The sequence below is a fragment of the Miscanthus floridulus genome, chromosome 6 (assembly GCF_019320115.1).
Source record: "Miscanthus floridulus cultivar M001 chromosome 6, ASM1932011v1, whole genome shotgun sequence".
Taxonomy (NCBI): Eukaryota; Viridiplantae; Streptophyta; class Magnoliopsida; order Poales; family Poaceae; genus Miscanthus; species Miscanthus floridulus.
The window spans coordinates 136132841-136204085 of NC_089585.1; the positions used below are offsets into that span (position 1 = coordinate 136132841).

General features: G+C 44.6%; 3 protein-coding genes across 5 annotated transcripts in view; all 3 read right to left on the bottom strand.

The window, feature by feature from the left end:
- Positions 1–47241: 47241 nt before the first annotated feature.
- LOC136459777 (aspartokinase 1, chloroplastic-like) lies at positions 47242–52031 on the bottom strand. Of its 2 annotated transcripts, XM_066459616.1 has the most exons (13): positions 51616–52031; positions 51096–51178; positions 50970–51010; positions 50740–50894; positions 49947–50096; positions 49782–49877; positions 49493–49609; positions 48875–48994; positions 48694–48786; positions 48497–48613; positions 48043–48159; positions 47889–47951; positions 47242–47719 (listed from the first exon to the last, which is right to left on the bottom strand). In XM_066459616.1, exons 1-13 carry the CDS (start codon positions 51997–51999, stop codon positions 47597–47599), a joined length of 1659 nt encoding a protein of 552 aa, XP_066315713.1. In that variant the 5' UTR covers positions 52000–52031; the 3' UTR covers positions 47242–47596. The 2 variants fall into 2 exon arrangements, with proteins under 2 accessions (XP_066315713.1, XP_066315714.1); XM_066459617.1 differs by lacking the exons at positions 47242–47719; positions 47889–47951; positions 48043–48159 and adding an exon at positions 48227–48304.
- A 2765-nt stretch (positions 52032–54796) lies between these two features.
- On the bottom strand, positions 54797–57621 carry LOC136459778 (transcription factor ICE1-like). Of its 2 annotated transcripts, none has more exons than XM_066459619.1 (4): positions 56877–57621; positions 55677–55904; positions 55253–55423; positions 54797–55140 (listed from the first exon to the last, which is right to left on the bottom strand). In XM_066459619.1, exons 1-4 carry the CDS (start codon positions 57525–57527, stop codon positions 55060–55062), a joined length of 1131 nt encoding a protein of 376 aa, XP_066315716.1. In that variant the 5' UTR covers positions 57528–57621; the 3' UTR covers positions 54797–55059. The 2 variants fall into 2 exon arrangements, with proteins under 2 accessions (XP_066315716.1, XP_066315715.1); XM_066459618.1 differs by having other exon boundaries at positions 54797–55143.
- A 9596-nt stretch (positions 57622–67217) lies between these two features.
- LOC136457067 (coiled-coil domain-containing protein SCD2-like) overlaps positions 67218–71245 on the bottom strand; it is an 8553-nt gene continuing 4525 nt past the window's right edge. The window contains exons 7-17 of the mRNA XM_066457110.1: positions 71161–71188; positions 70711–70785; positions 70507–70617; positions 70374–70434; positions 69675–69791; positions 69465–69583; positions 68978–69047; positions 68417–68458; positions 68236–68276; positions 68031–68157; positions 67218–67623 (exon numbers count right to left, since the gene is read on the bottom strand). Of these exons, the coding sequence (XP_066313207.1) occupies positions 67517–67623; positions 68031–68157; positions 68236–68276; positions 68417–68458; positions 68978–69047; positions 69465–69583; positions 69675–69791; positions 70374–70434; positions 70507–70617; positions 70711–70785; positions 71161–71188 (898 nt within the window). The 3' untranslated portion in view covers positions 67218–67516. The remainder of the gene's footprint in view (positions 67624–68030; positions 68158–68235; positions 68277–68416; positions 68459–68977; positions 69048–69464; positions 69584–69674; positions 69792–70373; positions 70435–70506; positions 70618–70710; positions 70786–71160; positions 71189–71245) is intronic.

The window sequence follows — 71245 nt, forward strand, 5'->3', positions numbered from 1 at the left end:
TGGTTCATTTTGGGCTTCCAGGCTTTAGAAGAAAGAGTGCTAGTATGCTACGTACGGGTTGTTTTTCCTATTGGATGAGCATTATTTGAGCTTAAGATATTGTTGTTTGATAAAGTGTTTAGATATATAATATTTTATAGATATACATACATAATTTTTTTACAAAAAATTTGGGGTACAGCTGTACCCCCCATGCACCTACACTACATCCGCCCCTGTTAAGAGGTAACAAGTACAATAGATCGTCTTTTAAATTATCTCGTAGTAATTCTAGAGTCCTTAATTTGTGGAAACAACAATGAAATGTTTGTTAGTTGCATGACAATAACCACTTGTACAATGCTCTGTAAGTTGTCTTATAATCCTAAATTTTAGCTCATGAGGTAGTTGTTTCGTGAAACAACGACCGCTTTCTCTCTCGCCTCTCTCTTTCCTCCACATCAGCAAAAATCCTACGTGGCGCTACATGAGATGAGCTATGAGACCGCTGACTTATAGCAATGTACTTACCCTAATGCGCGCGATAAGAAATGTATGCCAGGAAGGAAAGGGAGGTGGGTAGCAACAAATCGACCTAACCTTCTCACCTCGTCCTTGTAGGCTCTGGTGGAGACGGCGCCCCTACATATACATCGCACAACACGCATCGCCGACGGCGGCAGAGTGGTGGGAAATTTAAATATTTGATGACATAAACAGTGCTATATATTTGCCACTTTGAATGACGTGGCAAGTCAACTCACCCCGCCAGCGTGTATAGACCGTGGGAAATAACGCTTGTGCCCCTGCCTGATCTCTTTCAGCCCATCTCCTCCCTCTCGTTGTCTCTCACTTCCATGTGGACCCCGCTTGTCATCATCTACCTCCCACCGGCTCCCACCTTCCGTTCATGGTGACGACAAAGCCGGCCTGGCACAGGGCGGGCGCGTGCATGGCTGGGGCTCGCGGGGCCATCCTAGCGCGACGGGGCGGACGCGCGAGCGTGTCTAACCCAGTGTGGCGACGACGGCAGGGTGGGCACGCGCGTGGCCAGGGCTCGGCCCCACGAGCCCAGCGCGGCGGCGGCGGTGTGCCACACCCCACATGAGAGGGTTGCAGCGGGAGCCAACTGTAACACTCTCGGTGTTACACCATAAATCATTTACTAAAATATCTCATGAGCACCATGTTTATATGTTAATGCATGTGATAAAGTGTGTAGATCAATTTCTTGTAACTTAAAATGATCAATAAAAATACTAAACAAAAGTTGATTCGATAGTTCATGTATATCAAGTAGGGTTTAAAACTAATTTTTATTAAGCAAAAATACTATAGAACATGTGTGTGATACTTAAATAAAGTTTGAAGTACAAACCTTGTAGATGACAGTAAAATACTTGCTGTCGAAAAATAATATTACTAGCTAATATTTCTACTAGCCTAGAAATTGCAAATTGAAATCAAGTTTATCTCAAAAACTTAGAAAATTTCCAAGTTTGTCAGCAGCTAGACATTGCTATGTTTAGCAAATTATTTTGAGAGATTGGGTTAAGGGGTGGTGTAATGTTATAACTCAATTTGGTAGTCTCATATTCCATCTTGGGCAAGGTGGAGATGGTTTGGCTCCTGGAGCAACCGTTTATCGTTTTGGGCGCTTTAAAATTCATGCAAGTCACAGTCTTGGGATGGTTGGAGCCGTGCGCGTGGTCACTGCGTGGCCACCCTGCGCCGCACACAAGACCGTGTCCCGCGCGGTCATCCCATGCCGCTATGCTGGGTCGGTCGGGCCGCCAGGGCTTGGCCGAGGCCCACCGCAGCGAGCCGCTAGCCCCGCGCCCTGCTGCCCTGCCTCACGCCGCTGCCATTGTTGTCACATCATCATTGCGTCCACGCCTATCCGCTGTACCCCCCATGCGCCGCTACCGGCCCAGTTCAAGACCGCCACTGCCATGCGCACGAGGCCGAGCCACCGTCGCCTTGTCAATTAAGACACTGTGGCCGCGCGGGCTGCGCTGGTCGGATGCATGCACGTCTTGTCTGTAGCACCTACACGTGGGTGTCCTGATCATGCCGCTCGCGTCCCGCCAAGGCGAGGACGAGCTAAGCTCTAACCTACCCCCTCCCCTCTCTCTTCACTGTTGCCTTGGTGTACTGAGCTGCACCATTAAAAACAAGCATGGAGGAGTCACCATCGCCCGATTCATCACGTTGCTGGCTCCATCGCACAGCTGCCTAGCTACCCGCCCCCACCCTGCCTTGATTGGCGCCTGGTCGAGCTTCAATTTTGGAGCTTTTCCCTGCCATCGTGCCGATAAGGCTGAGTCCGCCCATCGCCGAGGGTAGCTCCCACCTGACCACCTCGAGCCAAATTGGTTGCATCAATAGACTCGCCTCGAACCCATCCTCGCCATGCGCACATGAGCCATACCCCTACCGTTGTCCCGACACTGCTGGCGCGGTCATGTCCATCGTGGCTTGTCGTCGAGCTCGCCGCGCGTACGTGGCCAGCCTTGCTCGGGGCGTCTCTGGCCAAACCATCGCCTTGGCCAGGTCCTTGGTGAGTCACTAATGCTCACCAGTCACCTTTACTGCTTCCTTAGTGCCGTGGCTCACCGGAACGTTGTTGTCGCCACCGCAGGTTGCCCACCGGCATGGGGAAGTCGCCCTACTTTGTCTCCGATCTTCTAACCGCAACCTAGCATTGCGCGTCGGTCCATAGGTGAGCATCGACCCCCTAGCTAGGTCTGTGTGGGCCCTAGTTGGCCAGCGTAGCGGCTCCATGCCGGCCATCGCCACGTCGGTGAGCGCGAGGGCTTCAGGGACCTTCCTGATGTGAAGATGAGTCTCTTCAGGTGCCTTCGTGCATAATCGCTAACTAAAGGAATAGGGCGCATAGTGGTCACGTTAATAGCAGAAAGCGCGGGGGCTTTTCTGCTAAAATGTGCGTGCACGCGGGCTTCTCCGCCGTGGGCCATGTGGGAGATTTTGTTTTTCTTTTTCATAAGGGATTAGAAATGGTTTCTAATTTAATTTTTGAGCTAACCTTTGGTAAATCATATAAAATTATGTAGGTGTCCAAAAATTATGAAACAAATTTTGCTATGTTCCTAAAATTGTTCTCTATCTATTAGTGTATTTAGTTCATATATGTACATATTGATACCAGGAGCTATTAAATTATTTGAAAATATTTAATATTGTTAGGAGAATTATTGTAGGAATTTTTGTGGTAAATTGGTGATAGCTTTAGTCCTAAAATTTTTATAGTAGCTTCATTGTATTATTATGTGCTCACTATAATTTTTGTAGCTTTAGAATAGACTAAACATTAGGGTAGTTAAATGCTCTTTGTTTCAATATACATTAAATCATTAGTAGAAATAGAGATATATCCTTCATTTGTAAAGCTAGGTGTTTGTTAGTTGAACCCAACGCTTTGCTTGATGAAGATGATAGTTAACTTAGTATCTTAGTCATTAGAGCTAGCTTAGTAGCTTAGTATGCGTATGCTTATATTAAGAGTTGTTGTTGCTTAAATGCTAAGTGTTGCATCATCATCGCATGCATGTAGTGATGTAGAGAACAAGTTGGTAGAGATCATGACCATCGGCGATTATGGGTTCGAGGAGATCGTCGAGGAGTACGAGGAGGAGATTCTCGTGCAGGAGAAGGTCATAGAGCCACCATTGACTGGCTCAGCTGACACCGCGCCTACCCAAGGCAAGCCACGGTGCATAACCCTTATTTTTTATAATCACTGAATATATATATGTGATGTGCATTTATGTTATAGGAATTTAATGAAAACCACATGCATTGATATATCTGTCCTAAGAGTCTTACTACTATAGATTCGAGTAGCTGCTATGCTTAGGTTTTGGTAGCGTGAGTAACCTATCATTACTCACAATAGGTGATTATAATTATTCTCATGATAAAATGATGTAAGAAAAAATGGAAACATGGCTGGGATATGGTATGGATATTGGTGGGTGCAACAGGTTGTGTCTCGTGGCCAACAGGGCTTAGCTTGGTTACACTATTTTCCCTATTCATGTAGATTAAGGACCGTCCATTGCTGTGGATGGTAGTCAGGTCATAGACTTATTATCCTAAGCACATACTTGCTTATAAGAGCAGGAAGGCTCATTACGCTCTTGTCGTGGGTTTCGGCTCTTTTCGGACCGACTGATTGGAGATGGAGAAAGGTGGAGGTCTAAGCACCATACTAAGACCGGGTCTCAAGTGTAGGGGCTTGGAGTCTAAGTTTGGACGGGGACTTGGACCCCTTGACAGGAGTGGAATGGGTTGGTCTTGTTTGTGCCTAGGGTACAAACATGACGTGTGTTCCAGGGTACCTAGCTAGGATACATTGGTTCGTGAATGACCATTTCTATGAGACGGTATGACTTGGCTATGATCTAGCACCGTAGTAAGAACTGGAAGGTGAAAGATGGTGAAATAGTTATGATTGCTCAACACTTGCTTGAAAGTAGAACAGGTGCTTACCTAGAATGGTTAGCTAATGAAGTAATTGAAAGGATCAAGACGCCCAAGAGGGGGTGAATTGGGCTAATTCTAAATTTTATTGCAATAATTAAGCCCTACACTTAGCCCATTTTACCCCTTGTATCTAGAATGTTTTTCTATTGTTCTATCGTACAAAAGTTTTGCATCTTAGGTTCTAATTCTGCTCTAGCATGGCAATTCTAGGAATGTAAAGACATGAAATGAATTGCTCAAATGTAAATGCTCAAAATAAAGAGAGGAAAAAGAATACGGCGATGTTTTCCTGAGGTATCAGAGAGTTGCCACTCCCCACTAGTCCTTGTTGGAGCACCCGCGCATGGGTGACAAAGATCAAGTGCTCTCTATAGGCTTATTCTTTGACACTCCATCATGGTGAATCGCCCATAACCGCTCACAACATGACTTGGGTCATCCACAAGCTCCACCGGATGATCACCAAGCTCCCAACCACCACACAACCATCTAAGTGAAGGCGATCACCAAGAGTAACAAGCATAAACTCTCACTTGACCAAGACAAGCCTAATGAGAAAGATGGATGCACACTTGCTATTCTCTATGCACTAGTGAGGTCCTTAATCTTGGATTAACAACTCTCAATCATCACACTAGGCTCTTGCTCTCCCTTGCACTCCAAAGGTGTTTCACAGCTGAACAATTGGGCAAGAAAACTCCCATGAATGAGTGGGATAAGTATTTATACACCCTCATTAAAAACATAACGGTTGGAGGCCAACTCAGCAAGTTTCGGGGTGACCAGACGCTCTGGTCAGTAATACACATCACTGTGTCAGATAGAGCTGTTAGCTCCGACCAGACTCTGACCTGTGTCCGGTCATCACCCATCCAACATGTTCGGTCAGCAAAATGCCCCTATGGATGCTCTCTGATGTTGATCGGACGTAGGCACCCTAGCGTCCGGTCATGTACTGTTTAGTGTCCGGTCAGTACATGACTGTAGCTACTGATCAAATGAACTGATCGGACTCTTCACGCTGCATCCAGTCACAACCAAACCAGCGTCTAGTCAGTCATATTTACTTCTAATTCAAAATCCTTCGAGAATGAAGTTGACTTCTATCGATCTTAGGGCTATTCCTGAGCTACCTAGTGCTAAGTTTGACATGTGTGCACCACACCTAATCCATTAGACTCACCTAGGTCAAGCTACTAGTCCATACCCCCCTTAATAGTACAACCAAAAGAAAAACAAAGTTCTAAACTACTTTAAGTGTCTCTCTAACACTAAACGACACTTAGAACTAGTTTGTCCTTAACCTCGTCGTCCTTCCTTTGAAAACCAAAACGATTTCCATCGACAGGGGCATGACAACCATGATTGCCCAATCAATTTCCATTACCATGACCTAACTCAAATTGCCTCTGCAAAACACATGTTAGTCTAGTAATCTCGTGTCATCATTAATCACCAAAACCCAACTAGGGGCCTAGATGCTTTCAATCTCCCTATTTTTGGTGATTGATGACAACACAACCTCAAGTATGTAATAGAGATGAGTGAGGTGTTCAACATGCTTGGTTCATATAAGCATTTGACAATAAGAACTAAGGAGTTAGGCATGCTTGTATGACCCAAGCTAACAAGGTGTACTAAAAAATATGAATTAAGCATGAGTACCTGAAGTAAAGCTCATTTGAAATGGAATAAAATGAGGAAGCATAGCAAATGGGCATAACCAAGTGACATGATATATATATATATATATATATATATATATATATATATATATATATATATATATATATATATATATATATATATATATATATATATATCAATGTAGAGAGCACACATGTCACATAAGTCTCACAATCATATGTATATAATACAATGCATGAAAGTAAACATGAATGCACGAAGTATCACACACAAAAGACCAAAATAAACGAATTGAGACCATCTCACACGCTCCCCCTAGATCTAACATACTCGCTCCCTCTCCCCCTTTAGCGACAAGCACCAAAACCTAAGGGTTGGATGGTGGGACAGGAGCAGACAAGTTAAGCGCTGAGGTGCGATGAGAGATATGGAACTGAGCTGCATCACCTTCTGACCCTGAGCTCTGAGTGGTTTGACCCTCTATCGCTAGAAGTGAAGGTCAAGCGGTCTAGGTCTACTCAGTCACTGGCATGGCCTATGACTCTAGAGGTGTCGCTATAGGAAATGGAGCCACATCTACCGCTATCGTTGTCGCTAATGCCTCAAGTGTAGGAGTGACTATTTGAGGTGGCTCGAATGATGCAACAGACATCGGAATCATCTCGGTAGTCCTAGTAACTAGAGCAGTTGTGGTAGGGATAGAGACTCGAAACACTAGAGGTGTAGGCTGCCCTGTAAGCTCACTGAAGGTAGCATTGAGACTCCTAGAGACTAGGGTGTCCGTCACTAACATCAAAGAAGTTTGAGTCAGAGTGAAGCCCGTAACAATAGGAGTAAAGTATGGACCCTGAGCTATCCCTGGTGAAGCAAACCACTGAGACACCTGCTCTATAGGTGAGGCAAACTGAGGAGCTGGCTGTCTCTGACTCGGAAGCCCACTGGGCTGTATAGCTGGAGTCACTAGAGTGGTGGTGGCAGGCTGGCCTATCTAAACTATAAACTGCTAAGGAGCAACCCCAATAGCAGTGAATACATGCTGCATGAAGCCAAGTAACTGCTGCTAAATCATAAGCTATTGTTGCTGCATGGCCTACTACTGCTGTTGAAACTCATCCTGTCGTGCCTGAACCTGAGCAAGTGCAGCTATGGTCTCCTATGCCTGGCATGCCTGGTCCTGTCTCATCCACTCAAGTATAGTTAGAAGTGCTGGGTCAGTCTGCGGTGACTATGGTGGAGCTGAGCTAGAGCCACTAGCCTCTCTGTCGTGTGGTCGAGGAGCCATCTGCAAAATCAGTTGATAGTCATCATCTGAGCTGTCAGTAGGGTCATTCTCGACCACAACTTCCTTCTGGGCATCTAGCTCTTCCTCCTCTATCTCTACAATGCCCCTGATGATCTCATCCTACTGAGCTGATGTCTCTAGTACCTCTGGGCGATGGCTTGGCTGGTGAGGTGTCCTCGCATGGCTATGACATAGCATCTGGCTCATGTCATACTATGGAAACTCAGTGGTGACACCTATCCACTCTATCATTGTCTCTAGGGACTTGTGTGGAACTACCTTTCAGAGTAGGAAAGTGGTCCAATGAGCATAAGGCAGCTGATGGTGACCTTTGAAGCCCTCTACTAGTGTATCCTCCATCTCTGAAAGCATCACATCCCAAATATCAAAGACAGTCTGAGACACTAGGTAATGTACTAGCCACAACTAAATTTGAGTCAGGCCCTCGTGGTAGCCCATCCTTGGGAGCAGAGTCCTCCTCGTAATAGCATCAAGGAGCTGAGCTATAGGTGTAAGGTCACGTGGTGTCTTGCTCGACCCCTCGCTAAATGGCTCTATGAAGCACAGTCTGACATGATCTGTAGGTGGCACAAGTTCTCCATGAGGGTGTCTCAGAGGCTCTGTCTATCCATAGCATACTTTGTGAAGACAAATAGGTGACTCTAGAATCCTTAGTATCTCTCTGACCCTCGAGCTCTGAAGCCTATAGTCACACCCTCAGAAAGCAAAGTGAATAAACCTTTTACTTAGGTCAATCCACAAGTAGGAGTCAAACTCACGGACCGAATATGGAACATACCGACCAGTCCATCCAAGGAGATCTGACAAGCCTAGCAGATAAGAAAGGTGAGGACAAATCTGCTTGCCTACAGCTACAACTAGAGACTCTATGGAGCAGACCCGCTGAGATCTAAAAGTAACACCACTATTGAGATATGCACTATAGAAGTCCTACAACATAGTGTAGAAGTGCTCAGAGGCACGCTCATCACACCGTGGTGGAAACCAATCCTCAAACTGTACGAACAGTAGCTGTTGCACCTGTCTGGCTATGGCTACCCTCATGTCAAGGTTTACCATGGGAGGTGGATCCTATGGTCTGCGAGGTGGATGAGAGCCCCACCTCTGTGTCTGAGGCCTTGGTGGCACCTGAGTGCGTGTGCGACTAGAGCATCAAAGTTGTGGCTATGCTGCCTGCTCTACCTGTTGAGCATTATGTGTCTACTCTACCAACTATGTCTGCTCCTAAGCCACCCCTGACTCTGACTCTCCTCTGCATGAGAGACCTATGGAGCATCCTCTAAAGAGACACGCCGTCCTCCAAGCATGATAGTCCCGAGTGGACTACCAAGACTAGCATCAATCCTTTCGACGGTGGCCCTCTGAGTTGGTGACAACTGATCGCCTATGCGAATGTCACTTCTAGATCCACCTCTCTCGACATGCTCTGTGGTGGCTACCACTACTGTTGCCCTCTTTGCCTCAACATCATCAAACTTTCACTTTTTCTTTGTAGTCTTTTTCACCTTCCCTTTTTACTAACCAGTCAGGAGAGGTGGAGGCCTTGGATCCTCATTGCTGGGACCACCCCCGACATTCTAGGAACATGCCATCTCTGAAGCTGACAAGAACCACTGACACTCAAGAGGCTTGGCCTCTATTCCCTACTTGTGGGCATGGCCTCGGGTTCAAGTGCCACTGGTAGCTGCTAAGTAACCTCAAATGAACCATCTCGCTGCATGGATAGAAATAGATGGAATACACATAAGGATCACATTATATTCTAGAGATGAGCAAGATCCTAATCAGAAGCAAGCAGTAAGGTATGAATATAATGCTTTTGGCTTACTACCTTAGAACAAGAAGAATCCCTATGAAAGGTAAGTCACTGGAGGAATGGTAGTCGGCCAAGAGGATCACGGTTGCGAGAGCACGGGACGCTAAGAGAAAGACGCATGAGGTCGCCAGAGGGAGCTGAGACACTGATAAGTTGAGGCGAGGAGGAAACTCCGGTGGTGGCGGCGAGCACCAGGTGGGCACAATGAGGCACGGTGAGAGCAGGACCAGGAGTGCAAGAAGGGCACCCATACGGAGAGCGCGGGTGTAGTGGTGGAAATGTGAGGGTGGTGCGTCAGCTAGGGCAGGGTGGTGTGGACAAGGTGGTGGAGACACAGGCACGTCAGGTAGGGTAGGGTGGCATGGACATGGTGGTGGAGGCGCAGGCGCGGGCGTGGTGGTGGAGACATAGACATGTCTGCTAGGGCAGGGTGGCGCAGACACGATGGTGGAGGCATAGGCGTGGGCGCAGCGGCGGAGATGCGAGGGTGTGGTGAGGGCAAGGCAGTGCGGATGCGGTGAGTAAATGAGGGCCCCCTCGTGATAGTTACAGAAGAAATGGATCTAATCCACACAAGTTGAAGCGATCGGACGCGTCGGTGAAAATGACTAGACGTAGCAAACCAGAGTCCGGTCGAGTATAGAGAGGTCTAGAAACACCCAAATGTCGATCGAACATGTCCGATGACATGTGACTGGAGGCGCCAAAGAGTCCGATCATTCTGGAGAAACAACATGCACATGACCAGACACGGAGGCATGTCACACCAGACACTAGGCAAACACTGTTCAGCGTCTGGTCCTCCTTTAGTAGCAATTCCCCAGAAGTACTGACCGAACGCTCGGTAGCAGAGTCTGGTGCCGCATCCGGTCACTCTTCAGCTGCTGTTTTGCTTTGATCCTATGTGCTACTTATTCCCAATCGAATCCTAACTTCAATAAGACCAAAAAGAAACACATATTGGGATTGTTATGAGAGACTTCTCTCGAACCCTCAAAAAAATTTAAAATAATTTGCCTTTGGCTATAATTCTTTTGAGGAAAATAGGCAACAAAAGGGCGAGGAGCAACATGTGGCCACACAAATAGAGAAATCAACCAGTGGGAGCTTCAACTGCTCTCTCTATTTGTGGACGAACACAACAGATGCTCAAAAAGATAATCGAAAAGAACCGACAAAGCAACACACATGCATATGCAATGCAATACAAGAATGTAAATCTACTTACTTGTCAAGTTTGATCCAAGGTTAAGCTTTTTCACATGCTTTTTGGCGGTTATCTTAACCATGTTGGACAAGCACTAAGTGCATTATTAAGAATTAAACATGTTTTATATTATAATGCAATGCAAGGGACAACACAAGCTCATTTTTTATTGAAGTTACTAAGGTCAAGCACATTGAGCTCACTCCTCAACTGACAAAATGTAGCCTCATCCAGTGATTTAGTGAAGATATCCACCAATTGATCCTCTATCCTTACATCTTCTAGTGATATATCATTTTTAGCAACATGATCTCTAAAAAATGATGGCGGATATCTATGTGCTTGGTGGGAGAGTGTTGAACCGGGTATTAGCAATCTTTACCGCACTCTCATTGTCACATAAGAGAGGTACCTTTTTTAGAACTACACCATAGTCTAGAAGAGTTTGCTTCATGTAAAGAATTTGTGCACAACAAGCACCCATGGCAATGTACTCCGCCTCGGCAGTGGACAATGCCACACTATTTTGCTTCTTGGAGGTCCAAGATACTAGTGATCTACCAAGCAAATGGCACCCTCCGAATGTGCTTTTTCTATCAATTTTGCAACCAGCATAATCCAAATCAGAATAGCCAACTAGTTGGAATCTAGCTCCTTTGGGATACCAAAGACTAATGCTTGGTGTGTGCTTAAGGTACCTAAGAATTCTTTTAATGGCAACCATATGAGCCTCCTTAGGATTAGCTTGAAATCTAGCACACATACACACACTAAACATGATGTCAGGTCTAGATGTGGTCAAATATAATAAACTACCAATCATAGAATGACAGAGAGTTTGATCAACCGATTTACCTCTCTCATCTAGGTTGAGATGTCCATTAGATGGCATTGGTGTCTTGATTGGCTTACATTCATCCATTTTGAACCTCTTGAGAAGGTCCTTGGTATATTTTTCTTGAGAGATGAAAATCCCCTCTCTCATTTGCTTGACTTGAAAACCAAGAAAGAATGTAAGCTCTCCAATCATAGATATCTCGAACTCTTTTGACATCAATTCACCAAACTCTTTGCAATAGTCTTCATTTGATGAGCCAAATATGATATCATCAACATTTACTTGACAAATGAAGATCTCTCCATCAAACTTCTTGGTGAATAGTATGGTATCGACCTTCCCAATGGTAAAGCCCTTCTCAATGTGGAAATCTCGAAGGCGCTCATACCAAGCTCTTAGGGCTTGCTTAAGCTCATATATCGCCTTGGAGAACCTATAGACATGATTAGGATATCTAGGGTCTTCAAACCCAGAAGGTTGATCAACATAGACTAGTTCATTTATGAGACCATTTAAAAATGCACTTTTAACATCCATTTGATATAATTTCATTTCATGATGGGATGCATATGCAAGAAGGATACGAATGGCTTCCAGTCTTACAACCAATGCAAAGGTCTCTCCAAAATCCAACCCTTCAACTTGGGAGAACCTCTTCGCAACTAGCCTTGCCTTGTTCCTCACAACGATGCTGTCGGTACAGAAAGTGACCAACACGTAAATATTTGTAGTTTTGTTGTACATTGTGATCGGAGGTGGCCTAGCACTCAATGACATAGGGTTTATACTGGTTCAGGCAACGTGCCCTACATCTAGTTTGAGTCGGTTAGTGACTTTATTCCTGAGCCTAGGTGCTCAAAGTTTGCTGTGGGGTTATAAACAGAAGGGAGAAAGATGGGGGTACAAGAGGTCTGGTCGGACTTTGGTCGAAAGGGCCGAGAGTGATGGGAGCCCCACTATGTGCTAAGTGTTCAAGCGTGTGCTCGATATAACTTTAGAGTGTCTAAAGTTACAAAGGGTGAATCAATGTAGGTGAATTGATTGATCCTTCTTGTTGAAAGAGAGCTCATCCCCTTTTATATATAAAGGGGATGGCCTTACAAGTAAGAGGGAGAGACTACGTATGCTACTAAGTCTTGCTACCCACGTCGGTAGGTACAAGACGATAGTAGGTGCCCACAATACTGTTTAATGTCAGATGCATGTGGGAGGTTGTGTCATCTTCTTTAGGTATGGTAGACGTCGGTGCCTGCCACACTGTTGATACCTAGAGGCATGCAAGGGTTTACCATGTTTGCCTAGTACGGTAAATGTTGGCGCCCACAACACTGTTGATGCCTCAGAGGCACGTGGGGGGAGCCTTACCGTTTTTGTCTAGTATGGGAGTTAATGGCGCCCACAACACTGTAGGGGAAAATGTTAGTGCCTACAACACTGCTTCGGTTCTATCATGCCAGGGAGGTCGCGGGTACTATCCTGCAGGTGTACAGGGTATGGTCCTTGGTATTGCGGTTGACTTGAGTGCCTTACCTTACTTTCTCCATCCGTTTCCTGGTCCTTACCGAGCGGGCGTCCCTGGTCGGTCGATCCCAATCGTGTAACACCCTCGGTGTTTATCACCAATTAAGCAATGGGGTTGAGCTCAAACATGACATGACAAGTGGGAATCAAGGTGTCAAGATCAAATCTACATGATGGAGCTCCAACTTAAACTTGGGCCACGCACAATTGCTTACATATGGACCCTTGTTAAGATTATGCAAGAGTAATGCCAAACATGCTTCTTCCATGAACATTACATCCACATGCATCCATGTAGACCTGTGGAAAAGTTTTAGGAAGTTTGGAATCAAAAAGTCACATGAAATGATAAGTCACATCTTTGCATGAATTACTTTATCAAGTAGATGGAAACCTATGACATCAACCAAACCTTGCAACCTTGCTCCAACAACTCTAATTGAACTCTACAACAAAAGTTATGAAGGGTTCGTGTTGAGCAAAGATGGAGAAAATATCCGAAAATCATGGAAACCCTAGATTCTATAGCAAAAAGGGCTTTGTGTTGACCGAGAAATAAAGTTGACTTCTGGACCAGATATGAGGTTTGACCAAAAATAAAGGTTGAATAAAAGTTTGATTATAACAAACTTTGTTAAAAGATCAAGTCATGATTTGGTTTCAAAATGGATCAAAACAAGGCTCAAAGTCTAATAGAAAAGCTGAAATCAGCCCGACAGTGTTTGCAGTCCGGAATTCACTGACATCGACATTGACATCCCGCGTTCTCCAAATTTTGCTAAGCAACTTGAGTTGGTCCAAAAATAAAAGTTGAAGGTTATATTATGGAGAAGAGCATATAACAAGATGGCACTCGTTGGACTTCGTTTTGACCATCAATTTTGGACTTTTGTTCATTTCTATCAATGCGCTGACACTATCACTTTGGAGCATAGTTAATCGCTAATCCATAGCCCTTATGGCATTGCACCTTAAATAGAAATTGTAGAGCATTATGTGGGCTGCAACTTTGCTTTTGGGTCCATGTCCAAATTTGGCGTGCAAATGGCCCAAATCGGCTCCCCACCTTGCCTACACTGCTGTCTGCCACGTGCTCGGTAAAATGCCCCAATGGGCGGTGCGTGTCCAGTGCGTGGCCGCCATGCACAAGAGCGTGCCCACCATTTCTACCATGTGGTATGCCCCTGTCGCATCATTGCGCCCTCCTAGAGTGAAAGCCGAGCGGCCCTCGCCTCCTCTCTCGCCTTCCCGTCGCCCCTCTCGCTCCAACCGCGTGCCTGCTCGCGTGCCAGAGCGCGGCCGCCATGGCCGTCACGGCCGAACTCCCTTGCGCTGTTGTTCCTTCTCCTGCAGCCCTCTAGCATCGCCACCGTGAATGCCTATGGCTCCGCGACCACCTCCCCAAGCCATAGATGGAGCCGTGAACCACAGTGCGCTTGTCGGCGCCGAAGCCGCCGCCGCCGGCAATGCCCTGGCTCTACTCTGCTACTGCGCTGCTGCTGCCTACAGCGTGGCTGGCCTGGGCCAAGCGCGGCCATGGCTGGCTACGGCCAAGCCTAGCGCGTCGCCCTCTGTGGCCGCCGAAGTCACCATGTCGGAGCTAGTTTTAGAAAGTTTGGAATCAAAAAGTCACATGAAATGATAAGTCATATCTTTGCATGAATTACTTTATCAAGTAGATGGAAACCTATGATGTCAACCAAACCTTGCAACCTTGCTCCAACAACTCTAATTGAACTCTACAACAAAAGTTATGAAGGGTTCGTGTTGAGCAAAGATGGAGAAAATATCCGAAAATCATGGAAACCCTAGATTCTATAGCAAAAAGGGCTTTGTGTTGACCGAGAAATAAAGTTGACTTCTGGACCAGATATGAGGTTTGACCAAAAATAAAGGTTGAATAAAAGTTTGATTATAACAAACTTTGTTAAAAGACCAAGTCATGATTCAGTTTCAAAATGGATCAAAACAAGGCTCAAAGTCTAATAGAAAAGCTGAAATCAACCCGACAGTGTTTGCAGTCCGGAATTCACTGACATCGACATTGACATCCCGCGTTCTCTAAATTTTGCTAAGCAACTTGAGTTGGTCCAAAAATAAAAGTTGAAGGTTATATTATGGAGAAGAGCATATAACAAGATGGCACTCGTTGGACTTTGTTTTGACCATCAATTTGGACTTTTGTTCATTTCTATCAATGCGCTGACACTATCACTTTGGAGCATAGTTAATCGCTAATCCATAGCCCTTATGGTAGTGCACCTTAAATAGAAATTTTAGAGCATTATGTGGGCTGCAACTTTGCTTTTGGGTCCATGTCCAAATTTGGCCTGCAAATGGCCCAAATCGGCTCCCCGCCTTGCCTACACTGCTGTCCACCACGTGCTCGGTAAAATGCCCCAATGGGCGGCGCGTGTCCAGTGCGTGGCCGCCATGCACAAGAGCGTGCCCGCCATTGCTGCCGCATGGTATGCCCCTGCCGCGTCGCTGCGCCCTCCTGGAGTGAAAGCTGAGCGGCCCTCGCCTCCTCTCTCGCCTTCTCGTCGCCCCTCTCGCTCCGACCGCGCGCCTGCTCGCGTGCTAGAGCACGGCCGCCATGGCCGTCGTGGCCGAACTCCCTTGCACCACTGTTCCTTCTCCTGCAGCCCTCCAGCATCGCCACCGTGAATGCCTACGGCTCCGCGACCACCTCCCCAATCCATAGATGGAGCCGTGAACCATAGTGCGATTTCCGGCGCCGAAGCCGCCGTCGCCGGCAATGCCCTGGCTCTACTCTGCTACTGCGTTGCTGCTGCCTATAGCATGGCTGGCCTAGGCCAAGCGTGGCCATGGCTGGCTGCGGCCAAGCCTAGCGCGTCGCCCTCTGTGGCCGCCGAAGTCCCTCTCCAGCCGGCCAAGTCGGCCGCCGGCCGGCACCAAGCTCTGCGTCCGTCTATGTGTTGGAGAAGACGATGGACCTCGTGCGGCAATAAGGAAAAAGGCAGGGGGTTTTGTGAAGAACTAGTGACTCCTATGAACAGTGCTGAAAAGGATCAATGTGTTCGTATTTAATTTGTGTTTTCCGCAGGGGCCCCGATGCAAGATTTCAATTTCCTTGTTTTCTCTGGTTTTTACAGATTTGAATGCTACACTTTGAAAATCCGTATTAATTAGTAGAAAAATCCTAAAATAACAAATGTGGACTTTTTGGAATCCTTGTGAAATTCTCTATGTACTAGATCAATAATATTACATGTTTCAGTTTAAAGGTTTAGCTGTAAAAATAGATTTAGGCAGTTAGGTTCTTAATGCTAGTCATGTCTTGTTCTTTTTATAACTGCAGTTATTTTACTCAAATAAATGTGAAATTTTTATGGAGTGTTACTGATGTGATTAGTGATGTCTGGTAAAAATTTCAGTATTTTAGGCTTGATAGTTTAAGATCTATAAAAATAACAAATTGTCTATATTGCCTTACCCCTATTCTGAATAGGCCTGCAAGATTAAATTAATTGGCCTAGTTAGGTTATGAATCATGACTTTGTGATAATACATTAGTTGTATTAATTTTATTAAGCTTTTCAAAAAAGCTAAATATCATGATTTTTGCTTAAGTAGATCTTGAGTTATACTTGCTTAAATATCAGTGGCTGTTTCTGCCCAAACTCTGACAGGGTTACCTTGTTGGTATGGTGTGGCCTTCTTAATAGTAGAATTTGCTTTCGGTGTTTACAACAAAGTTGTTTATAATTTGATAGGATTTCTAAAAAGTCTAAAACCACATTTATTGGACCTGTATAACTCCATTTATAGTTGTTTAAAGTGGCATATCAGTTTCTGTCTATGTTTTGGACAGCGATGCAATTATTGGATTAATTGACCCTTCTAACTGTAGAATCATCTTAAGATGGTAATAATAAAGTTGTATATAACTCACCTAACTAGCTTGTGTTAAATTTTCATGGCATGTGGCCAAGTAGTTTGTGAGTTATGACTGTTCTAAGTTGGTCTTCAGAAATTATAGCTTTCTGGAATTTCTGGACCAGCCTTGATAAATGTGCCTGTTTAACCTTGTTAACTTTGGAATCATGCTGATAGATTTAAATATAAATTGTAGACAATTTCATAAGATTTCCAGAATGTCTTCCTGCAAGTCATTTGGATTTGTGTAACTCCATTTATAGCTAAATCTTGTAGCTGTTGTTTGCATGTCCAGAAATTGGCAGATTCCAATTATAGTGTTTGCTTGTATATTGTTAAGTGTGACTTATGCCTTGAATGATGACTGAGTTAGAGCACCTGAGATCTTGGGAAACTTGTGTCATGCTTGGTGTTGTCGTCTTCTTTGCCATCTTAGCATGATAGATTGTGTGATGTTTAAGTTAAGCATCGCAAAGTATTTAAGTGTGTGAGTGTAAACTATGCTTGTCTTGCTTGCTATTTTGTGATGCGTCTCATGGTACTATTCTTCATATTCACACACTTGCATATTGCATCTCATCTAGGTGCGCTAGATAAACCACGTGAAGGATGCGATGTTGGAGCCAAACCCGAAGACAGTGTTTGATGGATCTATCCCGAAGATGGAAGGACTGAGCAAGTGTTATGATGGCAGATGCTCGCCAAGCGAATGTCATCTAACAAACACTAACCTAAGTGTTGGATCCTAGGCAAGCCCCAGAGCATTCTAAGCCTCCCATGTTTTTACAAAGATCTTGAGTATCTTTTATTGTTGATGATGCATTAAGTATAGGAATTGGTTGGAACCAATTGTTGCATTATATCCTTACCTTGTCTAGATAAAATCCTATGAACCCTAATTAAGTGTAGGATCGAATGATGCTTAGCTATGCTTAGACTGGTAGAAGTCAGGTGATTTTCTGTCACCTGCGAGATGTAGGATGAGCTCCGGTCATGGTTGGCTATAATTGCTATCATGGAAAAGAACCATGTGTTAATAATGAAAAGAGACCGGACGGGATGATGGTAGTGCAGCAACAAGGCATGGAGGTCTTGGGTGTGAATCTATCCCCTTCTGTGTTGTTTAAGGACTGATTCGTTGTACATCCTCATGTCATGTTGAATGCATCCCTATCACTTAGTTGGCCAGATAACTCGTTCCGACCGCGAAGCCGAGTAGTTCAACTCAGGCCAGAAGACCAAGAAGTGAAAGTGCGCACCCTGGCGGTAGTAAGGATGTGCGGGGAGCTATTGGCGTAAGTCCGAGGTGAGATTGACCACCTGGCAGAGTGGACTCCCTAAGGGTGCGGCGCTGCTCGGAGCCATGATTCCTGAGATATACCAAAGGTGACCCGAGGAAACCCTTGATCAGGTGGATTGGGTGAGTGTTAGGAATACCCCTCCAGCTGGATAGGAATCGATTCGAATCACCATTTCTCCCGAATAGTGAGAACTTAACTAAGCAGCGGCAACGTAGACTCACTAAATTTAATGATATGGTTAAATGATGATGATGATGACTATGATAATGAGCCATGAATTACCTGATATGGTTATTATTGTTTGCAACTTAATTAAGTGATTGATTAGTATAGGTGCTAATATAGATGGTAGGTAATGGCTAAAAGTCGCTGCTAGTATAGGCAGATAATGCTAATGATTACTCAAGCTTTTATGCAAAAAGGTTGTCAGCTCAGCTCCATCAAATAAAGCCTTGCATAATCCTTAGTGTCACTTTATTTCTGGTTTACGACGGGTAAGTCTGGCTGAGTACATTTGAGTACTCAGGGTTTATCCCACCATGTTGCAGGTGAAGTTCTTGGCCTGTTGAAGATGGTGAATAACCGCTGGTGGGCTCAGTGATTCTATACTTACTTCTCATCTCTATGCTTTTGTCGGATGATGTCACTTATGCTAGCAATATATTTGAAACTTATATTAATGTAATCATTTGAAAGCTATGTTGTTTTCACTAAGCGGTTTTGAAACCCAAACTTGTACTATTATTTATGAATCCATTTGTAATATTATTTTCCACTGCAACCCTATGTATGTGATGTATATTTGCTTAATCCCGCGATCTTGGTTGTGATGTTGATTTACCGAGGTCTTTCAGGACACTCGGCGGACTACCGGGTTTATATGAGTGAAAGTATGCGCATGTCAACGTGTTAGCGGGGACAGCCATACTTGATCTTGTATAAATTGGGTGGTTCTGTTACAGCTGGTATCAGAGCAAGATTAAGCATAATACTGTCATGTACGTCATTTTAAAAACAAAGTTTTGGTTTTAAAAAGCCTATTTTGACTAAAACTTTAGCTACAGACAAATTTGTCAAAAATTAATTTGCAAAACTATGCTAGCGACATCCTCCTTTATGCCCAGTTAAGGACTATTAGGTGGCTATCTAAGTACTAACATGAGGGTTTTACTTTCGTCGTCCATACAGTGTGCTATTATATGGATGCCATTCACTTGAATGGTAATGTATGGATCAATTACCTCTACGCCTAGGTAAGTGTGAGTTGTAAGAGCTTAACCATCCAACTGTCGGTCTAAGGGAGAGTTAGCTGTGGTTACTGGAATATTTACATGTTACACACATGTATATATGAAGGTACTTAATTGCGAGTATATCTATCGGGTAGCTATGGATATCGAAGTATATACATCTGGGGATGTATATATGGAGAGTATCTTAGTTTACTGTTATCATTGTGTGCTTATTTATCTCTTGTGGGAATGGGCTACAATGAATTTGCCTGCAGGTACGCTAACCACGAATGCATAGATTGAATGTAGCTAATGACTAGCTATATATCAAGAGAGTACATGTTATGCCACCGACATAGAACGTGATTGCCACCTTAGGCTGGCAATTTTGTGAGGACGAATAGGACGAACATGCATCATGATTGTGCTTGTGCATAAATATGCTTCCCCCACCTTGTTCTAATGCTAAGTGACTTATGATCAATGTGATGTCACTATTTTCCCTGTGTGAAGCTAGCCAAAATGTCTTGTCCCATGCTGCTTGAATAGCTGTGCTTAAAGATAGGATGTGATTAGCTTTGCCTTGTATGTTTGCTTCCAAAGGAAATAAAAAGATAACGATACCTTACTACCACGTTCACATGTTTATGTGTAGTGGTGTTACTGTAGGTGCCTGCTTGTTGTGTGTGAGCTTCGTGTTTAGTATTAGTCGCCTTAGCTAATTGGTTTGAGTGTTTCGAAATGCTCGCTTAAGAACATGATATATGTGTGGATGCTCGTTATCTAGGTAGTGTCGTAGTTGTCACCCTTTTGTCCTCGGTAAGCATATGAGTGTGGAAGAGCGCTATCCTGGAGCAGCATCCAAGTTTTGGTAATCTTAGGGTTGTCGTCTACAATTAAGTTCTCTTAGGAACCTGAGCCTGTACACATGGTTGCTAGCCTTGAACGTTGTGCTACGAAGACTTTATCTATGCCTTTGCTTGACCTTAGGCCCAAGCTTAGTTCCCTTGAATGCTTGCATGTGTCGTGGTTGTCCCGCTCCTATGTGGGAGGACCCTGCTCAAAAATCCTTGTCGGGCCTCATTGCTCTTTCTCCTACGGATGAGCTAGTGCAACGCTAATCGCTATCTGCCCTGGCTTTGGAACTTTTTCCTCGTAGATCCTATCATTGCTTTATCAACTCAATCCCTAGTCAGTGCATTGGCTATGTCCCTTGAATCTCATTTATTTTGCCTCCAACCCTTTCAAGTCCCTGGATGTTTATCAGTCTTGATCTCATGTTGCTGCTCGACAAGACCAAATCTCATGTTAATCTTTATCTGGTAATCACTTTGGTGGACACGAGGCATTTATGGAAATTAAGCAAGAGTCTCCTGCTTAGTTGCCTTCAGCAATTAGGCTATGTTTTTTTGCGCTGTGTTTTGATCTTCTGATCGCCTCCTTGTTGATTCCTAACCTTGTGACTATCCTTGTTTGCTATCCCTCTTTTGCACAATGCTTGTTCTTACAATCTAATTGGTGCCACTAGAAGTTTCACTTTGGTTGTATGTTCAGTAATGGTGCCACAATTAGCAATCTACGGTGCCACGACGGAACCTAGGGCCTCCTTGTGGGTGGCCGACGCATGGTTGTGCTGCTAGGTGCGCGCTGGTATCGAGATTTCTAGTCATAATCCATTGTAGAACTGCACCGATGTGTTATTTTCATGTGAACTCTTCCTTGGTTATCTCTCCATATCTTATTGAAGATACATATATCAGACCGAAAGTAGTAAAGCTTCCTTTTGAAGTCACAAAAAGGATAACCTTTGTAGAACTGGTCACCGACATAAACATTAACAGACTACAAGAGGTGGTAGACAAGTGACTCCACTTGGTTGTCCCAGTATTGACGTCCGTCACCTAGTGAACAACTTATGTCATCACTGTTGGATCAGAAAGGCACACAATAATTAATGTTGGACAAGTTGTTAGTCAGATAAGAATCGAACGTCACATTATGATTATGACCTGGCTATCCAAGTCTTGATTATTATGTGCATGCTGATCGCACAGTCGAGATCAACGGCGGAAATTGTTACCTAAGAAACATGTCAGGAAAACTCTAGCCTCCATCCTCAGCTAGGGAAAGGCTGCTGCTGCTATGAGAAAGGTTAGAGAGTGCAAAACACACACCTCAACGTGTGAAGCAAAGAAAAGGGAGAACACGAAATCTATCCAGATTTTGTGGCACTAAAATTGGTTATCTTCAAGCCGGCGATTAGTGACTCAAACAAAATCGGATTGACCCCAAACTTGGTGATCTCATTCCTTGCTTAGGATCCTTCAATGTCTTAAGTTGGTTTGAGTATTGGTTGAGTAAAACATTGGATTTGAGAGATATCTTGTCGGCTCGGTTGCTGCCATTTCAGAACATAGCAGTTTTGGTAGATGAATTGTTTGGATGGTCAAATGGTGTCCGGTTGAGTTGAATTTTGGTGAGTAGTTAGAAGACCCATGGATCTACATGCCCACCAAAATTTGTGCATATTGAAGCAGTAGTTTGTGAGATATGAATAGAAAACAAAAGGGTACAGAATCTGCAACTTCACGGTGACTGCGAGCATCCTTTGCATTAGATGGTTGTGTTTGTAATTCATGTTAAGAAATTACAACTTGTAGGTGTATTGCTGTTAGACAACCCTCCATACTCTTGAGAAGACTAATTGCACCCCTATGCACCTTGCTTTTTCCCTCTTAGATCAGAATGCTTGGTAGTGAACTAGTCCCTAGTTTTGTGATTACTTGCAACTTGTGTTGTCCTCCAAGCCTTGCTAACATCCTTCTGCGTCAATGGTTCTCCAATGCTGACATGTCTTTGGTACCTTATATGTGTTTTTACCCAAGAAGTTGCATCAGATTCCACCCAGATCACTGTTGCAACCTAGATCCAAAGGCTCCCTAAGGAATGATCATCGAGAACGTTGAGCCGATAGAGTCAGCTACTACGTTTACCACTCACTCAGCAGATTCAGACCATACAATATTGTTATCAGAGAAAGAGCACTGCACACATGGATCATTGTGTAGCTTTCCATCAGTGGACATATGAGTGAGTGCACTGCTACAACTAGTTTGGATATTGGTTAGCTAGCTTCTCATACCCTCAAAGGATGTTTACCCCATCTTTGATCACATCCTTTACAAAAAGTTGTGCTCAAGCCACTTTAATAGAGAACTGCTTTTCAAACCTTAGGAACAAATATAGCACAGTTGCAAGGAATATCTGTTAACAGACTGTGGTATAGTGCAAAGTCCATAGGTCTATGCTATATCCACTAGGGAAGTAGATGCTGCAAGTATTTAGTCTACATTTGTATCACTCTTCATACATCAAGGACGAAGTACGTAGGACAGTGCTATCTTGGATTCCTTCCAATGTAATAATGCTTTATGGACGCTAACGAAGGAAATTCTTCAGACAATATCTTACGATGAAGAGCAAGTATCAAAAAGTGTCATGACCAAATTAGCCTCTCTGATGCTTCGAAGTTAAGTAGCCTAATGCTATCACTGATGTTGGAAACTGGATGACATGTTTCTCTTCCCTTAAAAGTCTTTCACACCAAATCTCAGGACGCGATTCCTTTAAGGGGGAGGGCTATAACACCCTTGATGTTTATCACCAGTTAAGCAATGGGGTTGAGCTCAAACATGACATGACAAGTGGGAATCAAGGTGTCAAGATCAAATCTATATGATGGAGCTCCAACTTAAACTTGGGCCACGCACAATTGCTTACATATGGACCCTTGTTAAGATTATGCAAGAGTAATGCCAAACATGCTTCTTCCATGAACATTACATCCACATGCATCCATCTAGACCTGTGGAAAAGTTTTAGAAAGTTTGGAATCAAAAAGTCACATAAAATGATAAGTCATATCTTTGCATGAATTACTTTATCAAGTAGATGGAAACCTATGATGTCAACCAAACCTTGCAACCTTGCTCCAACAACTCTAATTGAACTCTACAACAAAAGTTATGAAGGGTTCGTGTTGAGCAAAGATGGAGAAAATATCCGAAAATCATGGAAACCCTAGATTCTATAGCAAAAAGGGCTTTGTGTTGACCGAGAAATAAAGTTGACTTCTGGACTAGATATGAGGTTTGACCAAAAATAAAGGTTGAATAAAAGTTTGATTATAACAAACTTTGTTAAAAGACCAAGTCATGATTCGGTTTCAAAATGGATCAAAACTAGGCTCAAAGTCTAATAGAAAAGCTGAAATCAACCCGACAGTGTTTGCAGTCCGGAATTCACTGACATCGACATTGACATCCCGCATTCTCCAAATTTTGCTAAGCAACTTGAGTTGGTCCAAAAATAAAAGTTGAAGGTTGTATTATGGAGAAGAGCATATAACAAGATGGCACTCGTTGGACTTTGTTTTGACCATCAATTTGGACTTTTGTTCATTTCTATCAATGCGCTGACACTATCACTTTGGAGCATAGTTAATCGCTAATCCATAGCCCTTATGGTAGTGCACCTTAAATAGAAATTGTAGAGCATTATGTGGGCTGCAACTTTGCTTTTGGGTCCATGTCCAAATTTGGCCTGCAAATGGCCCAAATCGGCTCCCCGCCTTGCCTACACTGCTGTCCACCACGTGCTCGGTAAAATGCCCCAATGGGCGGCGCGTGTCCAGTGCGTGGCCGCCATGCACAAGAGCGTGCCTGCCATTGCTGCTGCATGGTATGCCCCTGCCGCATCGCTGTGCCCTCCTGGAGTGAAAGCTGAGCGGCCCTCGCCTCCTCTCTCGCCTTCTCGTCGCCCCTCTCGCTCCGACCGCGCGCCTGCTCGCGTGCCAGAGCGCGGCCGCCATGGCCATCACGGCCGAACTCCCTTGCGCCACTGTTCCTTCTCCTGCAGCCCTCCAGCATCGCCACCGTGAATGCCTATGGCTCCGCGACCACCTCCCCAAGCCATAGATGGAGCCGTGAACCATAGTGCGCTTGCCGGCGCCGAAGCCACCGTCGCCGGCAATGCCCTGGCTCTACTCTGCTACTACATTGCTGCTGCCTACAGCGTGGCTGGCCTAGGCCAAGCGCGGCCATGGCTGGCTGCGGCCAAGCCCAGCGCGTCGCCCTCTGTGGCCGCCGAAGTCCCTCTCCAGCCGGCCAAGTCGGCCGCCGGCCGGCACCAAGCTCTGCGTCCGTCTGTGTGTTGGAGAAGACGATGGACCTCGCGCGGCAATAAGGAAAAAGGCAGGGGGTTTTGTGAAGAACTAGTGACTCCTATGAACAGTGCTGAAAAGGATCAATGTGTTCGTATTTAATTTGTGTTTTCCGCAGGGGCCCCGATGCAAGATTTCAATTTCCTTGTTTTCTCTGGTTTTTACAGATTTGAATGCTACACTTTGAAAATCCGTATTAATTAGTAGAAAATCCTAAAATAACAAATGTAGACTTTTTGGAATCCTTGTGAAATTATCTATGTACTAGATCAATAATATTACATGTTTTAGTTCAAAGGTTTAGCTGTAAAAATAGATTTAGGCAGTTAGGTTCTTAATGCTAGTCATGTCTTGTTCTTTTTATAACTGCAGTTATTTTACTCAAATAAATGTGAAATTTTTATGGAGTGTTACTGATGTGATTAGTGATGTCTAGTAAAAATTTCAGTATTTTAGGCTTGATAGTTTAAGATCTATAAAAATAACAAATTGCCTGTATTGCCTTACCCCTATTCTGAATAGGCCTGCAAGATTAAATTAATTGGCCTAGTTAGGTTATGAATCATGACTTTGTGATAATACATTAGTTGTATTAATTTTATTAAGCTTTTCAAAAAAGCTAAATATCATGATTTTTGCTTAAGTAGATCTTGAGTTATACTTGCTTAAATATCAGTGGCTGTTTCTGCCCAAACTCTGACAGGGTTACCTTGTTGGTATGGTGTGGCCTTCTTAATAGTAGAATTTGCTTTCGGTGTTTATAACAAAGTTGTTTATAATTTGATAGGATTTCTAAAAAGTCTAAAACCACATTTATTGGACCTGTATAACTCCATTTATAGTTGTTTAAAGTGGCATGTCAGTTTTTATCTATGTTTTGGACAGCGATGCAATTATTGGATTAATTGACCCTTCTAACTGTAGAATCATCTTAAGATGGTAATAATAAAGTTGTATATAACTCACCTAACTAGCTTGTGTTAAATTTTCATGGCATGTGGCCAAGTAGTTTGTGAGTTATGACTGTTCTAAGTTGGTCTTCAGAAATTATAGCTTTCTGGAATTTTTGGACCAGCCTTGATAAATGTGCCTGTTTAACCTTGTTAACTTTGGAATCATGCTGATAGATTTAAATATGAATTGTAGACAATTTCATAAGATTTCTAGAATGTCTTCCTGCAAGTCATTTGGATTTGTGTAACTCCAGTTATAGCTAAATCTTGTAGCTGTTGTTTGCATGTCCAGAAATTGGCAGATTCCAATTATAGTGTTTGCTTGTATATTGTTAAGTGTGACTTATGCCTTGAATGATGACTGAGTTAGAGCACCTGAGATCTTGGGAAACTTGTGTCATGCTTGGTGTTGTCGTCTTCTTTGCCATCTTAGCATGATAGATTGTGTGATGTTTAAGTTAAGCATCGCAAAGTACTTAAGTGTGTGAGTGTAAACTATGCTTGTCTTGCTTGCTATTTTGTGATGCGTCTCATGGTACTATTCTTCATATTCATACACTTGCATATTGCATCTCATCTAGGTGCGCTAGATAAACCACGTGAAGGATGCGATGTTGGAGCCAAACCCGAAGACAGTGTTTGATGGATCTATCCCGAAGATGGAAGGACTGAGCAAGTGTTATGATGGCAGATGCTCGCCAAGCAAATGTCATCTAACAAACACTAACCTAAGTGTTGGATCCTAGGCAAGCCCCGGAGCATTCTAAGCCTCCCATGTTTTTACAAAGATCTTGAGTATCTTTTATTGTTGATGATGCATTAAGTATAGGAATTGGTTGGAACCAATTGTTGCATTATATCCTTACCTTGTCTAGATAAAATCCTATGAACCCTAATTAAGTGTAGGATCGAATGATGCTTAGCTATGCTTAGACCGGTAGAAGTCAGGTGATTTCCTGTCACCTGCGAGATGTAGGATGAGCTCCGGTCATGGTTGGTTATAATTGCTATCATGGAAAAGAACCATGTGTTAATAATGAAAAGAGACCGGACGGGATGATGGTAGTGCAGCAATAAGGCATGGAGGTCTTGGGTGTGAATCTATCCCCTTCTGTGTTGTTTAAGGACTGATTCGTTGTACATCCTCATGTCATGTTGAATGCATCCCTATCACTTAGTTGGCCAGATAACTCGTTCCGACCGCGAAGCCGAGTAGTTCAACTCAGGCCAGAAGACCAAGAAGTGAAAGTGCGCACCCTGGCGGTAGTAAGGATGTGCGGGGAGCTATTGGCGTAAGTCCAAGGTGAGATTGACCACCTGGCAGAGTGGACTCCCTAAGGGTGCGGCACTGCTCGGAGCCACGATTCCTAAGATATACCAAAGGTGACCCGAGGAAACCCTTGATCAGGTGGATTGGGTGAGTGTTAGGAATACTCCTCCAGCTGGATAGGAATCGATTCGAATCACCGTCTCTCCCGGATAGTGAGAACTTGACTGAGCAGCGGCAACGTAGACTCACTAAATTTAATGATATGGTTAAATGATGATGATGATGACTATGATAATGAGCCATGAATTACCTAATATGGTTATTATTGTTTGCAACTTAATTAAGTGATTGATTAGTATAGGTGCTAATATAGATGGTAGGTAATGGCTAAAAGTCGCTGCTAGTATAGGCAGATAATGCTAATGATTACTCAAGCTTTTATGCAAAAAGGTTGTCAGCTCAGCTCTATCAAATAAAGCCTTGCATAATCCTTAGTGTCACTTTATTTCTGGTTTATGACGGGTAAGTCTAGCTGAGTACATTCGAGTACTCAGGGTTTATCCCACCATGTTGTAGGTGAAGTTTTCGGCCTATTGAAGATGGTGGATAACCACCGGTGGGCTCGGTGATTCTATACTTACTTCTCATCTCTATGCTTTTGTCGGATGATGTCACTTATGCTAGCAATATATTTGGAACTTATATTAATGTAATCATTTGAAAGCTATGTTGTTTTCACTAAGCGGTTTTGAAACCCAAACTTGTACTATTATTTGTGAATCCATTTGTAATATTATTTTCCGCTGTAACCCTATGTATGTGATATGTATTTGCTTAATCCCGTGATCTTGGTTGTGATGTTGATTTACCGAGGTCTTTCGAGACACTCGGCGGACTACCGGGTTTATATGAGTGAAAGTATGCGCATGTCAACGTGTTAGCGGGGATAGTCGTACTTGATCTTGTATAAATTGGGCGGTTCTGTTACAAGTCGGCTCTGATTGCACCAGTCGGAGAGGAGCTGTAAGTAGGGGTTCGATGCATTCTCAGTCAGAGAAGCGGGTCGGAGTTGGAAGTGGTATTTTAGCTAGGCCTTTCGGTCGAAGAGGCCATCCAGAGGTGAGCATTGTTCCTCCTTTGTGAGGCCTTCTGGTCAGAGAGGCAAGCCAAAGTTGGAAGTGGGCGACGTTCCTCCTTGGCCAGGCCTTTCGGTCGGAGTTTTGGTTTGTCCTTCTGGCCTATCGTTTAGGTGTTTTGGGCCGACCCAAGAGTTGTGCATCATTTGCAACATTATCTGCCGGGCTGAGCCTTTGCTAGGAAGCTGGTCCATGAGGGACCCTGGGTTTATGAACTTGACAGGAGCCCCCGAGCCCCCGGGCGATTCGGGTAGAATCGTCTGGGGGATTTTTGTCTTGACGGTGGGTGTACGCGAGAACACCAGCGGGTGTAGCCCCTGAGCCCCTAGGCAATTCAGGTAGAATTGTCTAGGGGGTTTTGTGTTGCCAGTGAGGGAAGTTTTGTTTTGATGGTGGGTGCGTGCGAGCGCACCCGTGGGTGTAGGCCCCGAGCCCCCGGGCGATTCGGGAAGGATCGCCTAGGGGTTTTGTCAATGGGCATGTGTGCATGCAATTTAGTCATGACAGAGTCATCAACCAAGGCATCATGTGTAGCCAAGGCAGTTTTTTAGGGATTAGGCGAGACAGAGCTCACGGATCCTAGCGTCAGTGTAGCCCGTGCAGCCGAGGTAGTTAGTTTAGGGATTGGGCGAGACGGAGCTCGTGGATCCTAGCATCGATGCAGCCCGTGCAGCCGAGGCAGTTAGTTTAGGGATTAGGGATCCTAGTGTCGGTGTATCCCACGTAGCTGAGGTAGTTAGTTTAGGGATCAAGTGAGACGGAGCTCGTGGATCCTAGAGTCGGTGCAGCCCATGTAGCCGAGACAGTTAGTTTAGGGATCAAGTGAGATGGAGCTCATGGATCCTAGCGTTGGTGTAGCCCATGTAGCCAAGGCAGTTAGTTTAGGAATCGGGGATCCTAGCATCGGTGTAGCCTACGCAGCCGAGGCAGTTAGTTTAGGGATCGGGGATCCTAGCGTCGGTGTAGCCCACATAGCCAAGGCAGTTAGTTTTGGGATCGGGGATCCTAGCGTCGGTGCAGCCCACGCAGCCGAGGCAGTTTTAGGTGTCTTGAGCCCCTGAGCCCTGTATGAGCTTGATAGGGGTTAGTTGAGTTTTGTGCATTACCCCATCCAAGGTTTCTCACAACTAAAGGGGCTGAGCTAACATCGCTTGCCTCAATCGCTCAGGCTCGAGTGACGCGCTCGGTGAGCTCGCTAACAGGTATGATTGAGTGGAATCCGGGTCCGTCGTTCGTGACAAGGTCGGCATAGCCCTCTTGTGACATTCCACTGCTCCTTAACCTACAACCCAGTAGATGCCTGGGTCATTTTAGAGATCAACCCAGGTGGCCTACTAGCCTCCCCTCAATGGAGATTCTATGGGTTTGGTAGAGGTTTAGGATCGAACGAGAAGGTTGAGATGATCCTGTCTGCTTTAGGGTAGACTGGGCGAAGGCCACTCGGGGCTCATCTGTGTTTTCTCCCCTAGCTCTATTTGATGCGAGGCGGCCTCGAGCCCTTCATGGGCTAGCCTTTGAGCCTCGGTCGGTCGTCGCTCATGTTGAATGAGGCAATTGCCGCTTCGTGACGCAACACAGAGCGTTATGATGCATTTGACTACATACGCAATGCTTTAGCCCCTGAGCCCCCAGGCGATTTGGGTAGAATCGTCCGAGGGGTGTGGGTGTATGGAATGAATGCATGTATGGATGTATGAATGATTATATAAAGAAATAGTGGGGGTTGGTAATGTTACCTTGATGACTCGATTGACAGGGTTTGAAGAGCTCCAATCAGAAATGTCCTACCAGGATCCATGCTTGTCGTTCATGATAGAGTTGGCATGGCCCACATGGGGTGTCCCTTTGCTCCTTACCTGTCTCTTAGCATTTTCTTGAGCCATTCGATTAACTTAGGAAGTCCAATGGTCTCTCCTAGCGGAGATCTCGTTGTTTGGGCCTTTCCTAGTCTTGCCTGGGAAGGCGAAGGGCTGCCCATGCATGGTGGCACTTTGGTTCTTACACCCAGCATGCGGTAGTGGTGGGCCATACCCAGGCCACATCCTGTCTGACCAGGCACTGTTTCATCGGTTAGTGTGTGTCCCATCGGTCAGGGCGGGTCTCAACGTTTCCCATCCCCATTGAATGGGGGAAGGGAGAGAGTTTTTTGCTTCGATCCTTTGCCCTTCTCCAGCTGTTGTATTTCCTCCTTAAATAGGGAAAGGGAGAGGGATTCTCACCATAGTCTTTTGTCTATTCTCCAACTATTGCCTCTCCTTCTTCTTCCTTCTCACCAAGAGTGCATGTATGTCGTGGCGGTTCCTAAGTGAGAGAGAGGGTAAGTGAGGGTGAGAACACATAGATCCCTTCGTGATTCTAGAGCACAATGTCGAGCTGGATGCTGTCCGAGGTGGTGCTAGCCATTTTTGCCTAAGAAGGGGTGGCTTCCACCGAAGGAGGTGGCGCACTGGATTCATCTACAAGGCCTTTTTCGGGATGGAGCCATGCGTGGACTCTTTCCAGTGGATCTTCACCGGGTAAGCCTTGTCAGAGGGGAAGTTGCCCAGGACTATGCTGGTGTAGAGTTTCACACCTATTGCTACTCAGGTTGGCTAGTTCATAAAGTTTGATGAGATATTTTCCATCCACGGTGGCCATACCTTGGTGGGCAGCGTCCCTCCCTAGGAGCTGCCTCGACTGCATGAGAAGGTTAGGAGCTCCATGCTCTTCTACTAAGCATCTATGTGTGCGACGCCCTTGAGGTACCCATTGCGTTCGCCGAAGTTGAGGGAGTGGAATCAGGTGGGGTCCTTGAGGTACCCATTGCGCTCATCGAAGTCGGTGGAGTCGAACCAGACGAGGCCCTCGTGGCGGTGGTTATGTCCAGCGGCATGTGCCGTGGCCTCTCCTTTGGCATCAGCTGATGCCGCCGAGCGGCCATAGTAGTATTTGGAGTAGAAGTAGTCAGAAAATGTAATCATTAAGTTTGCGAGGAAGCCCCTGTTTGAACAATTTTTGTATCAATGAATATATCAATTCTGTTTTTGTGATAGAATCACTATCCATTCCTTGTTTTTTATCCTAGCATAGCTTTGTTTTTATCCTTTCTTTTTCGCACATGCCCATCCGTTTCATAGGCTGTAGCTTTTAGGAACCTGGGCATGGCCTGTGGGGCTCGGTTGCTCATAACCGTAGGTCATGGCGGGGTGCGTTCGGTTGGGAGTAAGAACAAAGTCATGTAGGGTAATCAAAGGAATGTAATGCCCTTTTGTTTGGGCAAAAAGTTTTTACCATGCGATAGTAAAAAAGAGAGGTAGTATTTAGTATTGTACCCTCATGGATCCCTCGAGCGACCTGGGCTGAAAGCGTTCAGGCTAGGATGCTTTACAGGAGCAAGTGTTTGACTAAAAAGTGGTAAGACTGAATTTAGGGGAAAAACAACATAGCTGTTCAATGTTCCAAGTGTTGGGGAGAACGTTGTCATTGTCGTCCTTCAGTTGGTAGGCGCCTGGTCAAATCACCTCGGTCACCGTATAGGGACCTTCCCATGGTGGAGAGAGTTTGTGCTTCTCCTTCGTTGATTGGGTCCTCCTGAGTACGAGATCGCTGATCTCGAGGATCCTTCCAATAAATCTTCCTTTCATGGAAACTACGGAGAGCTTGCTAGTAGCGAGTGGAGCGAATGATGGTTGTCTCGCAGACATCCTCGAGCAGGTCGACTACGCCTTGCTGAGCCTCCATGGCTTGGTCACGGTCAAAAGCCTTCACTCTTGGGGCACCATGGTCGAGGTCAGAGGGCAACATTGCTTCAGCTGCATAGGCTAGGAAGAAGGGTGTGAACCCTGTGGATCGGTTCAGGTCATTCTCAGGCTTTAGAGGATCACTAGGACCTCTACAACCCATCGCCCGGCGTACTTGTTGAGTCGGTCGAAGATGCATGGCTAAAGTCATTGGAGGACCATGCCGTTGGCACGCTTGACCTGACCGTTAGTACGTGGGTGTCCGAACAAGGCCCAGTCGATCCTGATGCCGTATGTATCACTAAAGTCCAGGAACTTCTTTTCGATGAAGTTAGTCCCATGGTCAGTGATGATGCAGTTAGGAACGCCAAACCGGTAGATGATGTCGAGGAAGAATTTGACCGCCTCTTTTGAGCAGATGTTGGTGATGGGCTTAGCCTCTATCCACTTGATGAACTTGTTGACCGCTACGAGCAGGTGAGTGAAGCCGCCCGGGCTTTTTTTGAGGGGTTCTACCATGTCGGGGCCCTAGACTATGAATAGATAGGTGATGGGGATGGTTTGAAGCTCCTGCGCTGGCAAATGGGTTTGCTAAGCATAGAATTGGCATCCCTCACACCTACGGATGACCTCCTCTACATCTCAAAGTGTGGCGAGCCGATAAAAACCTTATCGAAAGGCTTTTCCAACCAATGACCTTGGGGCCGTGTGGTGTCCATAGATCCCGATGTGGACATCGAGGAGGAGCTGCTTCTCCTGGTCAGTAGGGATGCACTTCATGAGTACCCCCGATGGACTCCGTTTGTAGAGTTCATCACCGAGCGCGATGAAGGTCTTAGCGCATCGAGCGATCCATCGAGCTTTAGTCCTTTTGGGTGGGAGAACTTCCTCAAGGTGGTAGGCGAGTAGCGATGCTCACCAGTCAGTTTGATCGAGTGCCAACATGGCGACATCGGTGGGCGTCGTCATCATGGAGGCAATGGGTCGGAGCCCCTGAGCGTCGGCTTGGCATTGGGGTCAGAGCCCTCGAGCGCTAGGTTGGCATCGGGGTGTGTCTGGATTGGACCTTCTAGGATACGGGTGGATGGCTCATGGACATTGTTGATGAAGACCCCGCTTGGAGATGGATCCCACCTAGCAGTCAATTTTGCAAGAAAATCGGTGGCATCATCGTCCTTTTAGGGACGTGATGTAGCTTGATTCCCTGGAATTTGTTCTCGAGCCTGCGCACCTCTTGGTAGTATGCTGCCATGAGGGGGCTTTTGTAGGAGGACTCCTTCATGACCTAATCGACAACTAGCTCTGAGTTGTTGTGAACGTAGAGTCGCGTAGCACCAAGTTCGATGGTGATGCGAAGTCCGTTGATGAGGGCCTCATACTCCATGGAATTATTTGAGGCTAAAAAGTGGAGGTGGATGGCATAGCAGAGCCTACTCCCATCTAGGCAGATCAAAACCACTCTAGCCCTAGAGCCGAGCACCATGACAGACCCATCAAAGTACATTGTCCTATACTCGTGGGTGACATCTGGGGTTGGTAGTTGGACCTCCATTCATTCGGCAACAAAATCTATGAGAGCCTGAGACTTAATGGTAGTACGGGAGATATACCTGATGTCATGGCCCATGAGTTCTAGTGCCCACTTGGAGATCCGTCCCATGGCATCGCAGTTGCGGACGATGTCTCCGAGCGGGTATGACGTGATGATCGCGACTTCATGGTCAGTGAAGTAGTGCAGGAGCTTCTAGGTCACCATCAGCATGGTGTATAGGAGTTTCTGCACCTGGGGGTACCAGACCTTGGGGTCGATGAGTACCTCCCCGATGAAGTATATGGGCCGCTGGACCTTAAGGTGGTGTCCTGACTCCTCCCTTTTGATGACCAGGGCAACGCTTACCACATGGTTGCTGGCCACAACATAGAGGAGGAGGGGTTCTCCCCGTTTAGGAGCGACAAGGATTGGGGCTGACGCAAGGGATGCTTTGAGGCTCTCCAGAGCCTATTGAGCTTCCTCAGTCCAGACAAAGGCGTCCATCTTTTTTAGGAGCTTATAGAGTGGCATCCCCTGTTCACCGAGCTAGGAGATCAATTGGCTTAGGGCAGCCAGACAGCTGGTGAGCCTTTGCACACCCTTGACATTACGTATAGGGCCCAGGTTGGAGATGGCCGTTATTTTTTCGGGGTTGGCCTCGATGCCACGCTCGAACACGATGTATCCTAGCAGCTTCCCCTTTGGAACCCTGAAAACACATCTCTCGAGATTCAATCTGATGTTGAACCTTCAGAGGTTCACGAACGTTGCGACCAAGTTTGTGATTAGGTCGTAGGCTTGAGCATTTTGACCACTATGTCATCAACATAGACGGCGATTGTTGGTTTCGGCCGCTTGGCTTGATCAGGCTGATCGAGCAGGTCGATTTGGTCGGTGAAGCATTGTTGCATGCACCTTTGGTAGGTGGCACCAGTGTTCTTCAGTCCGAAAGGCATGGTTACGTAGCAGTATGAACCATACGGGGTGATGAACGAGGTTGCGAGCTAATCAGACTCTTTCATCGTGATCTGGTGATAGCCCGAGTAGGCATCCAGAAAGAAGAGGATCTCACAACCCGAGGTGAAGTCAACTATCTGGTCTATGTGTAGCAAAGGAAAGTGATCCTTTGGACATGATTTGTTGAGGCCAGTATAATCAACACACATTCTCCATTTTTTGGTCTTTTTTTTAACAAGAATGGGATTGGTAAGCTAGTTGGAGTGGAATACCTCTCTGATGAATTCGACCGTCAGGAGTTTGGTGACCTCTTTGCCTATGGCCCTAGACCTCTTGTCGTCAAAGTGGCACAAGCAATGCTTAGCGGGCTTTGAGCCTAAAATGAGGCACAGTGCGTGCTCAATGATGTCCTATGGTATGCTCGGCATGTCAGATGGCTTCCATATGAAGACATGATGATTGGCGTGTAAGAAGTTGACGAGCTCGCATTCCTATTTGGCCAGGAGTTGGGTCCCGATCCACACCATCTTGGTTGGGTCAGTGGGGTCGATTCCTTGTAGAGGTGTTTGACGGGGTAGGTGTGGTTAGTGCATGGGCTATCCATGAGCTTGTTGAAGTGGCCAGGTAGGCCCTACTAGGGCTGCTTGCCCGTGCGATCAGCTACGGCGACCAACGTGGTGTTGTACGGTCGACGCCGATCCTTTTTGTTCTTCTTGCCCCTCTGTGTGGAGGGGGCCTCATCTTGGTCCACGCGCTTGGCCTTGCCTTTGTCCCGGCCTCCGTTGAAGACCACTTCGACCACCTCCTCATTGAAGGTCATGGGTGGTATTGGGCTTCAGGCAGCCAAGCTTGTGGATCAGGGACTCGTAGGTCATCCCGGAGAGGAATGCGCTAATGATGTCCGTGTTGACGACATCAGGGAGGGAGTTGCATTGTTGGGAGAACCTACGGATGTAATCCCGTAGGGACTCACTGGGCTCCTACTGGCAGCTCTTGAGGTCCCAGGAGTTACCAGGGTAGACATACGTCCCCTAAAAATTTCCGATAAAGACCCTCTTGAGGTCCGCCCAGTCACGGATGATGTCATGAGGGAGGAATTTGAGCCATGCCCGAACATGTTCCCCCATGCAGATGGGGAGATATTGAATGATTAAAAGGTCATTATCCACCCCTCCAGCTTGGCAAGCGAGCCTGAAGTCTTCGAGCCAAATACCGGGGTTTGTATCCCTGGTGTACTTGATGATGTTGGTGGCTGGTCAGAAGTGTTGTGGGAACGGCGCTCTCTGGATACGCCAATAAAAGGCCCATGGTCCCAGGCCCTCAGGGCTAGGACTTTGGTCGTCTGGCCGGTGACCATGCCTAGGGTGCGTTTCACCGCTCCCCTCGATGGTTCGGCCAGGACCCATGTCACATGACCTCATCGCCGCTTGGTGGGCATCATCATCATGTCGGGTCTGATGCCGATCACTGATGACACTATGAGCGTCTTGGCATGGACCAGGCTATTTGTGTACCGATGGTCAGTGTGGAGCAGGCGCCAGGTCAGACCACGATGCAGCCACTGCCTCTGGAGCCGTGCTTGGCGGCTGTAATGGTGAGTAGATGGAGCGATCCGTCTGGTGCGTCCCCACTCCTTTAGTGTGGAGTGAGGGCATGCGTCAGAGTTGCGATGCGGACCTTTCTACCTATTGAACGGTGGTGGTTTCTACCAGCACCAAGAGGTTCCGATAGACCGCCTGCTCCTAGGATCGATGGGCTCAGGAACACCGCGTAGAAGCATTGCCACAGCGGTGATGTTCTGGCTAGCCCAAGTGAACTATGAAGGGTCGTTCCACTTGTTCATGATGTCGCACTGGACCAGGCGAGCGTGACCCTAGGTGCCGCCCACTGGGTCATGCGCATGGGGTGCAACATGCTGCACCGAGCACGCTAGTGTAGGCGGTGGCTGGTTCTGCCACCATCGTCGTAGCTCCTCAGCATGCTCTTGTGCAAGCAAGAGGGCCTCCGCATGTGGGTTCAGAGGGGTGTAAGTCTACATAGACTCCACAACCACCGGTGGTTGCCCTAGAGCATCTGCTATAGCACAGTCCTAGGACAGACGGTGGCTAGGCGCCATGTCGCCGATGCTGGAGTCGTCGCTCTCAACCTCGTCATCTAGGAGTTCGAGTAAAGTGGTGGGAGCACAGCTTGCCATTCCCATGAATTTGGATGTAATAGGGGCGGTGCTAGCGTCCTTCAGAGCCCATGAGCGCATGTGTCTATGGGAGACATGAGGCCATAGGAGAATCAGTCGTACGATGCTTATGGTGCGGACAATACGGCCCCTCCGGATAATCGGTGGGAGATAGTAAATAGAGAGTAAATAACAGTATGCACATTACTCACAGCAGGGTTTGAGCAGAGAGTTTGCTCGGAATGAAGCGCAGGCACCTTGTCATTGAAGTCATTGTGCATCCTAGAGCTGATGGAGGGCGCCCCTCCGACAGGCACCAGAATGAGTGCCTCCTAGCGGAGGTGTAGTACGCCGAGCCGATCAGCGAAGAAGTCTAGGCTTCCGAAGAGGAAGGCCTGAGATGGCTCGAAGACAGGTGGAACCCACATCCCAATAGGTGGGAATGCGGGAAACTCCAGTGAGCCAAAGTGAGTTGTATCACTTGAGCCCGCCATGGCGAAGGTGGCAGAAAAGTGGGACATCCGATAACCAAAAAGTGTTGAACGTACAACGTCTTCCCCACAGACGGCGCCAACTGTCGGTGCAGAAAGTGACCAACACGTAAATATTTATAGTTTTGCTGTACGTTGTGATCAAAGGTGGACTAACACTCAATGACACAGGGTTTATACTAGTTCAGGCAACGTGCCCTATGTCTAGTTTGAGTCGGTCGGTGACTTTATTCCTGAGCCCAGGTGCTCAAAGTTTGCTGTGGGGTTACAAACAGAAGGGAGAAAGATGGGGGGTACAAGAGGTTCGGTCGGACTCTGGTCTAAAGGGTCAAGAGTGATGGGAGCCCCGCTATGTGCTAAGTGTTCAAGCATGTGCTCGGTATAACTTTAAAGTATCTAAAGTTATAGAGGGTGAATCAATATAGGTGAACTAATCGATCCTTCTTGTTGGAAGAGAGCTTATCCCCTTTTATAGATGAAGGGGATGGCCTTACAAGTGAGAGGGAGAGAGTACGTATGCTGCTAAGTCTTGCTACCCATGTCGGCAGGTATAAGATGATGGTAGGCGCCCACAATACTGTTTAATGTCAGATACACGTGGGAGGTTGCATCATCTTCTTCAGGTATGGCAGACGTCGATGCCTGCCACACTATTGATACCTAGAGGCATGCAAGGGGTTTTACCATGTTTGCCTAGTATGATAAATGCTGGTGCCCACAACACTGTTGATGCCTCAGAGGCATGTGAGAGAGCCTTATCGTTTTTGTCTGGTATGAGAGTTGATGGCACCCACAACACTATAGAGGAAAATGTCGGCGCCTACAACACTGCTTTGGTTCTATCATGCTAGGAAGGTCATAGGGTACTATCCTACAGGTGTATAGGGTATGGTCCTTGGTATTACGGTTGACTTGAGTGCCCTGCCTTACTTTCTCCATCCATTTCCTGGTCCTTACAGAGCGAGCGTCCCCTGTCGGTCGGTCCCAGTCGGCTCTGATTATGCCAGTCAGAGAGGAGCTGTAAGTAGGGGTTTAGTGCATTCCCGGCTAGAGAAGCGGGTCAGAGTCAGAAGTGGTGTTTTGGCCAGGCCTTCTAGTCGGAGAGGCTGTCCGAAGGTGGGCCAGTGACGGAAGCAAGCATTGTTCCTCCTTTGTGAGGCCTTCCGGTTGGAGAGGCGGGCCAGAGTCAGAAGTGGGCACCGTTCCTCCTCGGCCAGGCCTTCCGATCGAAGTTTTGGTTTGTCCTTCTGGCCTATCATTTAGGTGTTTTGGGCCAGCCCAAGAGTTGCGTGTCATTTGCAATGTTGTCTGCCGGGCCGAGCCTTTGCTAGGAAGCTGGTCCATGAGGAACCTCGGGTTTATGAACCCGACAGATGCCTTGATTATCTTGTTTGTTGTGGAACACCCACTTTGTTCCAATGATCCTTGCATCTTGTGGTCGCTCAAGTGTCCAAACTTCATTGCGGGTGAAGTTGTTCAACTCTTCATGCATGGCATTTATCCAATCCGTATCTTGAAGAGCTTCTTCTATATTTTTAGGCTCAATGCAAGAAACAAACAAGTGATGTTCAATAAATAAAGCAAGTTTTTGAGAGTGAGTCATTATACCTTTTGAAGGACTCCCTATGATGAGATCTTATGGATGTGCTTGTAGTAGGGGTGTATTTCTTCTATAAACCACTTGAGGGGGAGGTTATGGAGCATTAACATCTTGAGCTTGTGCCACCATTTGATCATAAGAGATATGAGTATCTTTATTTTCTACTCTCCCATCTTTATCATCATCTTGTCATTTGATGAAGAGGGTGGATCAATCACTTGTACATCATCTTCATCATCTTTAGGCTTGATGTCTCTAATCAGAATGTTCTTCATGGCCTCTCTCAATGGTTCATCACCTACATCTTCAAGATTCTCATGTGCTCCTTGGGAGCCATTAGATTCATCAAATTCCACATCATATGTTTCTTCAACCAAGCCGGTGGCATGATTAAATACTCGATATGCTTTGGACTTTGATGAGTAACCAACAAGAAAACTAATATCATGTCTTTAGAACTTCCCTAGGTTTTGTCGCTTCTTGTAGATGTAGCATTTGCAACCAAACACCTGGAAGAATAATACGTCCGGCTTCTTCCCATTGAGTAACTCATAAGGGGTCTTGCCAAGAAACTTTTGAAGAAATAGGCAATTGGATGCATAACATGCGGTGTTGATAGATTTTGCCCATAGAGCTTCGGGTGTATTGTACTCATCAAGCATTGTTCTTGCAAGGGTAATAAGTGTTCGGTTCTTTCTCTCTACTACACCATTTTGTTGAGGAGTGTATGTTGCAGAGACCTCATGCTTGATCCCTACTCCATCACAATATGCTTCAATGTTTATGTTGTCAAATTCTTTTCCATTGTCACTTCTTATCTTCTTGAGCTTCACTTCAAATTCATTTTGTGCTCTATTGGCAAACTTCTTGAAACATGTGGCCACTTCGGTCTTGTCCCAAAGGAAGAACACCCAAGTATATCTAGAGTAGTTATTAACTATCACAAGACAATAGAGATTGTCTCCCAAACTCTTATAAGTTGTTGGTCCAAATAGATCCATGTGAAGAAGCTCTAGCACTCTTGTTATTGACATGTAAGCTTTTGTTGGATGAGTGTTTACAACTTGCTTGCTAGCTTAACATGCACTTCAAAGCTTGTCTTCTCAAATTTCACATCCTTCAAACCTCTCACCAATTCATTCTTCATTAGCATCTTGAATAAGCTCATCCCAACATGTGCAACTCTTCTATACCATAGCCACCCAAGTGATGTTTTGGTGAATAAGCATGTCTTCAAGTTGGCATCTTCAGAGGTGAAATCTACTAGATATAGGTTGTTGTATCTAAAACCCTTGAATATAACTTGATTATCATCTTTCTTTGACACAACCACTTCCTTCTCGGTAAACAAACATTGAAAGCCAAGATCACACAATTAACCAACAGATAGCAAGTTCAAACTCAATGAAGCAACATATAACACATTTGATATTGAATGATCATTTGATATTGCAACTTTGCCCAATCCTTGAACTTTGCCCTTTGAATTATCACCAAACGTAATCCTTTCTTGACCATCTACTTCATCTAGTGAGGTGAACATACGAGGATCACCGGTCATATATTGAGTGCAACCACTATCAATAACCCAATAACTTCCACCGGTCTTGTAGTTCACCTACACACAAGAGATCAAGCTTGTTGTTTAGGAACCCAAACTTGATGGGGGCCCTTGACTTTCTCAACTAGTGACTTTACAACCCAAATTTTCTTAGGTCTATTCTTGTTGGGTGGACCTAAGAACATGACTTTCATCTTTCCACTAGAATCCTTTTTAAGAATGTAGTGAGAATTGAAGGCAAAGGGTCTAGCATGCTTAGGCAAGGGTTGTGGTGGTGGAGTTTGACACTCATGAGCAAAGTGACCTTCTTGTCCACGCTCAAAACATCTCTTTGGTTTAGGCTTTGACTTGTATTGTTGTTGATGTTGAGCTTGAGCTTTCTTCTCTTGATTTGCCAAGTATCCAATACCACTTCTATCCATCTTCATCATGGTGTTCATGAGTAGCTTACTTTGGAGATATTAGCCTCTTGTGAACTTGCTCAAACCGGTCTTAAGATGCTCTTTCTCCAACTTGAGCTTCTTGTTTTCTTCTCCAAGTTCATCATGATTTTTCGCCATCATAAGTCTCTTGTTCTCTTCTTTAAGCATCTTATTCTCAAGAGCCATATCATAATCTTTGTCAAGATTCTCTATCACAATTGTGTTGGTGGTTGATAGATTTTCAAGATCTTTCTTGAGCTTTTCATTCTCATTCTTGAGCTTGACATAATCATCATAATTGTTGGACTCAACCACTTTCTTTCCTTTGCTACTAGAACCTTGCTCAATGCTCTCAATAATCAAGTCATCACATGATGTAGCTATATCAATCTTAACAACATTGTTAGTAGTATCATGTGGCTTATTGGATAATAACTCATGAGAAAGATTAATCTTGAGATTGGTGTACTCTTCTTTTAGCAAATTGTAACTAGTGGTTAGCTCATTATGTATCCCCTCAAGTTTATCATGTTTTTCTCTAAGCTTCTTTTTAGAGGTTTTGAGCTCCTTGAGTTTGGATGACACAATTTTATTTTTTTCTCTAAACTCAACACTAGCTTTTTTGGCTGTCATATTTTGCTAAGAGTGAGTCCTTCTCAAGTTCTAGCTTTTCATTTTTAGCTCTTGTCTTTCTAATGATTTCAGTGTATTGGTTTAGCAACTTGACAAGATCATCATAAGAAGGTGATTCAAATTCTTCATCACTATCACTACCACTTTCATCATTGCTAGCATTATCCTCATCACTACTATCATCACCATTTTGTACCTTTTGTTCACCCTTGTCCATAAGGCATAGATGTATAGAGGATGATGGCAGTGGTGTCGGTGAAAATAGTGAAGAATCAATCACAAGAGCGGCCACCTTTTCCTTCTCATTCTCACTTTCATCATTGGATAAGCCACTTGATGATTCAATGTCCATGAGCCAATCACCAACAATGTATGCCTTGCCATTCTTCTTCTTCTTATGAAATTCCTTCTTCTTGCCATCCTTCTTCTTGTATGGCTTGTTCTTCTTCTTCTCATCATCATCTTCATCACTTGAGTCATCTTTCTTGCCCTTGTACTTGTCTTTCTTAGGTTTGGGGCATTGATGAGCTAGATGACCAAGTTCTCCACAACTATAGCAATCTATTTTGGAGATGGGCTTCCTTCTACTGCTAGTGAAGAATTTCTTCTTCTTGCCATCAAACTTGACACCATTCTTGTTTAGCTTCTTAAGCATCTTGGCGATTCTTCTCACCATGAGAGTAAGACTATCATCATCAATCTCATCATCACTTGAGCTATCATGATCAACTCTTGCTTTGCCCCTCTTCTCTTGGCTAGCCTTGAATGCCAAATCTTTCTTCTTGGTGGAAGAAGAGCCATCTTATGGAGTGATGTGCATGTACATCTCATGTGCATTGATCTTCCCCAATATTTGAGTTGGTGTAGCGGTGGAAAGATCACCTTGATGAAGCACCGTCACAATATGCCCATACTTGTCAATGGGGAGGACACTCAAAATCTTTCTCACAACATCGGATGGTTGCATTTGTGTGAGTCCAAGCCCATTGACTTCCTCTACAAGAACATTCAAGCGTGAATACGTCTCATTTGCACTTTCTCTAGGAAGCATCTCAAATGAATTAAGCTTTTTCATCACAAGGTGATAATGTTCCTCATGCTTACTCTTGGTTCCCTCATGGAGCGCACAAATATCTGACCATAGTGTATGGGTGTCTTTGTGGTTTCACACATGGTTAAAGACATCCTTGCAAAGGCCTCTAAAGAGGGTGTTTTTAGCCTTTGCATTCCACTTCTCGTAGTTAACCTCATCGCCTTGAAGGTTGGTGGGATCCTTAGGTTTTGGGGGTCCATCCCCATGGGACATCTTGCTCTAGGCGGTTAAGCCTAATTTAGGAAGTATGAGGCTCTGATATCAATTGAAAGGATCAAGACGTCCAAGGAGGGTGAATTGGGCTAATTCTAAATTTTATTGCAATAATTAAGCCCTACACTTAGCTTATTTCACCCCTTGTATCTAGAATGTTTTTCTAATATTCTGCCATACAAAAGTTTTGCATCCTAGGTTCCAATCCTACTCTAGCACGACAATTCTAGGAATGCAAAGACATTAAATGAATTGCTCAAATGTAAATGCTCAAAATAAAGAGAGGGAAAAGAACATGGCGATGTTTTCCCAAGGTATCGAAGAGTCACCACTCCCCACTAGTCCTCGTTGGAGCACCCGTGCAAGGGTATAGCTCCCCCTTGATCCATGCAAAGATCAAGTGCTCTCTATGGGCTGATTCTTTGACACTCTGTCATGGTGAATCACCCATAACCGCTCACAACATGACTTGGGTCATCCATAAGCTTCGCCAGATGATCACCAAACTCCCAACCACCACTGAGCCATCTAGGTGATGGCAATCACCAAGAGTAATAAGCACAAACTCTCACTTGACCAAGGCAAGCCTAATAAGAAAGATAGATACACACTTGCTACTCCCTATACACTAGTGAGGTCCTTAATCTTGGATTAACAACTCTCAATCACCACACTAGGCTCTTACTCTCCCTTGCACTCCAAAGGTGTTTCACAGCTGAACAATTGGGCAAGAGAACTCCCATGAATGAGTGGGACAAGTATTTATACCCTCTCATTCAAAACATAACGGTTGGAGGCCAACTCAGCAAGTTTTGGGGTGACCGGACGCTCTGATCAGTAATACACGTCATTGTGTTAGATAGAGCCATTAGCTCTGACCGGACTTTGACCTATGTCCAGTCATCACCCACCAGACGTGTCTGGTCAGCAAAATGCCCCTATGGATGCTCTCTGATGTTGATCAGACGCAGGCACCCTAGCGTCTGATCATGTACTGTTTATAGTCTGGTCAGTTGATGACTGTAGCTACTGATCAAATAAACTGACCAGACTCTTCATGCTACGTTCGGTCACAATCAAACCAGTGTCCGGTCAGTCATTTGACCCTCCATTCACTTCTAATTTAAAATTCTTCAAGAATGAAGTTGACTTCTATTGATCTTAGGGCTATTTCTGAGCTACCTAGTGCTAAGTTTGACATGTGTGCACCACACCTAATCCATTAGACTCACCTAGGTCAAGCTACTAGTCCATACCCCCCTTAATAGTATGGCCAAAAGAAAAACAAAGTCCTAAACTACTCTAAGTGTCCCTCTAACGCCAAACGACACTTAGAACTAGTCCGTCCTTAACCTTGTCATCCTTCCTTTGAAAACCAAAATGATTTCCATCGACAGAGGCATGACAACCATGATTGCCCAATCAATTTCCATTACCATGACCTAACTCAAATTATCTCTACAAAACACATGTTAGTCATAGTAATCTCGTATCATCATTAATCACCAAAACTCAACTAGGGACCTAGATGCTTTCAGTAATCATGACTGCTAATAAAACTTGACTATAAGGATGAACTATTAGTAATGTTTCTCATAAACAAAAAGAAAACATCAAATCCATATTGCCTATCATACTCCTTAGAGTCGGGAAACTATTCCTACTAGTCGGGTAAGTCTTGTGAGTACATTATGTACTCAGAGTTTATTTTACCCCTGTTGCAGGTGTAGTTTGAGGAGTAGCTCTTGTGTGGAGGATTCTTCTGGTGGTCACAGACAGATCCTTGTATTGTTTCCGCTAGATGTTTATTTTCATTCCGCTGTTTAATTATCGCACTCTGAACTCTGGTATTGTAATAAATAATTTCCAAAAACTCTTGTTGTATGAAATGGACTAAGTATTGTAAGTTCATACTCATTATTGGATTCTAGATGTAAAACGTGGATTGTTTTGAGTTCTCCTTTGGGGTGGGCTCGACGGAACTGTCCGATGTAGCTAACTTTCGGGGTGCTTAGTGTCTAGAGGAAGATGAGCGCCTCCAAATGCGTGTTATTTCGGGTGGTTCTGCCACACCAGCTAGCCGTCATGTGGGCGATGGTGGAGAGTCGTCGGTGACAAGTGGGTGGCACGGCAGCCAGCAAGCACGAGGCGTGTGCAACGGACGGGAGTGCGGGTGGGAGCGCGCGTTCTGTGCCTCCCTGCACAATGCGAGGCCAGAGCTAGTGACGACAGTTGCGTCTGCGTGCCAGGGCGACGTGAAGGCAGAGGTCGAGGCAGTGCGGGCCGAAGGGCGCAAGCGGATGGAGGCAGAGGTGGAGGAGCGGTAGCGTGATTGGAGGTAGCGACCGCGGTAGCAAGGCAGAGCTCGTGGCCTAGGCGGCGGCGGCCATGGTGGCTTGGGTTCCAGCAGTGGACAAAGGAGATGGGAGCCGACGGGAGGTAGATGATGACAAGCGGGGTCCACATGGGAGTGGGGCAGCAAGAGAGAGAGGAGATGGGCTGAAAGAGATCAGGAAGGGGCAATGTGTCATTTCGCACGGTCTGTACACGCTGGCGTGGTGAGTTGGCTTGCCACGTCATTCAAAGTGACGCAAAACTAAGGTTGGCAACGATGGCAAATATTTAAATTTCTTAGAGTGGTGGAAACGACTGGCTGAGCAGTAGGCCTTCTTGGGCTACTAGTGAAACAACAGGTAATCGGTCGGTCCAAATAATAAGATATGGCTACTAACAAGAGGCCCGAGGCCCAAGGCCCATTGCGTGAACAAGACCGTGTTCTCTAAAGCTCTCCCTCTCTCTCTAATAAGGAGAAGAATGCATTGCGAGGCTTAGGGGGTGTTTCCCAGTGACTAAACTTTAATGGAAAAAGTCCATGTTACCTCCCTCAACTTTTGCAAAAGTCTGCTTTTCCTCCTTGAACCCTAAAACCGGATAAACCACCTCCCTAAACTTTTAAAATCATTCGTTTTACCTCCCTGACCGGTTATAAACGGTTTTCAAAGGCGGTTTTGTCTTTTCTTTTTTATTTATTTTGGCTGAATATTTTAAAAATCATAGTAAATCACATAAAAATCATAAAATAGAAAATCTAATTTTGTTGGACTCCACATGAGTAGATCTACACAGTGAATATATAATATGAGATGCTTTAGTACATATTTTTTTGTTGTCTTTTAGATTTATGCTTTTCTATAATTAATTCATATGGTCCAATTGTACTGAAATTTTTATGGTGAGCTAATTATTGTATGCTTGAACTGTAGTAAAAGTTTTATACTCATTGGATCATGTACTCCATTCATTCCAAATTATAAGTCGCTTTGAATTTTTTGATACATTCATTTTGTTATGCATCTAGATATAATAATATGTCTAGATACATAACAAAATAGATGAACTAAAAAAATTAAAGCGACTTATAATTTGAAACAGAGGAAGTATAACTTAGTTAGTTATAGATTTATTTTGGTGTATGCTTATTTAAAAGTATTTATAAATTTATAACTAATTATACATGATACAATGAGTATAAAATTTTTACTACAGTTCAAGCATACAATAATTAGTCCACCATAAAAATTTCACCACAATTGGACCATAGAAATTACAACTATGAATTAATTATAGAAAATCATAGATTTAAAGCTTAGCAAAACAATTGTACTAAAGCATACTATATTATATGTTCAATGTGTAGATATACTCATTTGGAGTCCAACAGAATTGAATTTTTTATTTTATGATTTTTCTGTGATTTACTATGATTTTTCAAAAATTTAGCCGAGATAAATAAAAAAGAAAAAGACAAAACCGCCTGTGAAAACCGCTTATATCCGGTCAGGGAGGTAAAACGAATGGTTTTAAAAAGTTCAGAGAGGTGGTTTACCCAGTTTTAGAGTTCAGGGAGGAAAAACCGACTTTTGTAAAGTGGACTTTTTTCAACTTTATTCCATGTCACATTGGCAGTCCACGGGAAGGGGCAAGGCCCAGGAAGAGCACAAGGAAGAGGGCCCGTAATGTTCGAGTGACCGGCCCAGAGTTGTCATGTAATGCTTGCGCCAATCAGCCAAGTAGCGAGGAGTGATATATCTGAGGAGATGAACCCTGGAAGGATACAATCAACTATCTACCAAATACAAACACGCCGAGCAAACAGCCGGCTGTCGAGGAACCCTAACGACACGAGTTATAAGTTATAACCAATGGAAATTTTAGTCAGTAGCCAATACTTGGTTTGGAGAAATAACTATTTTCTGAAACCTGGAGTTTTCAAAGCACACTTTTTTTTACAACTTGGACGCATACAACCCACACACTCCATACTCATACCACGCGTCCGTACACATGCAAATAAGAGATTCGGAGGCGTTGCCTCCGGTGCGCGGGAAACGCACAGTACCACCGAAAGCGCACGAGTGCATATACCCTGGAAATTCTAGAAAAATTCCAGATAAATGTACGATCACTAGGGTTTGAACCCTGGTGGGTAGCGTCCCACTGGACAGGCCTACCACTGGACCATAGGCCTAATCACAGTTTTCAAAGCACTCTTGATTGCCGTCGATGACGAAAAATGCTTGATTTTCAGAAATAACTAATTTCGGAGCACTCTTGAGGAGCTCTATGATTTCATGAATCTCGGAGCTACATCTATGTTTTTGAAAGTAGAGGTAAGAGTGTTTGGTTAGAAAAAAAATTAAGAGTGAAACTGTTTTTTCAGATGTATAGCTGTTGGGAGCTGTCCCGTTGTCCCAAGCGAGTTTCTTTAGGGCCAGTTTAGTTCCCCAAAATTTTGCTAAATTTTTCAAGATTCCCCGTCACATCGAATCTTTAAACGTATGCATGAAACATTAAATATAAATAAAAAATAAAACTAATTACACAGTTTAGACGAATCTTTTAAGCCTAATTAGACTATGATTAGACAATAATTGTCAAATAACAACGAAAACCGCTACAGTAGCATTTTGCCAAATTTTTTGGCATCTAAACAAGGCCTTATATAATAAAGGTTGACACTCCTGCCCTCTTCGTCTATCGAGTCAAACTTTCACCAAGTTTATTCGTCACGAGACATATTTTCATAGTATATCTATTTTTGTGTTACAGATATTAATAATGTTTTCGTAACCTTAGTCAAACCTTAGAAATTTTGATTAGAGGCAGTTGGAATTATATCACAGGCTTGCTTGCCATCTTGTTGACAATCGGTGTTCCCTGGTGTCTGCAACCAGTTTTTTGGGAAACAAGAAACGCAAAGTCTTGCAGTCATTCGCTGGGAAGCTGGAAAGACAAATACTTTTCATGCCAAAGAGGATAGGTTCAAGCCGTTGATGGAGATAACAGCCTAGAGGCAACAACAACCTACGTCGATCAGCCCACGAGTAGGTTCTCCGCTTCGACCTGCGCCAGGACATCGTCTTGAAAGAACGCCTGATGGAGAGCTTCTACGAGTGCCTTTGCCTCGCTGTCATGGACTAGCAGCGACATGTTAACCTGCTCAGGATGTAAGGCACAGTAAACGTCGGAGCCAGAAACATGCATACGGCGAACAACGATTGGGTTTTGCATTGACGATAGATGTTGTGACTGAGAATCATGAATGCAACAGGCACATAGTTACTCATTTGGTATGCTATGATGACTCTGGTGAGCGAGGGAGTACCTTGGACGCTCCTTGCGAGATCATCTGAACATTGACCCCACTTTTCCTCAGCACATGTCCGGTCTGAGGATTTATTAAATGGTTATTATCCAATGAAAAGAACATTAGAGAGGAAAATCCGAAGAAGAAATATTGATTGTACAAGGCGTTATACCTTTTCTAGTATAAGAGACATTTGCCGCACATTTCCGATAAGCGAAATTATTGCCCTCTGCTGAAGTAGATGAACGATTGCTATTTTCTCAAGTTCTTCAACTACATTGTCAAGTTCCTGAAAGATTGTTAACAATGGTGAAGCGCAGAGAACTACAATAAAAAAATTCTCATGAAATGTTCAGGCATGGACTATCAAGTCACTTGAAAAAAAATTCTCTTGTGCTTCTACTTGCTAGCTCTTCAACTACATTGTCAAGTTCCTGAAAGATTTGTTAACAATGTTGAAGCGCAGAGAATTAGAATAAAAACATTTCTCTGGGAAATGTTCAGGCATGGACTATCAAGTCACTAAAACAATTTCTCTTCTGCTTTTACTTGCTAATACTATGAAGGAATGAAATGTAGCAAGAGTACAGCTACTTGTCATTGAGCATGTAGATGGAAACTCTTGCCTGCTGTATCAGTTCCCTACTCCAAATCTTTGATGGATCAAGTGACACAGAAACACTAACTTCACTGGTAGCAACACAATCCACAGATATACCTAGATCTTCAAATATAGCAAATACCTGCTCAAGGTCATACATACAGCGATCAGAATAATGAAATATGAGTAAACAAAATGGCTCAGTGTCAGTGCTCAACATACCCTTGCCAGAAAACCATACTGACCAAGCATCCGAGTGCTCACGATGTCCAACATAGTGACATTTGACTTGAGCACTATGCTAGTTAGTACAACCTAGTAGTGAAAAAGAGGGGCAAAAAATCAATTGCTTGAAAGCCAAGCAGATGATGCGAGGATATATTTAAAGTTATCTACTACACACCTTATCCATGTCTCTTTGTTTGGTAATAAGGGTGCCTGGAGCTTTAGCGTTGTATGAATTCTTAACCCTAACTGGAATATCACCTTCTCTAGCAGGTCTCATCGATTGTGGATGCAAAACCTGCATTGGAGTGCACAGTCCACAATAATGAACCTAAATTTCTCATTTCTGTTCAGCAGAGTGAATAAGACTGACATCATGAGCTATATGTTCAGTTCATGATGATTAGTAAAGCAAATGCCAAGCAACAATCAGTATAGCTTTAAAAGGTAAACAAAGGAACAGAGGTCTATCTACTGAACCCCTAGTAATGCACTAAAGAGTCTTTCGTTTTTCAAAAGTATGCAACTGAAAGATCCATTTATTCACTGAGAAGCAGCCTGGCCACACTACTGAAAACCTGCTATAAACATGAAATATCCTGTACCCGATATCATTGTTGTTTAGTTCCAGAACTCTTCTCTTGAGCATTCAAAATATAATTTGTAGAAAGAATCATTAGTGATAAAAATGAATCATTGCATGTCAACCGTCATAGCCCCTTTAACAATCCAAGATAGATAGTTTTTCTTGGGGGAAATGTTATTTTCGATTCTTCACTCAAAATGAATGGAATACCTGGGCACCAAAATAAGCAAGTTCTGTAGCCTCTTCAAATGTTAAGTATGGAACAGTCTTTGCATGTGGGTAGATATTTGGATCACAAGTCAGTACACCATCAACATCTTTCCATACCTAGCACAGGCACAGTATGCTTTCAGACAAAATAGACAATGTATGGGGATAAACAACAATTTTCATGAAATGCACATGCTAGCTTAGTGATTAGCATCAACTGTTGTCTCAACTTTTTTCCTCAGAAAGAAAAATATGGTTTATTCAATATCTATTCAGACTAAACATAGACCTGAATTTCTCTCAGTCCCAAGGCTTTACCAATGGTTGTAGCAGTCAAGTCGCTACCACCTCGGCCTAAAGTAGTTACAGCACCTGATTTCCAGCCCTGCAAGTGATGGCGGTTGCAATAAACAAGTTGCCTCATGGATGAAGAAATTGTTTGTCGATGAGATACCTTCCCAAGGAATCCAGTAACAACAGGTATCGCTGGATCCAGTATCCAGTCCCCATGAAGTCTCTTTGCAACAGCAGGATAGGTTGCTTCTAAGATATCCGCATTACCAAATTCATCAGTTGTCATGAAACCAATATCAAATGCGTCATACTGCACAAGAATTTCAAAATAAAATTAATAATGAACGTGAGTTCACATCATTGCATAATTCAGAAGACTTTGGGTATATATGGATACACTGGGGATTTGCAGCTAGGCTGGTTACCATTATAGGTCCCTGTATCAAATTGAGACATTAAATAAAGGGAACTCCAGATTGTAATCGAACAGTCAATTGAGTTGTGGGTGTATGACTCCACTATAACGGTTCAAATCCTGTTGTCCACATTTTAAAGGATAAAATGGTGTTTGTGACCCTGGTTGGTGCAGAGGCCGGAGATTATCTCCATTATCTAAAAGGTTATAAGTTTATGGAAATATCGAATTAATCACAAAATCTAAAGAATCTAAGAATCTTTTCCGCACACAGAGAAAAAGATCAATGAATGAATCATTATCGAAATATGAAATTTCCAAAGAATACTAGCGGCAAGCAACTAACATAATGAACGGAGACTTGAGAACATGTAGTGCATACACAGTAAAAAAATCAATGACTAATCAAATTTTCAGGACATCCCCACCATAGGGCAGGGATACTATAGCAAATTTTTGTAGGCTGATGTATCCATAAGTTCATAGCCTGAAAAGCTCACTGAATCACAGTGCAAATCAAGGAAACGTCAAGAAGTACCTGCCGTGCTTTGACACCAATTTTGTTCAAATAAGCAGCAAAAATCCTGGTGGACATGCATTCTCCAAATGAAACAAGGTAGTCGCTGGTCCTAGGCGTCAGCTCTTTCATCATAGCGATACCTTTCAATAGTTGCTCCAGTTCATCCAGCATGTCTACAGAGTTTGTCCACAGTTGTTACACAAAGGACGAAAAATACAGAAGGTGGTCACATAAGGTTGTGGGTTTACCTTGTATTACAGATCTTAGAAGCCCCAGTTCATCCACTGTCCTGGTTTGACAGCGAGCAAGTCAACATCAATTGAGATTATTGCAAGTATTCTAATAGTTAGCAGCTCAAAAAGAAAGTGGGATACTTGATATGTAGGTCTTTGATCATGTTGCACTCTTCGATTTCAGAAACATGGATCACTCCACACCCCACTGCCTTCTCTCCAGCCTAAAAACGATCACATATACCATGAATTTTAGGGTATACACGAAACAACGATTAAAATAACTCACGGCTCCCTTTAGCTCAAATATTTCTTATACAATGCAAACAGCATAACATGGATAAAGGTTCAGTATTTTAGTAAACTTAATCCTTGTTTCTAGGCATTCTTTATGCACCCCTGCAGCAAACCATGGACAACACAGATTTTTCACCAAGCATCTACCAAGGCCTAGAGATTCACGACTAGATTGCTAATCATTACAAAAAAAATGAAAAGTTCACTTTAGGTGACTGAAGATTCTTCTTGATGCATTCAACCAGCGAATTATGCAGCAGGCAAAAGGAACAGCAAACTTTTGGCAAAGCAACGCAAAGAAAGATTGGACAGAGCTAAAAGCCTAAAAGAAAACCAATCAAGAGCAGTGCGAAGCAATCGGTACAAGGAGAAGGTTGTTGGTGGTTTTCCCCATGGCAGAGAGGACGACGACGGGGCGCTCCTCGGGGAAGGTCAGGATGAGGCCAGCCACCTCCGCCATCCTCGCGGCCGACGCCACCGAGGACCCCCCGAACTTCATGACCACGCTCAGCTGATCCCCCAATCCCGCCATCCCGAGCCCTCCAAGAACAGACGCCCCGAGGACGCCGTCCCCTAACTTGGCCCGACGGCGGGTGGAGTCGGCGATCACCATTGACAACCCTCGGGCACCGCAAGGCTCGGTTCGGGTACCGAAGCACGCCAGTTGTTGAACATGTCCGGAGCTCGCCGGAGGTATCGACGGAACGAGGCGGCAGGATGCGGCCGCCGACCGCACTGGGGTCGCCATTCTTGCCCCTCCTACTCTGTCGGGCGTGGAGTGGAGACTGACCAGTGGTAGAGAAGGCGGGTTTGCTTTTTTACGTAATAGTGCCATCAAGGCGGAGAGCTGCGGGAAATTTGTCAACGACCGGATTAAGATTTGAACTCAAATTGACAGGACTTTAGGAAGCTACTATCTCTGTCCAAATAAATCAATTTCTAGATTTATCTTAAGTTAAATATTTTTAAGTTTTACCAAATTTATAGAAAGGAGCATGAAGATTTATGACACCAAATTAGTATTATTGGAAACACTATAAAATATATTTTCATAATATGTTCATTTCATATTATAAACATTTGTCTTCTTTTTAATATATTTAGCTAAACATAAAAAAATTTACTTAAGATAACTATAGAAATTAATTCATTCAAGATGAAAATATTGTAGAGGCCATGTTAGCAAGAGGGCGTCGCTAGCATATTTTTCTTCAGAAAAGTGGTGCAACAAAGAATGAGATACATCTTACACAAAGGAGATATAAAAGGGGACTTTTGCAAAAGGGAAGGAGAATATGCCGTGCCTAGGGTATTGCACGGACCAGGGTTTAAAATGGAGCTTTTAAGTTAATACTTCCTCCGTCCAAAAATAAGTATACTTTTATAATCCTCGGAGAAGATCAATGTTACTTAAAAATTATAAATTTAATCTTATCAAAAACTATTTTGGCATGTAATGATTGCTCTTTAGAAGTAGAGAAAGTAAAAAAGGCCTACTAGAATTAGGTGGACCATAACGACTAGAAGTGTACTTATTTTTGGGTAAATCTCAAATTACTACTAAAAGTGCACTTAATTTGGAACAAAAGGAGTACTTCATCTGTTCTCAAATATAAGAACTACTTTTGGTCTTCAAAGCTGTCCACAAATATAAGAATTTATAAAATATCAAATGAAGAGTTGACTAATTAGGATGGCCCGACTATTGATTATATCAATCAAGAACTAGTTCTGATGCTTTAATGGGGGGCTTGAAAGTTTTTTTCTTTCTACTTGATTTATCCTCAAAATCTCAAAAATATATATATATTTGTGGGCGAAGGGATTAACTTAAGGGTCATGAGAGGAATATCTCGAACTTTACATCATAATTCAAAAACAAGTGAACTGAGCATGACTTAGTTGGTTAGATCCTTGTAGTGGAATATGTCCTCGATTCGAATATCTGACCCGGCATAAGTGCTCGTATTTTTAGTTAGTTATTTTTCCATAGTAAAGTATATTTCCATCGACGAGGCACATAAAGTAAGTTTATTAGTCAAGGATTTATCAAAGTGATGCATGTATGTACCTATCGCGAGTGTGCATATGGACACATGAGTTTTCACATTTGTATTGTGCTTTAGGGAAGAAAAAAAGGCATAAAACATAAGTACTACCTCTATCCAAGAAATAATGCAAATTTAGGAGCATTCTGGATTAATGTATGTAAAATTTGATCAAATATATAGATAAAAATATCAATATTTATAACACCAAATAAGTATAATATAAAAATATATCTCATAACAAATCTAATGGTACTTATTTGATATTATATAAATATTGAATTTTTTATTTATGGTTAGTAAAACTCAAACTACTTTAATATGTTACTGTGCTAGAATTGCATTCTTTTGTGGACGTAGAGAGTATATATGAAAATTTTGACCTACAAATCTATTTTTCTCTTTTGTTGGACTCTACTTTTCATTTTTTATCTTTTTCTAACTTGTCAACTGAGGAAAGGGAGACTTTTCCACCTAATATACTCTCTCCATCCAAAAAAGATGTAATGCTAGCTTTTCGAAGAGTCAAACAGTGTTAGGTTTGACTATATTTGTACAAAAGAATGCCAACATTTATGATACCAAATCAGTATGGTTAGATTAATCATATAATATATTTTAATAGTATAACTATTTGGAGTGATAAATGTTAATAACTTTTCTATAAACTTAGCGAAACAAAAGAAATTTGACTCAATCCAAACCTAAAATTACATTCTTTTTTGGAACGAAGGTAGTATTTCCTAGGGATGGCAATCGGAATTGCCACTCAAAAAGAATTTACAGAACAACATGGTGGATGACAGGATGAGAGTAGCGAGAGCGGCACCAGAGAGTTACATGGGGTTTATTTCTATTTCGATTTCGAGTTGGACCTCTTGGAATGACTTAGATCAGTTTCTTGTGTCACGATTCTCACGAACCCCGGGCATTATTGATTTTCTGATCAAAGAGATAAAAAATGCATGTACTTACTATCTCCATTTTTAAATGGTAAACATTGATTATCACCTACCATGGCTAGATTGGATAGATGTGTTTAAAGTCCGAGCCGTTAGCCCTGCAGATCTCGCAGTGGTCTGACTGCCGATTGGGAGGGCCGGAGGGGCATGGCAGCACAACTGCACAAGGCAAGAACTGCATCCTGCAGGTTGGAGGCACCGCAGGCATCACTGAATCCGGGGCAGTGACGCAGCCAATGCCATCCACACTCCCCAGCAAATCCTTCCCTATTTATCAGCTACCAGCCTACTCATCTAGGAGCCTCACTCCAGTGCCCAGCCTACAGTCTTCAGTCTTCACATGGACATGGGGGCAGGATTCACTGACTGCAATTCTGCAAAACAGTTGGCAGAAATAACAAAGAAGCCAGAGGATTCAATTCATTTGAATCAAGGACAGACCCAAGGCCATACGGCTTGCCTGCCTCTGCCTGCCAGTCACAATCATTGCTGGAGATTCTTCAAAAAAAAACAATCATTGCTGGACGCTGATGCATTCATCTCCCTGTGCATCATTTCTGACAAACAGGCACTAAATTTGATGTTAATTATCACATCACCATTCATCATTATACTATTGTTTAACACGCAGCATAGATTCTATTACACCATCACTCATGTCTCATGCCCGAGATGGCGAGCCTCATCTTAAATTCATCACTTGCCCCGGAAACCAATGGTCACCACAGCTTATGCCGCTTCTAAATCGAAGCCTGTAGAAAGGATCATCATCCTGGTGGTGGCCTGTTTTCGGACCGGCTACATTGCGTTGTGGAGACCGGCAGTGTGCATCAGCACGGCCTTAATTTCTTCAGGCACCATTCCAGGACCATCCGTGCACTGCTGGAGGGGGCAACAGAGACATGAAGAGGGTGAGCAACGGTGGGTTAATTTGGTTGAATTGAATCCATCAGAATTCAGCAGAAATGGTATTAGTGCGGTGACCACAGACCTCAGCTCGGAAGACATCCATCGCAAAGCCATTGAAGCAGCTGATGACCGCCTGCTCGATGTCGAGGCCTAGGCTGTCGAGGGCCGTCATTGTGGACAGCAGGATGCCTGGCCTACGCGCACAGAACATGTGGATATTGACTGCATGCCCTTCCCTCATCCTGACTTCAACCTGAACAAACAAGAGAGTAATGTCTCACTCAGAGTCATACGAATCGGTACCGTTACATGTCAGTGCTTGCCTGAACATTTCTCATAAAAGAAATAAGGGGCGGAAGACCTGCAGCTGATAAATGTACTAACACGGACTGTAAAACATTCAGTGTACGAATGTGAATCATTAAGCAGGCTTAGGTAGTGCTGTATCACAAAACTAAAATAAATGAGGTGCCTAAGTTAACATTAATAACCAAATTTGGACTCACCGTGGCTTGTTGTCCAGTAGGGCTAGGGAATGAGCCTGGGCAAAGTTCTTCCTTGACTTGGCCAGGAAATGTCTGCAATGTTGGTGTTGATGGGTTGAAGCTAGCTGATGTTGGTCCAACAAACGAAGAGCTTGAAGCTGACTCGAGTTCATTGTGAAGATCGCTGATCCTTTGCAGAAGCTCCTTCAGATACTCAATTGCATCACCAAGGATAGAAGCCCTATCCATCTGTCACAGCAGAGGAGAAATGCTGATGAGAATCAACAACGGGATAAGAATTAAAAACAAACAAGCTGTCCTGCTACACTAAAAAAAAGGTTACTGCGAATGGTGTTGAATTGTTATGCTGCAACTCGTTACATATCTCTCAATAGCTGTACTTCAAGTCTTTCTTTGTTGCTCAAAACCATCTTGAACAGTGAAAGCAAGTTGATTAATACCAAACACGTACTATCATGGTCATCCAAGCGTGTGTGAATTGTTTAAGGAACACAACAATAGTTATAAACAAATTAAAGCCAGCAAAACCTAAAATTGTCAAGAACAGAACGAATGAAAGAAAAACATGATTATTTTGCAAGCTATGCGTTGATGGGTCGCTTTCGACAACATCTTGTGCATGGCCCTGTTAATTTCACACCACTGAATCAGGACGTGCCTCAGAATTTTTAGAACGCCAAAAGTAATAAGAAACGACAAATCCCATGGCAACAAATTAATGCATGACTGAAAATTTCCATAGCTGGACAGTAAACCAATCATTAACAAGGAGCTAAAAAAACAGATTCCATTTCGTATTAACATAAGGAGTTGCATGGTCAAATTTTACAAGCCTCTGGCATAAGGAGTAATCAAAAGAATATGGCCTTTTGCATATGATTTGCCATGGAAAAAGACCACTTTCGACGTGTGAAGGCGCTATCTGCTAAGAGCTGAAGCAAAGGAAAATAGCCACATAGGAATGCCATAGATCTACCAAAAGGTGTAGCTTTTGGATCTAAACATGGATAATTCAAGAATTCAACACCGAAATCCACACATACTGAAGTGAAAAATATATCGTAGTATAGAATCCTACTCTAATCCTACTGCACCGCCATTATAGATAATTCAGCATAGGTAAAGCATAATACTCCACATACTAAGCACAGATGGGAAGCGAGACAAATAGGAGATGGATGAGCGAGGCTGGTCTATCACCTTGCTGATCTTGGGCACCACCGAGCGCAGCATGTAGAGGCGGTCATTGAGCTTCTTGCGACGGCGGCGCTCGGCCATGAGGTTCTTGGCCGGCATCCCTTTCTTCTTGCCTCTCCCGCTGCCACCGCCGGCGCCACTTCCCCCCGCCGCCGCGCCCGCAGCATTCTCCATGGAGGCCGAGATGGCCATGGAGGAGGCGTCGATGCTTTGGTCGATCTCGTCCTCGTCGTCCCAGCTCATCCCGGTGTCGTTGAAGTCCGAGCCCGGCGGCGGCGCAAAGAACCCAACTTTCTGCCCCTGCTGCTGTGCCGCCCCCGGCGGCGGCAGCGACGGGGGACCGCCGAGGAAGTGGCCGGCGTCGTCGAAGGGGTTGACGCAGCTGAAGTTGTGGAAGGCGGGCAGCGCGGAGCCGGCGGTGGCGGCGGAGGAGGAGGAGGGCGGGAAGGTGCTGTTGAAGTCGAAGAACGCGGCGGGGTCCATGGAGAGGAGCAGCGACGCAGAGGTCGGCGTGTAGAGGACGTCCCTGGGGAAGGGGTACCCCGGGTAGGAGCCGGAGCCCATCCCGTCGGAGCCCAGGTAGCCCCAGTCCCCCTCCGCCCCTCCCTCTCCCGCGATCTCGTCCACCAGCTTCACCTCCGTCGAGTCGTCCATGGCTACCGCCACGGCCTTCCGCTCCTTGCCGATCTCCTCACTTATCCTGGCTCACTGGCAACTCTCTTTCTCTCTCTCTTTCTCTCAACACAGAGTGCCGTGGCCCTGGTTGCCCTCTTATAAGGGGAAGGACCCGGAGGAGAGAGAGAGAGAGAGGTGTAGTAGACATAGACACTAGGCAGAGATAGAGAGAGAAAGAGAGGTTTGCATTACCGATAGTATTTGCGTTTTTTTCTAAGGGAGAGGGAGGAAGCTTCCTCGCCTTGAACAAAACTTGCTCCACGTGCAAACGGCTATGGCTCTTGCGTCATGTTCTAAATCACGGCACAATGCAATTTTGTACTCTTTTCACCACTTTCAAAAGAACGCCATAAAGATTATATTACCTCCATGAAGGAAAAAGGTTATCAAAGTTTTACTTTAAAAAACTATGAAGTTTCTTGGAGCACAAAGTTTTACCAACTGCTATACTACTTCAAGCGGCATTTGGTGGATCTAATACAATGTCGTGTCAGATTGATATGCTACGCGCAACAAAAACTGTTGCAACAACTAGCTGATCAGATCAGATGAGGGCTCACTCGGCAGTGATGTGGAACCCATCACCCGTGCATGTACCGGAGCTTAAGGTTGCATGCGGCTTGGAATGAAGCATCGCTACGTTGCGACGAACGAGTAGCTAGGTTGGATCTAGAGTATGCGTGTTTGTCAGGCTAGCAGGCGGCTGCGTCTTTCGTGTTGGCAGTGCCGTTGTAGGTGCAGCCTTCCTGAGTGCACTGCCAAAGAAAGCTTCTTTTGGTCTGTTGCTTAGCTTTGGAAGGTCCTGAGTCCTGGTGAAGGAGAACAAATGCCGGTGCTGGTGGTTTGCTTGCGATGAACCTTTGCTTGTTTGCTTTAGTATTGATGATCACCTGATTTGATCCATTATATACTTATCTCAACACTGATTTCGATTATAGTACTTAAAAGGTAACTATACATACGGTGCATGGAACGAGTCTCATTAGACTGTCTCCAACAGGATAGCCATCACGGTACCCAAACCCAAATATACGTCGCGCACGTTGCTTTTGGTGAAAAAAGAACGGTCCAACGGAGTACCCAAACCAAAGACGCAGTTTGCGTCGGAGTGGAGTGGAAACCCAAATATGCATGTGTCTCTCTCCTCGACCCAATTCTCTAGTGCGCGTGGCGGCCTTGGACGGCGTCGACGAGGAAGCGGCCTTGGACGGCTCCGACGCGGAAGCGGCGACGGCGGCGGCCTCTGCCTCGGCGAGGCGGCAGTTCTCGCCCTTCCGCGCCGCTGACCGGAAGGGGAGAGGCTCGCGGATCCGGTCTGCCCCCAGCAGGGGCCGCCGCCGTCGGTGAGCGCGCCCGCAGGCTGCCGTTGCAGCCCCAACGACACGAACGCGCGGGCGCCTCCGGCCCCGCCATCGCTGCTGCTAGCCTCCTGGGCCCCGGCGCGAGCCAGCCGACCCTGCAGGCCGCACCGGCCGTCGCAGCAAGCGGCGCGCGCACGGGCTGCCCTCCTGGCTGTCCGACGCCGCTGCCCAGTCCCCTGGCGCGGGCGCCCTTGGCCCCGCCGCAGCTCCCTGGCCGCCAGCGAGCGCGTGAAGACCGGTGCAGGCACGGGCCCTGCAGGCCGTGGCTAGCCGCCGCTTTCCTCTTGCTTTTCCTGCTGTGCGTTCCTACAGAAACGAACACGGGAGGAAGAAAGAGTGCGAGTCTATGCAATGCCCTGTTTTCCAGCTACACGCCAAAGCACAGGAAGAGAAGTGACGAGGGGAGAGAGAGAGGAGAGCAGATATTTTTACCGGTGTACCGTAGACGATGGGGGAGTGATTTGGGTCGTCTGTTGGAGAATCTAAATTTTAGGTGGGGATCTTTTTTTCTGTGCATGACCCAAATCAGAAAATGGGTGTTGTGTTTAGGTCGTCATTGTTGAAGACAGTCTTACGTCGCAGTGTTAGACCTATGTAGCAAATGCCCTATTCAGTGTTAGACCTAGGTAGCAAATGCCCTATTCTCTTTTTTCTCCCATCTATTCCATCCGCTGGACCTAAACCTCACCACCATTCGACCTCTCTCCCCTACTACACTGACACATTCTTATCCTCCCAACTATTAGGATAAGTGATTTAGTAACACGCATGAGCGGAAATTTGTTGCGCTTTGTAGTCCATTGAACTAGAATACCAGCTAGGAAACTAAACTCTAGTAAATGTCTTTTGTGCTACGGTTACCTTCGCCCTGTTCGTTTGGCTTATAAGCCGTACTTTTTCAGCCAACGAACAGTATTTTTCTCTTACAACAAATCAGTCAACAGTACTTTCAACCATGGCTTATCAAGCGAACAGAGCAATAACACGTGCACGTACCAGACTGAAAGAGAAAAGGGTTGGCCCACCTAATAGAGCGTTACCCGACAACCAATAAAAAGTAGTTTTTACTTAACGAACCTACCAAGTGTCGTTTTGGGTGTCGCAAAGCAGACATGATGAACAATTCAACCGACATAAATCTATGAGTGTGGCGGTTGTTCTACAAATCATATAAACACGTGCACTGCATGCGCAACGACTCTTGTAAGTTATTTACGAAATATTTTGATAATTTATTTTTATATTACCTTGGTCGGCAAGTGGTAACACTTATATCTAGCTTGCCATGCCCGCGGTCTCCTTTAATATCTCATTCCCCTCTATTATTTGCCTTTACGTGTGTGTGCACGCGCGCACTCTTCTTCAAAATGGACTAGGAGACCGTGAAGCACTATTTTTGAGGCGTCACCGGCTCCAACTCCTTCGTACTATAGAAGTCGGAACTATTTGAGGCCCCGCCAAAAATAGCCTTAATCATACCTCATTTTGCTTCATACATATAAGTTGATTTGTTTGATCGTAGGATTGCTCTTATGCCACATCACAAATACTTGGCACAGTTTTGTTTCCTTCTCACCAACTTCGCCACAAAGTTTATCAAGATTTTGCATTCCGTCCCAGTTGTACAGCATGGCCAAGCATTAGTAGGTGTACTACCTTTTTTTATTTCAAAACAGAAAATGTCCTCTACGTGACGTGATGCCGTGCCATGATGCAACAAAACTGTTGCGTTCCAAGCAGCAAGAAAGGGCCCGCCTGTCCAGTGCGCAGAACACGTGTACGGCCGGATATGACCGCTTCATCAGTTTCTTCTTGGTTGCCTTTTGTTTTGGCAGCCGGAAAACCTGCTGGTCCGATCGGTTGCTCGTCTTTTACCAAGAATCGGCCGGGATGCCGGCTGGTGGTGTGCTTTGCGTGTGGTAAGCCATTGCCAATTGTCGACTTGCGTTGCTTAACTATTTGGTTAATATAATCCTGGATTAATCCGGCTTGGGCTTTGGCGCACCCTTGATTAATTTGGTGAACAATAATTGCTTGCTAAGATCCACCACATAATTATCTAGACAGTATTCATTTGATGAACCAAATTAAATTCCTTCTGTTGAACCTTAAAATTATTACTGTCCTTTGATATCCTCTAGGCACATTATTCCTGCCCTCCAAAGCGACATGTACTTTTATAGCTAGATTAATAACTAAAATGCCTACTCTCTCCATTTCAAAAAAGAGCATCACTATGAGATTCATGCCGGTCAAACTTTCTTAAGTTTGACTAGGTTTATAGAAATTATTAGCCTAAATAAATTTATTATGAAAATACATTCAGAAATTCATCTATAAGACATATTTTTATCTATAAATATTAGCATTTTGCAAGTATTAGCATTTTCTCCAAATATTAGGAAATAAGTTTATTGTCTCCAAATATTACCATTTTCTCGGTGCGATATACTTGGTTTCTCAATATATTCATTTCTATCCATAAGACGCTCCCATTTGCATGTGCAATATCGTGTACAAGATTTCCTTCACAAACACGAGTTGAGGTCGATCTGTTTGGTTGTAGCATGGCACAGATGACGTCAAAAATACTTGGCACAATTTTGGAATTTTCTTTTCGATCTCTCAGCGCCTTTGCCACAAAGTTTGTCTATTAACATATAGCCATAAGGTGTGCGTACGTGTACACTACTCTTTTTGTAAAACAAATTTTGTACGCGATGTCGTCGTGTCATGTTGCATGCGGCAACAAATACAAATACAGTTGCATTTGCATTATCTGGCGTGATTAGGACTCGCTCAGCAGTGACGTGGAAATGTGGAATCCATGCTTGGATGGATGTACATGTACTCCATCAGAACTGGTAGGAGCAGAAGCAGACTGATCGAAAGGAAGCGCTGCGGCTGCGGCTGCGACTGCGACTGCTGGCGCCGACGGCCGGGGAAAGGCTTCCGTGCACAGAAACAGATCGAAATGCTTGTACAGCCACCTGTCTGGCGCAGCGGTAATCGGTTTTCTACTTCTTTTGTTTTGGCAATCACAGGTCACAGCCGGGGAAAGCTGACTCCTGATTCCCCATCTTTTTCAGGGAGAAACAAGGAAGATTGCTTTTATACGTGTGTAATTAAAAAAAGTTTGTAATTATATATATGCCATTAAAAAAAGTTGACCGTACACATATGCCATCGTTCTGAACTTATTTTGCTTTCCCAGCCATTCCGTCCGTTTTTCTACTTAACGGGTCAACCGACGGGTGAAATAACAATTTTACCCCTAACGGTGGGGGTCCGTTTGTCAGCCACACAAACTCTCTTTTTCTCTCTCTTCTCTTCTTTAACGCCTCCGTTTCCGTGCTCCCCATGCTCCCTGCTCGTTGGCGCGGCGCAGGCGGTGTGATGCTGCTTCCCTCCCCCTTCGCGGGGTGGAGCTCGTCGTGCTCGCGGCCGTGGGCCGTGCCCGCCGCGCTGTGCCGCCACGCGCTCCGTGCCTGGGCGAGGTGCAGGCGCGCCTCCCGCGCCGCCGCGGCCAAGAAGAAGGAGATGGCGGGATGGACAGGGTGAGCAAAGGGGAGCTGCAGCAGCCGAGGGCGGAGCTCCCCCGAGCACACAGGAGGCGCTCGTGCACGGCGTGGAGGCCTCCCGCTCCTGCCCGGCCGAGCCCTCGGTGGTGGTGACGGCGCGGTGGGTGGAGCTCGTGCACCAGCGTGAGGCAGGAGCTCACCGCCGCGTGCGACACAGCGCTCCGACGCCGCTTCGTACGCGGAGAGCAGCACCACGCACGCGCCGCATCCGCCTGCAAAAATGGGTCGTCAAGCTCAAATCGCGGAACGAAACAGAAGAGCGTGGGGGAGGGGAGGGAGAGAGGAGGAGGAGTTCGGGGTGGCAGTGCCTTCGCCGCAGCCGAACTTTGGGCCCGGTGAAGCGGGTGCGGGTGCGGAGGAACTCGAGGAGGGTGGCGCCGGGTCCACGCACCCTCGCGGAGCTCCACCCGCTCGCCGTTCACGGCGAAGACCACCGCCGCTGACGCTGAGGAAGGAGCGGGCCGCGTTGAAGGCGAAGCAGCCATCGCGGCGCGGAGAGGTGCGCTGTGTGGGCGCGTGCGTGTCGGAACCCGATTCCCATCTGGGCGGCGCCACCAGGAAATGGGCAAGCAGCAGCAGCTCGTGGAGCCCCATGACGACTTGACGAGGCGGAGCATCTTCTCGCGGTGGCCGGAGTCGGAGGCGGGCGCGCCATCGTCCCCGTCTGCGGAGCCGACGCTCCGGCGGTTGGAGCTTTGCCCCTGGGCTGCTGCTACTGCTGCTCTAGGCGGTGGAGCTCTGGCCCGCCAAGCTCCGCCTGCCGTGGCGTGCGCCATGGCCGCGTGGGAGCTCCGTCCGCCATGGCAGCGCGGGAGCTCGAGGCGGAGGAGCTCCGCCCCGGCCACTGCGGGCGCGGGCGGGCGAGCTCCGCCGGGGGCGCACACGGAGAAGAGAGATAAGGTCGAGTTTGAGAGAGAGAGGATAGAGATGAGAGGGGTATTATGGATTTTTTGACTGACCTAACCCACTTGTCATGACTCCCAAACGGTGAAAAATGAACGGAATGCGGATGAAATGGCTTGTAGAGCAAAGAAGTTCAGAACGATGGCATATGTGTGCGGTCAACTTTTTTAATGACCTATGTGTAATTACAAACTTTTTTAATGGCACACATATAAAAGCCTCAGTAAGGAACGGCCGTCGCACCTCCCGTTGCTGCTTTCTTTGCATGTAGTGAGCCTTGCCTTGCCCGTCCCCCCCTCCCCCCACCCCCCCCCCACCCCCTGTCCTCCTTGCATTGGGTTTTGGCTCCTTTGAATCGTTTGATGATAAAAAAAATGTATATCAAGATTGACACGTACTCCATCCGTCTCAAAAATAAAGATACAATTCTTGTTTTGTATTGAAGAGTTGAAGTTAGACTGAATTTATAAAAAAAATACTAGTATTGATTATAATGAATAGGTACCATTGATTATACTGAATAGGTACCATTAGATTAAAAAAATACTAGCATTGATTTTTGTAGTATATTTGTTTAGAATCATAAATATTAATAATATTCTCTATAAACTTAACTGGACTTATGAAAGTTTGATTCAATACAAGCCTAATATTACATCGTTTTTGGGACGGAGGTAGCATTTGTCTAGCACACACGCATTGTATTAGTAAAACTTTTTTTTGTCCCACCCACATACTTTGCCACGTTGAGATGTAAGAGGCTCTACAGGTCTTCAGCATCCGTTCATAGTTTGTACAATAATACTAATCTATCTATAGTCGTCCTACTTTCACACGTTATTATTATTTTATTATATTATTACTGGAAAGATAGCATGAACACTACTGTACAAAATTATGAAGAGAGGTATCGTAGATCAACAATAGGTTTATTATTAATTAAAATGTGTTTTGGAAAAAGAATCCACATTCATTACTTATTATATGTTTCATATAGTAAAATAGAAATAGAGGAAAGGACCATCCCGTCTCATCTTGCCTAGCAACATGTAGTTAGTTCATCACGGACACGGTAGAGAACTGAAGCAGTGAAATACTGAAATCCATCCCCACCCTCCATTAATTCTCCAGAAAGTAGTAGAAGAAAAAACAACCGGTAGAAACTAGAAAGAATGAAGAAAGAGACTGCATGCGACGGCGAGGGAGCAAAAGAGAGAGAGAGATCGTTCTGTTCACGGTTTGGGGATGAGGGGAAGGGTACATGATTGAAATGAATTCCTGCTGTGCTGAATCCCTCGTCCCTCGAGCGTGCACAAGAGCAACGCAACGCGGCTTCTCCCAATTACAAGCTCTCACGCATCCTGTGATGCTGCCGGACAGCGCAAGCCAAGGGAATGTAAACCCGCGGGCGCATACCATACCAGCGCTGGGAGAGAGAACAGTGAAGAAAAAAAGGCAAAAGGATTGCCCTGTCTACCACGGTCCACGGCTCACGGGTGTTGTTTTCTTTTCTGCAGAGCGAGAGAAGAAGAATTCGTCGCAAAAAAAAAAAAAAGTGAGAGAAGAATTGATTCGTGGCTTCCGTCTTGTGGGTTCGTCAGATGGCAGCAGTACTATCTCGTTCTAAAGAAAAGTTCATTTCAAATTTAGATTGAGCCAGAATTTTCAAATCTAATTGAATTTATGAAAAAAAATTTATCAACTTTTGTATCATTAAATAGATTTATTATAAAAATATATTCAGTGATTTATCTACTGATATTTCTTACACATCATAGTAAGTATTATTACGTATCAGTATTATTATGTATCATAAATATTGGTCTCTTTTTATAAATCTAATTAAATTTAAGATTTATTTGTTCAGAGAAACAAGAAAAAATTGATAGAAGAACATGTCAAGCGGTTGGAAAGGAAATTACCATGTGTGGGCTACGGCCGCGTGAAAAGAAAAACTTCAGGTCAAGCCGTCCAGAGTTCAGATGCCTCCTGGTCAATTTGGGGATTTTACCGTGAATTGATGAATGCATAATACTATAATAATATATCTGCTGTTGGGATTTTGTTTATTTTTTATTAATGAGCGGTTCATCCAGCTTTGTAAGGATGGGAACTACAGCTACTACTATTGCAGTAACGCAGGTGTTACCAGTAGCGAAGGTTACTAATCCCTAGGAGAGACAGGTGTTTACTGGCAGTGGTAGTTCAGTTGCAGCTTTCTCCATTTTTGATTTATAAATGGCCACCATCAGTGAGACACTGCTTGCAGATATATAGTACCTTTATTTTTTTTCATAACATGCATATAAATTATATAAAGATCATCTTCAAATTAGGTGTACAGAGCAAACCAAAACCAGATACACCACCATGTATCCATACACTCCTATACGTATCGCAAACCTGGAGATAAGAAAATGTTCCGTCTATCCAAAAAAGAGTCGTTTAGGGTGTATATTGGTGTGTGACACCTTTGATTTGAGTGGCCACTTGCAGATGAGAGATGCATGTATACAACATGCAGTAGACCTGTCCATTTGCACCTTTACGATTAGATCCTCATCGTCGTTTATGAGCTAAACCAGCATTACCACCACATAAACACACACTGCACAGCACAGTGCACAGTGCAGAGACACGAACGAATCTGGACTTCTGGAGCCACCAGACCAAACCGCGCGATCCCAGAGACACACAGCTGCAGCGCTAGTAGCCAACGCCAACCGTACCCGACGACGACGGCGAGGGGTGGCCTGTAGCGTGCTGGCGAGGGAATGAGCAGGCAACATGGGCACGACCGGGCGATGGATTGGGTGAATGCCCGGCGACGGAAGCTATGAAAGGGAAGCTGGGGGAATAAATAAGCGGAAAGGCGAGCGGCACTCCCAGGCTTCCCGTGACGGCCCTAAACCCATTTTGACCCCTCTCCCTCTCCAGCAAAGGCGAAAGGGCGATTAATTCTTGCTAGCTAGCCCACCTAATCGGCGTACAAGGACGCCTCACCAATCGCCGCCGGCCAGCCGAGTCGCCGGCTTCCCTCCTCGCCATGCAACCGGCCATGGCTGGATCCCATTGAAACCGAACCAAATAGCACGAGGCCGCTGTCGGGTTGAGATCTTGGTGCTCAGGGTCTAGCTGGAACAAGCGCCGGCTCCGTCTGGAGAGTTGCACATCATGTCTTGGTCGTGAAAACCAAGGGTGAGAATGAATGGGAATACTGGATGCAGCTAGGCACGCAGGGCGGCGGTATGTTTCTGCATGTGTCGTCCGTGCATGCAAATCTTGGCTGGGTACTGCTCTGCTGCGTGTTTGGTAATGAGGGCATGTGACGAGCGAAAGGGACGGGCAGCGCGAACAGCGAGCGTTTAGCGTACCTGCCGTGTTGGATCAGCGAACCACGAACCAGGGCTTGAGATCCGATGGTGAGTTGTGACCTGATCGTGATCAACCAGGCGCAGACATGTCACAAAACAAATGGGAACAGACAGAGACCGCAGGTGTATGTATGTATGTATGAACAAATGCCTAATACAGACAGCAGAACTAACCTTGTAGTGTGGCACTTCCAACTGCGAGGAAAGGGAGTAGCACAGGAACACAAAAATGTTACATCTTTTGCTTGATGATGAAGACCAACCATGAAACAGAGAATGCAGTAATTGAATAGTGATGGTTTTAAGATTTTAAAACTTCACAGCCACCAGCACAAAACTCGTACTATCCAGAGAATTGTACAAAATCATGTCGTTCATTTGTTGCAGGAACACGCACGTTCCTTGGTGCGGAGAAGTTGAGCTCGACAGCAGAGAATAAACAAGGTGGGATAATCACAAAATTCACAATTGCTGGAAGTGAGGTCGTCATTGTCATCGGTTCTCTTGCCAACGCAAAGCTAGTACACATTTCACAAAGCTATTTTAATTTTAATAACAGAAGAATGGCTTGCACATGCACTACACAGACTCATCGGAATTTGGACAAAGTCCATCGCTCACACCCCAAGCTCGGAGCACTATTTTGTGACTGATACCTGATGATGCAACGGGCCGAGACCTGCTGGGAACCGATGTTCCCGTTTCTCCAAAACTGGGATGATACACAGCCATGGAAAATTCTCAAATTCTTACTGATTCTCCATCGCCAAAGAAGCTTGATCTATATCTGCTCGCGAGCCCTCCCACAATTGCTGCTCTATGCCCAATTTCCTGAGCTCTGTTAGACCCCTCTCCACTGCAGTCATAAAATTGACAGAACCGCAGTCAGAAGACAATGTAAAAGATGCCACCTTGGACCAGAACAACTGATCTGATGCAAGAAGCCAAGAAGCCATGAAAAAACAACAAATAGACAGCATGTATAGAAGGGTGTGTTTCACAGAGCAATCTTTAGCTAGTGTATGCATAAAGACATCTAAAACAATCTTTTGGCTTGCACTTTCAATAGCAATAAGACTGCCCGATCATTCTTTGGGGTCAAATGCTCAAAAGGAACTGCGGAGACTTTAAGTCCACTCATGCGCCTCAAAAAAAAAAAGATTTAAGTCCACCCTATGAGCATCATGATGATCAGTAAATTTAACAGCAAGATCTGACAAGTAGTTAATTAGTTTAGTAACTAGTAACATGCAAGCATCATACCATCTATAGCGTCATGAGAATTTGGAGCTTGTGCGTTGCGACCAATCCAAAACTGAAGCCGGTCATCAGCAATATCTTCCTCAACACCATAAGTTTTGGCTCTTCTCCAGAAGTATATAAGCCATGCCTGAATTTAGGGCGAATCTCGTAAATCATGTTTAATAATAATGGAAGAATTGCAGAGTTCACATGGCTGAAGGTTTACCTGCTTAAAGCTAACATCTTCAGCCTCTTCTGGGCTAAGATCTGCAAAATGAAGAAATAGTCTCAGTTTTGAATCCAAGCCATACAAACCTGACTGAAATGCTTCTGGATGCATGTAGTGAAATACAGTAAAAGTGGAATTTCACGGAAATCCTATTAGACAAGGTGGAGGGAAGTAGTACCAAATGCCTCCAAGTATTTAGGTTCACCAGGTGATTTGAAATCTGAAAAAAAAAAAGTAGAAAACAAAAGAATCCAGAACTTGATTAGTTACTAACTCTGCAAGCAAGCGAATAGATGCATTTAAAAGTAAAATTCCCCCCTGAAAAGAAAATCAAATGCATGCATTTGTAGATGGCATCACAGAACCCTACAGTCAGTATTTGTTTCATACTTTCATGTGATAGTTACTATCATGTAGCATTACAGTGTTCGTGAGATAGTATTTGGAAGAACACAATGCAACTATGCAAATGGATTTGGATGTTGCAAACACATAATTAACTCAAAACTTGCCATGAGACGTGTAACAGACGATAACTGATACATCAAATTTCATTAATCTCGCACAACAGATGTTTTTCGAAGAAAAAAAAAAGATGAAAGAAAACTATATTGCAAATGAAAGGGAACTAATCTCAAGCCCAACCATAAACTTAGTGCCATTAAAATTTTACTATAGCAATGAAGCAATTACAATTTCACTGGAATGAAGAGAAAAAAATATAACAAAAACAGCAAACCTGATGTGAACTGACGAACTATGCTAGGTCTGCGATGTTGGCCAAGTGCAACTACAACAGCATCTTCCACCTACATGACAATAACAGGAATTTGGGTTTAACATGCTAGAGTAGCCAGCCAATAATTACAAATGGCGAGAAAGTGTGCAATAGTATAATGGCAAAATAGCCCTTGTTGCCAGTGTGATTCACTGATTTGTCCAACTTTTAAATAGCCTTTGTATAAAAAAAAGGGTTACTTTGAGCAGTAGGAAGTCCAACCAAGTCCTTCCAACTTTCAGCAGAAGCAAAACAGAACCAGCATGTTAAGTTTTACATTTGGAATTTTGGATATTACGATAACCTACCAACAGTTTCAGGATATTAGGAGAGTTTATGTCTTCCCTCATGGTTTTTCTTATGCAGGAGGTTGCCTCTACATTTGAGTAACAGCTACCGCAACGTTGCCTTGGAGAAATCTAGAAACAAAAGGAAGTGAATGTAACACCTTCAATGAAGAAAGCTCTCTAAGGCCCATTTCAACTGAAAGCATGCTCTCTATATTGCCTTCTCCCATTACATCACTCATTTCTCGTGCAAGTTTATTTCTGCCCTGACCATTTTCACCTGCATGAACAAATTTCAAGCCATTATATAATTGGGGTGCATGGAATAAATTAAGATCTACAACTTAAGTATTATAAGGATGCAAACTTGCCTTGTTTTCGAGGTTCCTCCTTAGCTTTTTGACCAGCAGAAAGAACAACCTCGAGAGGAAGAGGAGCCAATGATGACCAATGTTCATATTTTGATACCGCAATTTCGGGATACACACCTTGAAGTTGATTAATCAATCATCAGATAATCATGAATAAGGTGGGAAACAAAACATCAGCAGTTAAGTGCCCCTGATGCAGGCATACTGCACATTTTTTAGACAAGGCCCAATTGCTTTTCGGTTGCCAATCCTAGACATGGGCCAGACAAACCATACATGTACAGTACTAAAGACAGCCAGGTTAGCTAAGGTTTAGTGTGAAGATTAAGCATGAGCATTGAGAGACAAGCTATGCCATTACATTGCACAGTAATTACATAAAATGTTGTATCTTGCTCTATACTAAGAACAGTTATCTTTTGCTGATGTCCATATAATAACATCATCAGTGGATGAGCGGCTAGAAGACCCATAACATGGTATCTTGTTGAAATTCATCCAATAAAGTAAATCACAGTAAATAAGCTATTTAGCAGCCTTTGAAGAGAGAAAAATAAAAAATGAATAGTGCATGTGCAAATGGAATGCTTCTCATCAATAGTACCACACAAGCACCTCCTTTCTAAATGTCTAGTGACTAGTCAGTATAATCAAAAAAATGTTCAAGACTTTTCCATTAAGATTTATCAAGCAACTTACCATATTGAACTGCTAAGCCCCAATAGCGTGCAAGCCAGCACCTTTTTAGGACAACCTCCTCCTACAAAGTTCTAACTAGATTAAAATCCATGTCATTAAAACAAAAGGAGGATTGAGCAGTAATCAGGCTAACCATTTCTTCTTGAGTTAAGACCATTCTCTGAGTCATAGATCGGAGAGCCTTCGTTTCAGACTCTGCCTCCTTTAGCTGGTCCATTGCTGATGCAACCTCTTCTTTGGCAGACTATTCAAACGTGGTAAGTGAACAATAGGAGTCCAATAAAGCAGCATATACAACAAAGATTTGGACATTAAAATTTGTCAGAAGTATATTTACCTCAAGTTCTTGCCTTAATGTTGTTACTTCCCCATCTCTACCATCCTTTGATTCTCTTGCAGCTTTTAGTGCGGCCTGAGGATGAATGAAGTATTGACTAAAGAGTTACAAAATTAGCATCAAAGTGCGGTTAAGGGATAAGTAAGTTTATATGCGGCTATTTAGTTTGTAACAGCTTTTAAAATATATATTCATGCGCTTTCATAGTATATCATTTCAGGAAACTTCGAAGCACTAAGTATTTAGCATGAACAATTGAACATAATATATTTAGTGACAACACAAAGTGTAAAGACTGAAATTGAAGTTCCACACAGGAATTATCGTCATTTTAACATTAAACAACATTTAAGATCTAACAGTTGAGAAAATATGCATCGTGGCTAAACGAGCAGTATGATAACATATGAATGACAGCAACCTATAGCAGAACACAAGAAGAAAACTAACCTCCCTCTGCTTAAGTGCTGCTTCCTTCCTGCCAGTATGCATGTGCATGTTTGTCATGACCAGTAGTGGATTTATAAAACATGTG

Bases quoted from the DNA above. Each gene is read 5' to 3' on its own strand.
- LOC136459777 (XM_066459616.1), bottom strand. From the start codon at position 51,999: ATGGCGACCCCAGTGCGGTCGGCGGCCGCATCCTGCCGCCTCGTTCCG. The intron at 49,878-49,946 runs GTATCTCATCGA...CATCACTTGCAG, and splicing joins TTACTGGATTCCTTGGGAAG to GGCTGGAAATCAGGTGCTGT. The intron at 48,787-48,874 runs GTGTGTAGTAGA...TTTCACTACTAG, and splicing joins AACAAAGAGACATGGATAAG to GTTGTACTAACTAGCATAGT.
- LOC136459778 (XM_066459618.1), bottom strand. From the start codon at position 57,527: ATGGACGACTCGACGGAGGTGAAGCTGGTGGACGAGATCGCGGGAGAG. The intron at 55,905-56,876 runs GTGATAGACCAG...CTGCTGTGACAG, and splicing joins TGGTGCCCAAGATCAGCAAG to ATGGATAGGGCTTCTATCCT. The intron at 55,144-55,252 runs GTCTGTGGTCAC...TGCCCCCTCCAG, and splicing joins TGGATGTCTTCCGAGCTGAG to CAGTGCACGGATGGTCCTGG.